Consider the following 72,089-nt stretch of genomic DNA (forward strand, 5'->3'; position numbering starts at 1 on the left):
TCTCACAGTGGTTGGGGAGAAATTGGTACCGCTGGGCTGAGTGAGGCCTCACTCTTAAAGTCCAAGCTCTCCCTTATGCTTGAGGCAGCTGGTACGCCCAATGGTGTCACCAAGAAACCAGTGATTTCTGCCTGTCACAACAGAGGGTCTGATGGCTGCCAGGCAGCTGCAGTGATCTTCCCCTTCCTTTTAGGCATCACAATAAATAAGTCAATAAGACAACTTGCCAGGAAACAAACTTGGGAGAAAAAATGCTGGCATTTCACTGCAATGTCATCTTGGATCCCTCTTATATTTTTTCTTGTGATGACTTATACTGTGCCAGAACTGAAAAATCTTCTCTCTTCTTTCTGGTTGATAATAAAAGGAGCTCATTATGAACACTATCCACCCTAAAAGGTTGTTTTGTGACTGTACATGAGGAATTGTGATATTGCATAAATAAGTGTGTGTTTGTGTTCATAGTCATGCATCCAAAGGTTATATAATCTATTCAAGAAAGCCAGTTAATCATTTAACCTATTAGTGGAACATAACCACAAAGGCATGGTATGGTCGCATTTTCAATATGGTAATACTGTAGCCCAGCTAAGGAACAGGTTATTTTGAGTTAGTCCTCATTGGATCAAACTTACTTTCCTTGTACCATCACCATCTAGTTGGATAGGCAGTGCCTTAAAAGGTAGAGGATACAGGATTTTTAAAAACATTTATATCCCACATTATTCCAAGAAAACTTGGATTCAGTGTGGCTTTACATTTGAAAATACAGTGAGACAGAATAACAGAATTCAGTTAACAACATGGGAGCAAGTCAAAGTGAATGGGCTGTGTCAGCATTAAAGCACGCCAGCCACAAGTGTGACTTAGTAAACAGGGGGGTTGACAAAGTTGAGATTAGCATATATATCCAATTGGGCATTTAAAAGTCTGTCCTTTAATGATGCCACATGATCAGAAATCATAGCCATAAGTATAGACAGTTATTCAAACATTATCACATGCACACACCAAAACAGGCATCCATACACACATTGCAAAAGTAAACAACAACCTCTACAGAGTACATCCAAAACTTAGGGAGCCTTTTACTAAAGATTAGTTTGAATTATTTGCAGCAGGGCCCATAGGAATAAAATGAGACCTGCTGCAGATATCTCGAGCTAACCTTTAGTAAAAGACCCCCTTAATTTTTATTTCCTCATTTCCATCTTCCAAAATTCTAGACAGCAGATGTACAGTTCAGTAGGACCCAAAGCAGACCTGGTAGCAATAATGAAATAATGATGGAATATTCACATAGCAGGCAGCCAACAGATTTATTTTCCACTGAAAAAAATTAACTTTGTATGAACTCGGTGGTTAATAGTAAGCTGCTTGCATTTACATCCAAACAGACTAAGTTGAAATAAATATACACAACAGAACTGGCACATTTACACTGACTCTGGACTTCTGCATGAAGGTAGTGCTTCCCTCATTATTCAATTACTCTCTTTTAAAAAGTAGAAATAAAAAATATCAATGCATTTTTATAATATATGACTGCATTCCACAGAACAAAAGGAGCATGTTCCCACATACCATCTTTCTCTTTTGATCTAGGTACAGGAAAAAAAGATTTTAAATGCTCCCAGGTTTCAACCTAATTAAGGTTTTAAAAAAAGAAGCTTTGTATTTAAAAATACAAACTCTGAATGTTAATCACCTGATTCTCATAACATAATCTTTGTTTTGGTAGTCCTTTACTAGGTGAAAACATCTCTTTACCAATATAACGCATGCTAAGTTGTCCCTATAGCCCTTCAAAATGACACACCAATTATGACTTAGAATTAATTACTACTCTAACCGATGAAAGTTTATTCCGTTCTGGCGGTTTCTCTGTGTATATCCATATGCTGCATAAGCCGGCATATGTCTATTACCGAAATTAAATAAAAATGCTACCAACAAGGATGCAGCAGCGGATAGTTTTTTTGGGGTTATCAATATTGCGGCTTCATGGGGGAGACGGCTTCAACTTTTTGATGTCATGCCACCTACTGTCTTTATTAAACCTCCTTGGCCTTCACTATGACTTAGTCTCAGGCTTTGACTCTATTGGTCCCCTCCCCTTGCCCTCTGGCCTTGTGGGTGCTTCTTCTTGCCCTTCTCTAGCTCTGCAAGGCAGAGACTCCATCTTGTCTGAAAAACTTGCTGCTCTCTTTCCTTCTCCTCCTAAAGATGAACCGTCTTTTTTTAGCCTATTTGCTGACTTTCAGCATCCTGCTTCTCAATCACTTTCATTTTTTTACCAACTCTACAGCAATCCCTTCCTTCCTTCTTTAAAGTTGAATTCAAAGGCTGAAAGAGATAAGTGTACAGTTGGACACGGGAGAAGAGGGTGCTCATATTCAGATTGGGTTATACTGCATAGAATTAACATGTATTGTAAACTATAGATTTCACTAAATTCAATTTGGATTATTTCTTTCACAGTAGGGGTGTATTTGCATATTTGCGGGGTTTTTGAGAAACCAATGTTTTTTCTCTAGAGTTTTTTTTACATTGGTTTGTTTTTTACCGGTTTAATAAAGGAAAAGGACTAATGATAAGAATACAGCTCCAGTTATAGCATTGGCGCTCTCTTGAAAAAAGAGCAATTATTTTATATAGAATTGCCAAGCTTGGAAGTGTTGAGTTCCATGGTTGGTAAAAACAGTTACTGTGTTCACACACTGAGAGAGGGATATCCAAATAACATTTGGTAGAAACCTGTAAAGAAATAGATGAAATATATAAAAAAAAATACAGATACATAAGAATAGCCATACTCAGATCAATGGTCCATGTAGCCCAGTATCCTGCTTCCAACAGTGGCCAATTTGAAAATTGTGGGGTAGGGGCAGAGGAAGTTAGATTGATGTTTTATAAAATGTTGGGGAGTAGACACATTGTGTGGAGATAGTGGCTCTCTCCTCCAGTCTTACCCCCTTAACTAATCCAAGCTGAACATAAACACATACATTATCAAGGCAAATAATCAGCTTCCAGCCCATATCAAGGATAAGAGAAAAGCCAACTAAAAAGAGAAAAATAAAACAAAAAAACAAAGCTAAAGAAAATGGATCATTTAGAGGTCATCCTAATAAACACTGAAAGAACTCTATATAAACCTCCAATTGCTGAGAATAAAAATATATGCAATCTATTATCCCTATTACACAAACAAAGAAACTCACAACAGACTCAGTACCATAAGCTGTCTTGCCTGCCAAAAACGTTTCTAACTGCAAAGGTTCCAAGAAAATATTTCTGACTCCTCGAAAGGAGATCAGACATTTACACAGATAGTTTAGGAAAAATGTTGCACCTGTTCCCAGAACTCGAGGTCTTAGTTTCAGGAATGATTTCCAATGTAATCGTGTGATCCGGCAGACTATGAGGGAAAACAGATGAGCACTGACCACAAAAAGGTAAAGCCTTTTTCTGAAACCAACAACAGCAACAACAACAACAACATGCTATTAAAACAAAGTAGCTCTGTTGGAGATCATATTGGAAGAGGAGTCCAGGAAAGCAGAAACATCAAGAGGGTCAGGAATTTCCAAAATATTCTGGCCTTCCTCCTCTGCTTCTATAAGAATCCTCTTAACAGGAAGATAATACATTTTCTTAGATAATAACCGGCCTGGATTTCTGACAACTCCGATGCATTATGGGATCAGCAGAACTGATTCTAATGCGTAGAATTAGGGACTGCAAATACCACTCTGTATTGCACTGCATTGCATACTGGAACTAAAATGGCCCTACTGGAACTGGCTGAGTTGGCAGCTGTAAGTTGCCTGAATGATTCTGAAATGTCCCAAACTAGAGATTGTATATCATGTGACATTGCACAGCAGAAATGTAATAAAATTGGATTCAAAGCACAACTGATTGGTGAATCTCTATTAATCTTGTTTGTTGGTATATGGGATGATTTTTCTGGAGATACTGTTAAAATCTGGTTCATGTTTCCCAGGAACGGATCAGATACTCTTTACTTTTCCGCCTTGTATCGTTATTTTTTTTGCAACACACTGTTCGTGTGGAACCAGCATGACTTTCTAACTTCCCCTGAACCAGAGAATGAAGTTGTCAACAAGGAGCAGATGGATCAGAAACAACTTCTAAACAGGCTCTGGCAGCCACATGTGGCTCCAGAGTAATGAGAAGCTACATCAGGGGGGGTCACATAATCAGCTACAGCTCTTTCTCAACCAAAATGTGCAATATAAAGCTTTGGAGATAATGAAAATTAATTTAATGACATATTTTCTAATCCTGTCAGGTTTCCCTGATTATATGACCAGCTCTTTGACTATGTTCTGTACACCTGGTCATTTGACAGTGAATATTACAATTGGTTGAAGATTGCTCCAGGACTGTCGTTGAATACAAACCAGGGCCAGAATAAGGGTGGGGCAACTGAGGCATTGCCCTAGGCACTGTCCAGGTGATATTCAGAAATGTGGTGAGTGTCCTGAAAACTGCATAAAAATATCCAGATATATCTTCACCTGGATCTTCAAAGGTTGAACATGTGCCAGCCAATATTCAGCACTATTTAACCAGCCAGGAGCCACTCTAGTGGTATGGAGGAGTGGCCTAGAGGTTAGAACACAAGTCTTGACATCCAGTGATGGCTGGTTCAAATCCCGCTGCTGCTCCTTGTGATCTTGGGCAACTCTCCATTGCCTCTGGCACAAACTTAGAATGTGAGGCCTCCAGGGACAGAGAAATACCTAGTGTACCTGAATGTAACTCACCTTGAGCTACTACTGAAAAAAGTGTGAACAAAACCCAAATTAAAAAAAAAAGATAGAACATAATTCTGCACTGTTCCATACAGTGCACTAAAAATAGTACTGGAACAGGACAGGGCTTTACTGCCTCTATGATCAGAGAATAGCATGCAAATTTATGTGCGGTATTATCTCTGATCATACAGTAAAGTGCAGGAGGATTGTGCCTGAGCGCATCCTTCCACACTGTTTGACAGGTCTGGGTTGTCAAAAGCACTTGTTTGAGAGGTCTGGGCTGTCAAAAGCTCAGACCTGTCAAATACAGGGGCTGGAGGTCTGTGGGACCACCAGACCCCAAACAGCATGGCCATTGTGGTCTAGTACCCCCACCCCGAGCCAGCGACACGGGGGCTGGAGATCCGGTGGACTTCCAGTCCCCCCTGACCCCCCCTTAACACAAGTTCAGAGGGGGTTGGAGATCTAGTGGGTCTCCAGCAACCCCTAGCATTCCCCCAAGTAAAGCTCTGGTGGCCCAGTGGGCCACTAAACAACCCCCCCCCTCCCCGAACTGGTGGTCTAGCGGCCCTCATCCCCGCCCCCCGTACCTTTGTTGGAGGAGGGAGATAGATTTCCTCCTCTTCCAGCAGCGCCACCACGAAAATGGCGGCGCCCAGCCCTGTCCAGTGCACCCTTATATGTTGTGAAGCCACTGGGCCACCAGGGCTTTAATTGGTTGGATGCTAGGAGGGGTTAGGGGGGCTACAGACCCACTGGATCTACAGCCACCCCTGAACTTGTGTCGGGGGGGTTTCGCTGGGGTGGGTCGGGGTTCCTGCTCCTGCAGGGGAGGGGCTGCATTGGGGCCAATGTTTTGCATGCTGCTCGATGATCATTGGGGAGGAATAGGTTTAGCATGTATTTGCATGCTACTTGTGCTAAGAGCCCTGTTTAGCATGCATTTGCATGCTAGTTGCGTTAAGAGCCTGCAGGCATGTTGTTTCATGCACTCAGGGACTCTGATCATGCAGCGATAGCAAACGCAGGCACTAGTATTGCGCTAATAGCCTCTAGCCCCTTCGTTTGCTTCTGATCATCTGCTCATCAGTGTATCAATGGCTAAATTTAGCAGCCAAATAGGACTGGCTAAAATATCTTTGGCTGCTTTAAACTTAACCGGCCAGAGCTGAATATTGACTTGGGCTGTTAAGTTTAAACTGCTGACCCCCCCCCCCCCCCCCCCCGTATATTCATTGCCAGTCACCAGAAATGGCTCGGTGTTGAAATAACCAGGCTTAGCACCTGCCTGCCTCCCATGGGCTGAATATCAGTTGGGTGGACATTACTTTGCTGCCACACAGATATCCGTACACTTTGTTTTGTCTCATTCTTCTTTGGGAGATTTTAGTTTGGCTAACACTTGGACGTCCATGTCTCATGTATTTTAGAACAAGTTCTATGTTGGCAGATTACGTTGTACAATAGATGAGAATTACATACCCCCATGTGCTGGGGTTCTCCAAGATGAGCATCCATTTTACTAAGTGAAACATCCAGATGAGGAAATAGGAACAAGAAGAGACATGGATGATGGTGTGGCCACTTAAGAACATCCATTTCATAATATAGACACATAGCTGTCTGTGTGGAAGAGTAGCCTAATGGTTAGAGCAGCTGGCTGTGAGGTAGAGTAGAGATCCAAAAGTTGTAGACTTGATTCCCACTGTAGCTGTTGGTAAGAAACCAAGCGCCCCCTTTTTGTTTTAATATAGTGAGCGCTTCAAGGACTGAAAAATATCTACTGTACCTGAATGTTTAAGAAACCTTCAAGCCTGAAGGCTACTGAAGTGGTGTACATTGTTGACATGCACTACCCTAACCATTAGACTACTCCACCACTTCTGACCAAAGGAGAAGTGCCACATGGTGCAGTTAGCATGAGCTAGACAGATTAAACAGTCATACAGGACTAGATTCTATATAAGGGGCCTAAAAAATCCACATGGAAAACATTTCCGGCTAAGTTTGTTCTATAAGCGGCATCTAGATTTAGGCGCGGAATGTAGAATACACTTCGTTGATATCCCAGCACCTAAAATTACATGTCTCCATTTACACCAATGAAAATGTGGTGTAAATCCCTGGATCAATTCTATAACTACGTGTGTAAATTTTAGAATGCCCATTTCCCTGCCCATAACCACGCTCATGTTTAACTGTGTACATTGGAATTTAAGTGCAGTTCATTACAGAATATGCTTAGCGAGTTGTACATGTAAATTCTAATTATTGCCAATTAGTGCACATTATTGCTTGTTAGGTGCTGTTATCAATGCTGATTACGCTTGTTAAACCAATTAAGTTGCAAGCGTTGTTATGGAATACGCTTAGATTTCAGCACAGAACGCTAGCTGCGCTATATAGAATCCGGCAGATAGTGCATGAACTGCCATTTTGACTTAACACTAGTCACAATGGAGAGATTCAAGAAAAAGCACCAAAATTTATGTGCCAGGATGATGCATGCTGAGAACAAATTCTGTAACAACAGTTCTGCTTGGAATTGTCATTATCAAGTACTTGCATAAGTCTGCAGTTTCACAGCAGATGCAAGCACATATACCATGTCAAAGGCTGCTGTATGTGCTCACATCTGTTGGCAGTTAGGTACATACCCCCAGATTCTATATGGTGTGCCTACAGATCCACGCCAAAATCCAAGCGTATTCTATAGCAACGTGTATAATTTAATTGGCTTAACAAGGTAACCAGCGTTGATAAAAGCTCTTAACAAACAATAATGAGCACTAATTGGCAATTATTAGAATTTACGCACATAACTCGCTAAGCACATTCTGCAATGCAGTGCACCTAAGTTCTAACATGAGCAGGCAGAAAGGGGCATGGTTATGGGTGGGGAAATTGTGGGCGTTCTGAAATTCATGCGCATAGTTACAGAATATGGCCCAGTGTGCCTAAATCTATGCACCGGAATTTATACCATGTTTTCATTGGTATAAATGGAGGCGCATAGTTTTAAGTGCTGAGATATCAACTAATTGCATTCTATATACCACGTCTAAATCTAGGTGTTGCTTATAGAATATGTTTAGTCGACACTGATTTCCATGCTGATCTTTTAGGCACCATACATAGAATCTTCCCCATAAGCCCTACTATTCTATAACTTGTGCACCTAACTCCTGGATATGCCCTTGACCTGCCCATGCCCCTCCCACATCCACATCCCTAGAAGCTACAAGATCAGGTATACTGTGATACAGAGCACAGACTGGAGAGTAATGGCCAGAGCTCTCACCAAGACACCTCTGCCTTCATCAGCAACTTCAAGGTTTATTATCTACAATATGCAGCTCTTTCCAAGGAGCACCTAAAGCAGGGGAAGAGAATTCTTGCCCTCCCACCCTTCTTTAGTACTTACCTGTCTTCATCTTCACCAAAATCACATGGTGGAGCAATGGCAAAGGCTACATGAGCTGCACTCAATCAATAAATGCAGTATCTAAATAGGTGTGGCGCTAAAGGAAAACAATACCAAAGTAAATGTTAAACACCTATCAATCACTTATGTTTCAAAGTTAAAGCATGTAATTCTCTTAAGGAGAAAAGGAGATATCCTTAGGGAACAACCCATGGACATAACCAACCATATGTGTATCGTGCTGTCATCGATCTCCACAGAAACTCCTTCTTTTTGAAAATGTGCAAAAACTTTTAAATGTGCTTCAATCTAATAGTTCAACTTAAGTATTATTTTTTTGGACACTTAAGTTGAACTATTAGATTGGAGCTACATGAGCTACCCCATGCTCTGATTCTTCTTGGCATTCTCTAAAGCAGAGGTTTTCAATGCAGTCTTGGGGGTACACCTAGGGTTACCATATGGCTCCAGAAAAAAGGAGGACACATTGATCCAGTCCGGGTTTTGCTTCCATTGAAAGCAATGTAAGTAAAACCCAGACTGGCCCAATCTGTCCTCCATTTTCTGGAGCCATATGGTAACCCTACCCCAGCCATTCGGGGTTTGCAGGATATCCCCACTGAATGTAATATAAACTAGAACAACAACAGGAGGAACTGGACAGGGGTGTACCAACCTGTAAATGTAACACGTGCAAAGATTTGTGAATGCCTGTTTAAGAAAACCCAGTAAAGATGATCAGAGACAGCCTAACCATTACATAAAACTAGGCCGCAGCCTAGCGCAACAACTTCTGGGGAGCAGGAAAGAGCAGCAGCAGTCAAAGTGAATCAATGGGTCCTGACAGCTATAAAATGGGGCTATCCTGAAAACTCCAACTGACTGGGTTTGCCCCAAGGACTAGGTTGAAAACCTCTGCTCTAATGTCACTACCCATTTTCCACACACCAAAGTCTGGAGAATTGCCACTTCCTGATCAAATACATAGCTCAGAATAATCTACAGCAGGGAACAGAGGCCTATAATTTGGCCTCACTTCCCAGTATATCTGACCGAGCTGAGCCCTTTGGTTCAGTACAATTAAGGGCTCCTGCTTAATTTAATGAAAGCAATGAAGGTGTTTCAATCAATAGCCAAAACACAGAACTTGTTCTAATTACTATTTACATGATGTACAATGCTGTCATTAACTACTAAAGCTGGTTTAATGATTGAATGCTTGAAAGTCCTACCACTTACTGAAGCTGTACTCTTTCTGGAATAGCTCAGGAGTGGGCAGTCAATTGCATGATGCCTTCGGGCTAGCTTTGGGAGCAGAACTAAATTATGGCGACGATTATGTGTTGCCAAATGCAGAATGCACTTATTTCAAAACAGTACCTCAGAGATCTGGCATGGTGTCGTGGTGGTGGTGGTGGGAAAACTAACGTTTCTCCATTTTCCTCTCAGATGTCTGGTAAAAAAGATACAGAGCCAGAATGAGCCATGAATGACTGTAATGAAATCAGGAGTAAGGGAAAAAAGCAAAGGTGGAGGTGAGGAGGCTCTTGCAGAAGTGTTGAGGGGCTATAGGTGTCCTTCCACTGCCACTAAATTCCAACTAAGGACTTGTGCAGGCTGTTCAGGTTCTGATGACAGGAGGATGTAGGCAACAGTGTCTCACTGTGTCAGGGTCTGAACAGCCTGTTGAAGACCATAATGTTCTCATCAGAGATCCTTTATCTATCTTAATAATATGAACGTGCTTTAGCCAAGTAAATCAAAATCCTCATACATCCCGGTACTTTAGGATAGAGGAATCTACAGTCTCTCCCTTCTGCCGAGGACACAATGAAACTCCAGACACCACCACTGCTCTTCATGATAAAATGGCAGCTCTAGGATTCACACATGTGATCAAATCTGCAATTCATGAAAAAGGCAATGTGTTAGATTTGGTGTTCTGCAAAGGGATTGACATCTCTGAGCACAAAGCTGGTAATGTCAAGCTAACACCCCTATCATGGACAGATCATTTTCTAATAACATTTTCTATAAAGGGCAACAAAACAGAAAGTCATGACCAGAGTTTAGAAGGCAATTTGAGACATCTGACTGCTTGAGAATTTCCTGGAGGCCTTGCCCTACCCCTATGTAGATGAAAAGATGAAAAGTGTGAGAACAGGTTGACATTTGGAATGCACACTTAGCAATGGCCTTAGAAAAATTGGCCTCACAAAAGAAGGTCCCATGCTCTACATACAAATGCTTCCTTTGGTTCTCTCTCCAGAACAATGATCCTTAAGCGTCAAGAATATAAATTTTGAAAGAAAATGGTGGAAATCTCACCTAGATAAAGACAGACTCAACTGTAGGAAACATATATATTTTATATATTGTAAACCACTTAAACTATTGCCATGCCTTAACAGTAGCCAAAAAAATTAACCAAGCATCTATTCAAAATAATAAACCATTTACTGCAACTTCTTTTCAGTCACAACTATCCAGCATTGATTTTGCCACATACTTTGCCAGCAAAATTAAAGGTCTTCATCAGGCCTTAGAGCATCCTACCAGCTAATGAAGAGAACACTCCCTCTTCCTCCCTATGCACAGCCATTTGGGACTCATTCAACCAGGCTGGTATCCTGCCCTCTTGACCCTTACCCAGCAAAGATAGTACAGTTAACATGTAAAGACCTCATTGATGAGGCCAGTAAAATTGCAATCTCCACACTTGTGGAGGGGTATCTTCCAGTGAGGGCTGTGGTATGCCACCTAGTGAAAAAAGAGTTCCCTTGACCAGGACAAGTTTGAAAACTACTGACCAGTATCTAACATCCCCTTCCTGACAAAACTTATAAAACAGTCTGAATTCAACTCAGTGACTGGCTAGACTCATGTTAATCTGGCTTCAGACCTGGGTATGGAACAGTAGCAGTTCTTATATCACAGGTGGCATGCTTTGACAACGTGGGACCATCAAACAGACCCATGACCCCTCAGGAGCGACTGAACTGGCGGACAGCTGGGCACTGCTCCCAGGCAGCACACATTGCAGGTGTGAGACCATCAGAGAGAACAGACCCGTGACCTCTCAGGAGCACTCAAGCCAGCGGAAAGCTGAGTACCACCTCCTGAAAGACACATCACTAGAACTCTGGAGGCACGGAAAAGCCCCTCTCCAACCCACGACCTCCTGGAGCCCTGAACAAAACCGAAGAAACCTGGGAAAGGATCCAATGGTAAATTAAGGGCCGGTATCAGCAGGAGACAACCAGACACCCAGGAACTACTAAAACAGAAGAACAACAGATTTTGCCTGCCAATGATTAGCGCTACACTCAAGCTTCTCTCTGATAATTATTCCCTCAAGAAAATTAGAAGAGTATTCCACCAAAAAGGGGCAACAAAAAAGATAGCGGGGTAGGTCAAATATGTTTTATACTGTTCTACCATTCCCCAGGAAGCTGGTCAAATGCGCAAGAGGACTTCCTAGACTTTGTATCAAACATCTGTACAAACCAAAATGAGGTCCTCCTACTAGGTGATATCAATCTACACCTAGAAAAACAGCAAAACACCAACACCAAAACCTCACTGGATTTCCAAAAATAATGGAACTTCGAAACAGCACAAGCCACCTCATCCCACACAAAAGGTCACCTATTAGATATACTAGCACACAGGTTCTCAGCCACAAATAACCAATTACTAGAAAATCATAACTGGGAAAAGGTACCATGATCAGATCATAAAAATCTCATTTACAACTCAATGGAAAGAGAACGGCAAGAACAGAGAACCAAGAACACCACACACAATCACAACCAGAGGAAAGGTGGACGATCATACCTTCTGGACATCAGCACTGAATGACCAAAGAAACATACCACCCAACAACACCCATTTCATGAAAGATTGGGATAAAATAAGCAAAAACATGCTGAACAAAATAGCACCACTTAAAAAAAAAACCAAAAAGCAAGAAGCAACCACAACCCATGTTCAATGATGAACTACTACACATGAAAAAACTGTGTAGGAAACTAGAATGAAAATGGGCCAGAAATAAAACAGACACAAACAGAACCATATGGAGGAAAGCCATAAGAGAATACAACCACAACATAAAGAAACCTAAAGCAGCACACTATAGCACATAGGCAAACCTGGAACTCACCAACACACAAGCAAATATTCAAACTCATGAACAATCTACTAAAAACCCAAGATGTTCTAACAACAAATGAAACACCAGCAACTGCAAATGAACTTGCAAAATACTTTGAACAAAAAATATAAAAAACGAGATCAACTCTTGCAACTACACAAGCAACCATCACAGACTTCTTACAAGAATGTGAAACCAACAACGTTCACATTAAGGCAGACAGAATCTGGTCCTCCTTTACAACACCCACAACCAGTACAGTCAAGACACTACTGACAAAATATGCACATGCAAACTGCATACTTGTCAGGTTTTCAAGGCAGAAACTAGGTTCGTGAGCCCTTGGGCCACTGCCGAGGAGCAGCAGTGGCAGGCAAAACCACCCCCAAATCAGAGACAAGGCAAAACACTGACAGAAACAGCTAGCCTTCACCTGCACTTGACTGCTGTTTTCCAGGAGTTGAGCCCCTGGATGCAGGCGGCCGGCAGGACTTACCGGACAGGGCAGGCACTGAATACCAACTAGGCTGAACAGGGACTGAGGGTCAGAGGGGAAAGGAATATACATGGACAGCAAGGCAGGAAACTGGGCTAAGACTCACAGACAGACAATACTACACAAGGCAGGAAAATGGACAAGCTAAAGGACAGGAACTGAAAGCTGTCAAGCAGCCACTGAAACAGGATACAAATACTGACAGACAAGAGACAGGACTGAAAGCTGCAGAGCAGCCACTAAGCAAGAGACACAGACAACCAAGAACTAGACACAGAAATACAAACAAGAAACAAAACTAGGAAACAAGCAATAAACCTAAGCTAATCTACACACAGACTAACTAGAAACAGACAAGGAACTATACAAGAAACCAGACTAGGCAGAAGTGCAACAAAGCACCAACAAACCAGGGACCTTAGACGATGCAAAGGCAAACACAGAAGTTTCCAGGTGACTAATAAAGCCCATCAGCTGCTGAAGTTCACTGCAGGAATCACAAGGCAGCTACGGGTGCTGTTCAGGCACAAACAAGAGAAGCAAGTCTGGCAGCCCGGAAGATCCGGGTCAGACTGGACTGAAGTCTGGAATGGGTGACAGTTCATAGCAGCCACCGGTTCTGGCCACCAGAGGGTGAGGTGAGCACAGACAAGGAAACGGTCACAAACATGACAATACTAGATAAATGCCCCAACTATATGATGAAAAATTCATGAGACTGATTCACTGAATGCTTCACCGAATACATCATATACATGCTTTCGAACATTCAGTTCCCATCTAACAAGGGAGATAATGTACTCACTCCAATTTCTAAAAACACCACTAGCAAGATCAGCGACCTCGCAAACTACAAACCAATGGCTTCAATACCACTAGTAACCAAAACAATGGAGGATCTGGTAGCACAACTAATGGAATATCTGACACAATACTCAATCCTTCACAACTCTCAATCAGACTTCAGACCACTACATAGTACCGAGACGGTCATAATGACTCTGATAACAAAATTCAGAAGTCTAATATGCCAAGGTCAGAAAATCCTGCTATTACAATTCGATATGTCAAGTGCGTTCGACCTAGTAGAACACACAACACTAATGACTCTGCTCGACAACATGAGAATTAGTGGTGCAGTAGCAGCATAGTTTAATGATTTTCTACAGACCAGATCCTATATTGTAACGATGTCGAACCAGCTCTCAGACTTCTGGACCTCTGAATGTGGAGTACCACAAGGGTTTCCAATATCACCCATGATGTTCAATGTCATGATGGCTCCACTTGGCAAAAAACTGGAATTGATGGGATTGAACCCATTCTACGCCGATGATGCCAACTTCCGAAGTCTATTGAAGACCCATCTCTTCAACAAAGCATACAACAAGGATCAACAATTATGAACTCCTGTACACGTACCCAGAACTGCCCTTACAATATCTGACTGCCAAACCGCTATCATGTTTTTTTCACTATTACTAAATGCACATTTTCTATATAATTCTTATACAATTCTTAAATATTTCTTACTATGATTGCTTGCTAATGTACTATCATGTTCTACCATTCATGTTACCCAAAATCCTTCTGTTATACTAAATGTATACTTTCTTATGTATTCTCACTATTCATGATGTATTGTAAGCCACATTGAGCCTGCAAAAAGGTGGGATAATGTGGGATAGAAATGCAACAAATAAATAAATAAATTTACATACCTTTTAAAAACAGCATCACAGAAATACTGGACAAGGTTAAAAAAAGGCCTTGACCTTATGGAAACCTGAGCCACAACTTTCAAACTTAAGTTGAACAAAGAAAAAAACAAATTCCTAGAGCTATCCAGCCTGCACAATCTCAATACCCAACAACAATTCACAATCGGCCAACAAACATACCAAATCAAACTGCAACCAAGAATACTGAGAATTATTCTAGATACTCATCTATCTCTGGAAAACCAAGTATCAGCAGTCACAGCAAAGTGCTTCAGAACACTATGGAAACTGAGAAGGATTAGAAACTATTTCCCCAGACAATCATTCCAACTAATAGTACAATCGTTGATAATGGCACAACTAGCTTATGGTAATGCAGCATATGTAGAGTGTAAAGAAGACACATTAAAATCATTGCAAATAGTTCAAAATATGGCAGTAAGGCTGATATTTAAAAAACTGAAATATGAAAAAGCAATTCCATTGCTTGAAATGCTACACTGGCTTCCAATCAAGGCAAGACTGTTCCTCAAAACTGGCACCCTCATTTTTAAAATACTATTTGGAATGGCTCCTGAATACATTATGGTAATATAATGTTTCATGTATAAAAGAGTATCATCAAAGGTGATTTGTTCTGGACAAAGAATAAAAATATCATCACGTATGTTAATGAAAAAATATTTAATTGGGTCAAATATTTACCGAGTAAACTCAAGAATACTTTGAATAGTTGAGGAGACAGTGGAGACTCCTATGGGAATCTGCAGATTGACGCCAAAAGGTAGATTTTTCCCCATTCTTTCTAATACTATATATTCTATTCTTCAGAAATCCTGCAAACTAGTTAAAGACCTTGCCTGCACTTTTCATCTTGCTTAGCCTAGTCAGCAATGATCTACTGCATCGAAGGCCACAGAGATGTCAGAATGTAAAAGGATCATATTCTTTCCCATGGCCGAAACCCTCCTTATAAGTAAAAGAGTCTCCGCACTGTGCATTGGCCGGAAACTATGCTGTAATTAATATAAATTTATAGATGAGGCAAGGTGATCTGAAAATTGTATATTAACAATAAATTCCAAAAGCTTAGCAATCCATGGAGTGCTTGCTATAGGCCTGAATTATCCACAATAGTCAGTTCCAATGTTTTTTTGGTATTGGAGTAAGCAGAATTCTAGCAATATCCCTGGGATAAGATCCTTCTGATAAGGTTATATTATCAACACTAGTAAGCCAGTGTAAAATATCTGAAAGTACTTTCTTTTAAATAAAATGATGGACATATAGTCAAAAAATAACCTTTACTTGCTTACATGCTAGATCTAATTGACCTACCTCCCAGATATGCTAAAAGATCTGCCCGCACATCTCTTAATCTACACTTCCCCAGCTGCAAAGGATTAAGCTACAAACTAACACATGCTACCAGCTTTTCCTACATGAGCACGCAGCTATGGAACGCACTACCAATAAATTTGAAAACAATCAACAAAATCACGGACTTTCGTAAATCTCTAAAAACCTAGCTCTTCAACAAGGCCTACCACGAGAATCCATAGCTTAAGTATAACACTTCATCACTCCACCCCTACTCTGAATGCCGCCTTCTATAACTGTCTGCTTAGTTCTTCTCTGCTATCCTTGATCTCTTTGTAATACCAACTGTATCTTTTACCCTGGAATGGCAACGCCATAACAGGTCTTTGTAAGCCACATTGAGCCTGCAAATACAGTAGGTGGAAAAATGTGGGATACAAGTGCAATAAATAAATAAATAAATAAATAAATAAATAAATAAATAAATAAATAAACTTTCTAGGAGTTCTCATGACTAAATCTGATGAAACTGGAACAAATTTATCCCAAAGTAGATATTTTTTTTCTAAATTACGATTTTCTCCTACAACTAATATTCTAGTTGAAGCTGTGGCTACTAAACTATGAATTTCTAATATTATTAACTTAAGACTGAAAATATTGAACTAAATTTTCTGCGGAAAGTTGAGATGACTCAGGAATCAGACAACAATCTGTTCTGTTCAGCAACTGCACAGGGATCCATACTGTCGCCTTTTTTATGTAATACCTATTTTACCTGAGTTGTTTGGGTTGATGGACACATACAAAATTTTATATCTATGCTAATAACATGCAGCTACTCTTACCCACTGAACCATATCTACCCACAGCTTTGAGTAAAATGACTGCCTATCTAACACCAGCAACTCAATAAAGGACAAAACCAAAACAAAAAAACAAAACCCAATAAACTCATCCTTCCCATTTAACTACTTTTTTTTAGCTACTAGGTGCCCTGTTTACTAAGGCATGTTAGCATTTTTAATGCACCTACAATTAGCGCGTGTGCTAACCGTATAGGCACATATAGGGATATTGTAGGCATGTACATGGTTAATGCGCATACATGGTTAACATGCGTTAAAAATGCTAACACGCCTATAACACAGCTTAGTAAACTGAGTCCTAGGAGTGCTATGGTGGTGTCTCCTACTGGTGCAGCTTAAACGGAGTTTAAAAAATAAGCCTCTCCTTGTATGCTATGCAATAAATTTACTTGACTGCCTTTAGATGTTTCCGTTTTAAATTTTTTTTTTTTAATTCCCCTTTTCTATTCTTGGTCTCTTTTATAATGGACTTGCACTATGCAATGGTTTCATATTAGGGAAAGATTATCTTTCTTTCTCTTTTATTTTCCTGATAATGATAATGTAATAGCAATTATTTTATTTTCTTTTACATAGCATTGCTGTACAAGTATATTTTGCTTGTTTATATATTTGTTAAATTGGATAAATAAAATATTATAATATATTTTTGTTACATTTGAACCCCACGCTTTCCCACTCATGGGAGGCTCAATGCAGACACACACACACACACACACACACACACACACACACACACACACACACACACACACACTCTCTCTCTCTCTACCACTGGAAGCAGTCCATGCTATGATAATATCATAACTGGACTATTGTAATAAGGACTTAAATGCAAATCAACCTATGCATCCAGTTTCTCCTATATAAGCACACAACTATGGAACGCATTACCAAAAGCCATGAAAACAACATATAACCACCTGAAATTCTGGAAATTACTAAAAACTAACTTGTTCCAAAAGGAATACCCTAATGATACAACTTAAATGCCTTAACCCAGCAACACAACAAAACCAAAGCTCATACTGGACATACTGGACATCAATTAAATCTTCTTCTTACGATTCCCCAATGTGTCTGTCACACATGAACTTTACTTTACCACAACCTCACTTTGTGTTAGTGAGTGTTTATTTTGTGCTGACAGTATCATATCTATATTATGTGTATGTTTTTCCATGGTGCCTATTATGATGTTTCGTTTGTACTCTGCTGACAGTTATATTTCTATTATATGATTGTTCTACTGTTCTGTTTACTGTATATATTTCTGATACTGTATCATGTTAGTCCTATTACTAGGATTCCATTTGTCATCTCCGACTGCCTCAGCTTATGTTTGATCATTTTACTATCGTTATATTGTTGACAAAATTGTAAGTTTTATGCCAGGCTGTACCTGCTGTGTACCACTTTGGGTGAATCTTTTCATAAAAGTGCTTAATAAATCCCAATAAATACATAAGTAAAATTGTATTGGGCTGTCATGCCAAGTTGCAAGGTGTTTTAAGGAAATATGTGAAAGTTGTCAATTAGGGCTTTGTTTTCCAGTCCACCCTCTTCTGGAAGGTTCTTCACTCCCCGTCTTTCTCTTTCTCTCTCTCTCTGTTTCCCTTTCTTCCTTGTATTTTTCTCCTACATCCTTACATGTGCCAAGCATATACACTACATATAAAGTTATAAAGGGGGCGATGCCTCCGTCACTTATGGACATGTATCATGGTCAGGGATTTTTTCTAAGAAAGCTATAGCCCTTTTTTTTTTTTGTTTGTTACATTTGTACCCCGTGCTTTCCCACTCATGGCAGGCTCTATGCGGCAGGCAATGGAGGGTTAAGTGACTTGCCCAGAGTCACAAGGAGCTGCCTGTGCAAGGAATCGAACTCAGTTCCTCAGGACCAAAGTCCACCACCCTAACCACTAGGCCACTCCTCCACTTGCTGGGTGCTCTATTTCAAAAAGATGCAAGCAAATTAATGAGCTAACAAGCATTAAAACTTTCTGATTGACTATGAACAGGGTATTAATTCCTCCAGAGCTTCTTCTCGTTCACTGAATTAACTGTCTGGAATGTGCCCTTCAGCTGCTGTAGTTTTAAAAATGAAAATATTATGAATATACCTTCATATACCCAAGAGAGATAATACTCCTTTTGGCAGGGAATTTGTTGCTAATTAATGCCCTTTTGTTAGAGATTATTACTTAAGTATTATCCCCTTCCCAGTGCAAAGCTCTGTAATTGAGATGAGGTGCTCATTTTGACTTGCTGAGGGCACTTTTGAATTTTTGCCCTGTAGCTAGAGGACACTGCTTTCATGGAAGAGCTCATAACATAACCTTTGTTGACTTTTGAGGGAAGGAAGCTGAATAGAGTGATTGGGTAACTTTACTGGTAAGAATTCAAGCTTGCATGGCACAGATATGGGGTATGGTTGTAGAATCTGTAGTGATATGCTGGGAAAGGGCAGCTGGGCAGTTTGGGTGGAGCAAGAGGTCCTAACATAGTGACAATGCCTGGCAATATTCTGTGTGGGACCTGATGGCTTGGGCAGAGAATTGTCACAGCATTACGGAGCCTTCTACCTGTAGGTCAGTAGGGACCTAAAAAGGTGGCTGTGTGAAAACAGATGGCAGTTTCAGTCCAGTTCTAGGGGTCAGGGCAAAAGTGTTCATACTGCGATCTTTACAAGATTCCTTAGAATTGGTGGATTCTATTCCATGCTTGAATTTGACACGAAGCAAGAGATTACTTTTTTAGTGGTCACATGAAAATAAGTGAGAAAGGCTATAGTCTTTTTACCTGAATACATTTAAGGCCCCTTTTACGAGTAGGTAAAAGGTTGCTTTCGTTCAAAAAAAAAGAAATGGTCCTGTACTAATCACAGGGATTGGTGCGCGGCCATTTCCAGGGGGAGCCCTTACTGCCACCTAGGGGCCCTTATACTGAGCCATGTAGGCATCTACATGCACCCAACATGTGCCAATTCAGAACTACTGCCTGGTTACCACATGGCACAGGCGGTAATTTAATTTTTTATGCGCCGGAAAATATATTTTGTTTTCCGGTGAACGGCGCTAACCGGACAGTAATCGACATTGTACGTGCGCTGACGATTACCGCCTGGGTAATGCATAAGACCTTACCGCTAAGTGAATGGGTGGCAGTAAGGTCTCAGGCCCAAAACGGGCACGTGCTAATTTTCATTTTGCTGCACGCCCATTTTCGGCCATAAAAAAAGGCCTTTTTTGCAGGATATCTTAAAAATGGGCCTGCGTGTGTCCAATACAAGCATCTACAACAGCACAGGCCATTTTTCAGCACACTTTAGTAAAAGAACCCCCTATTTAGATGATGGTAAGAGCTCCTGCGCTACCCGATTACTGCCAGGCAAGCCCCGGTGCTACGAAAATAAAAAATATCTTTGTCATGCTGGAAATGGCGTACGCTGGGAGTGGGAAGTAGCCTGGTGATAGTCCTGATTTGACATATGAGAAAGTGGGAGTAGATCTACCGTTGCTTTGTAAAATGGCCCCTTAGTAAAAGTAAGTAATGATATTGCAAAAAAAAAAAAAAAAAGCTGGAGCATTGATATTTGCTCTCATCCAATCTGTAGAGATAGGATGCTGAACAGATTTACTCTCCACAGGACCTAGAGCTGCACTATAAAAATTTGTTCAGTCCCAGAAGAGATCGTGAGTCACAACTCAATAAAATTCTATGCAGACCCCCTGTGTGAACCCCATCTTTTTCAGAATTCCTGCATAGTTCACTCCTCTTTTCCTGTCTGTTGTCATGGTATGGTTGCTTCCTCTTCTTTGCCTGTTACCCATGATTCTTCCACACCCATCCCCAAGGCCCACAGGTGGGATGCAAAGGGCTCAAATAAGAGTAGGCAAGTCACTAGGCATATCACTCATCTGCTTTGAGAGACTCCAGGACTGGATCAGTGACAGGCAATACTGTTTGTTTGGCTGTGAGCAGCAGAATTGTACTATGAAACAAGCAAACATATGAAGTCTAGGTTGGCCAGTTCTCAACATCTGAATAGGTGCAATGAGAAAAAAGAGACAAGCTGTAGTGCACTGGATTAAGGAAAAAAAATTTTACATCAAGGAGCAAAACAAATAGTTTTGGACCAAATTAAATAATGATGCAGTAGAAAGATTTTCAGTATAGTCTACTGAGAAATCACTGTATTGATTGATTGACTGATTTGCATTTGGCTCACGCCTTTTTCAGCTGTAGCTCAAGGCAAATTATATTCAGGTCCAGTAGGTATTGTGCTACACTATAGAGACCATTTTCACCAGAGCCCACACTGTAATGCAGTATGGGGGAAGTCACTCTAGTTAGTCACTGTAAAGTAATGCTAGGTAGTATGGAGGGGGGGGGGGGGGGAGTGCATTTTCTCTGTAGTCAGTTGCTTTAATACTGTAGATGCCTCACTCAGTTCTGAACTCCTTAAGATTCCTGTTGCCTGAATTTTTCAGTGGTTCAAAGATCCATCAAGCTGATCTGTCTTCTGCTGGCCTAGCAGGTGCAACCAGAGATATTCTTATGATCCAGATATATGTCTAAGCTGCACCTGAATGCAGGTAAAGACATGGTTTGAAGTGCAGACTTCGGCAGGCTCTTGCTGCTCTTTGTGATGTGTGCTTCTTGCAGGCAAGAAAACATGGTGGTAGCCACTGTCATATGGTTAGCAGGAGAACTAGAGGACATGAATTGAGGTCAAACTCAGGACTAATGTCAGGAAGTATTTTTTCACGGAGAGGGTGGTGGATATGTGGAATGTCCTCCCGCAGGAGGTGGTGGAGATGAAAACGGTAATGGAATTCAAACATGTGTGGGACAAACACAAAGGAATCCGGTTTAGAAGGAATGGTTCCATGGAATCTTAGCGGAGATTGGGTGGCGACGCCGGTAATTGGGGAAACAAAACGGGAGCTGGGCAGACTTCTATGGTCTACGCCCTGATCGTGACTGAATAGATAGAGAAGGGGCTTTGACATTAGCTTCAGAACTTAGCACAAGAACAGTACTGGGCAGACTTCTATGGTCTGTGCCCTGAGAAAGGCAAGGACAAATCAAACTCGGGTATACATATAAAGTATCACAAACCATGTAAAATGAGTTTATCATGTTGGGCAGACTGAATGGACAGTACAGGTCTTTATCTGTCGTCATTTACTATGTTACTACCTTGACTACTGCAACCTATTCCTCACTGGCCTCCCACTTTGCCATCTATCCCCCCTTCAGTTTGTTCAGAACTCTGCCGCACGCCTTATCTTCCGCTTGGACTGATATACTCATATCACTCCTCTCCTCAAGTCACTTCACTGGCTTCCGATCAGGTATCGCATACAGTTCAAGCTTCTCCTATTAACCTACAAATGCACTCTACCCTCATCTCCCCTTACGTTCCTTCCCGTAACCTCCGCTCTCAAGACAAATCCCTACTTTCAGTACCCTTCTTCACCACCCCCAACTCCAGGCTCCGCCCTTTCTGCCTTGCCTCACCCCATGCCTGGAATAAACTCCCTGAGCCCATAAGCCAGGCCCCCTCCCTGCCCATCTTCAAAGCCTTGCTCAAAGCCCACCTCTTCAATGTCGCCTTCGGCACCTAACCACCATACTTCTATTCAAGAAATCTAGACTGCTCCAACTTGACATTTCGCCCATTAGATTGTAAGCTCTTTTGAGCAGGGACTGTCCTTTTTTTGTTAAACTGTACAGCGCTGCGTAACCCTAGTAGCGCTCTAGAAATGTTAAGTAGTAGTAGTAAGTAGTAGTAGTAACTCCCCTGACTCCTTTGCTTAGTCCCACACCCCAGCCTTATTGGGGGGGGGGGCATCTTTTACATCAGGGTTGGGTAACCACAGTCCTTGAGACCCACACCCAGTTAGGTTTTCAAGATTTCCACAATGAATATGCATGAGATCTATTTGCATACAATGTAAGTAGTACATGCAAATCAATTTCATGCATATTCATTGTGGAAATCTTGAAAATACGACTGGGTTATGGCCCTCGAGGACCGTGGTTGCCCAACCCTGCCTTGGATGAACCCTTTGTACTCTGTCTTCCACTCAGTCCCACATGGCTGCCTTAGAAAAGTCTCCCCCCAGGCTCTCTGATTTACAATTCAGCCCTCTCCTGCAGCCTCAGAAGAATTTCTTATATTCTAATCTCTTGCTTTTTGTTTCCCAGGTCTGCCCCACATTACTGCCTTCTCAAGCACTATGACACCTGGAGCTACACTCCCCAGCTCTCTCATGTGCAGCAGCATGAGAATGGTCCTGACCTATGGCCACCTAACTCAGTCCCCCCTTCTGCCCCTTGATCTTTATCCCTCTTCAGTTTCACACTGCAGCACTAGGGTTCCCCTGAACCCCTGCAGCACCATGTGCTCTGCTCCACACCCTCATGTTTTGAGCTGCTCTTCAGTCCCCCAGCCTTTTGCTGTGATGAATCCCCAACAGGGCTAGTTTAACCTTTAGACAGAGAGGCAGATTCTGTAGGGGGTGACAGTAGCAGCTGCAGTAAAACAACAGGTCTGGACAGGATACATAAGAACATAAGAACTTAAGAATAGCCATACTAGGTCAGACCAAAGGTCCATCTAGCCCACTATCCAGTTTCCAACAGTGGCCAAGCCAGGTCACAAGTACCTGAAAGAACCATTGACAAATTTACCTGCAAAGGTGGGGGAGAGAGGGGGGCACTTTTCTAATGCTCAGCTTATTTGGGTAGACCTCATTATGTGTGTAGACATATGTATAACTAAATGAAATTAAGTTTAATATCTAAAAATACAATGTCCAATTATACAGACCTACAGGATCGTTTTGTATGTGATGTTGAGTTATTTATGATTGTTAAAGTTTTAACTATCAAAATCTCAGGGTGAAGAGGGATCTAGGAGCTAAAATGTTAATGGGGGGAGGATGGGGTGGGCACAAAAAGCTGAGACTCACCTAGGGCAGTGCTTCTGAAACCTGTCCTGGAGGCCCACCTAACCAGTTGGATTTTCAGGATTACCATAGTGAACATGCATGAGATAGATTTCCATGTACTGGAAACCCATTATATGCAAATCTATATGATGCATATTCACCGTGGTAATCCAAACCTGACTGGCTAGGTGTGCCTCCAGGAGAGGGCTGAAAAGCCACCAATCTAGAGTACCTAATACTTTTGCATCAGTCCTGATCACCAAATAAAAGCATAGTATTCTCAGGCCTGCCATTTAGCTCCTTTAGTGGAATGCAAGAAATCAGGCCTGCTTTCTTGCCCAGTGTTTAGGGTGGTATAGGGATTTTGAACCATTCTTTTCTATCATCTTTCTGATTTTGTATGGCCTCAGATCAAGGAGAGCTTCGGCACCTAGCAGCTACCTGTCAATACCTGCCCCTTCCCAATACCCAGGAAGAGTGCAGAGTTCTCACTTTTGCTTGTTGTTGGTGAAATTTGAATGAGTTGTTTGAATGTACTTTGAAGAATAACATGGCCACACACAAACAGGAGCTGGTGAAAGAGGAGGGATGGAGAACATGCACACTGTGTTCACAGCACAGGAAAAGTCTGGTGTGTGTATACAGGGCCAGAGATACCTACAGGCAGCAGAGCCCAAACAGTTGGGAACCTGCCCTGCTGTGCTACTTGTGAATCCCTTGTTTACATCATCAGCTGTGGAGCTGCACCATCATGTAGGGAGGGGGCAGCTGGCAGTCAACATGCCTGAAGGCAACGGGTGTTACAAATTCATTGTTGTGTGCACTGCAAACCAAATTTCCCTCACTCTGGCACAGGCCAACAACACACCTAGCATCTGATGTCAGTAAGAATTAAATGCTTGCAGATATCTAAGGGAAGGGAGCATGTTCCTGTCTGTCTCTCTCTGGTGGTTTCTGCTTAGCAAATTATTTTTTTTCCTTCTTTAATTTGTCCCAAGGCATGTACCTCCCCGAAAAGAAGCAAAGAGGCAGGGGGAAAGGTGACTTTTGCCCACCAAGTAAGAGGCATGGTTTAGTGTTTAAAGCAGTCAGCTATGAACAGTACAGAAGTACATAAGTAATGCCATACTGGGAAAAGACCAAGGGTCCATCGAGCCCAGCATCCTGTCCACGACAGCGGCCAATCCAGGCCAAGGGCACCTGGCAAGCTTCCCAAATGTACAAACATTCTATACATGTTATTCCTGGCATTGTGGATTTTTCCCAAGTCCATTTAGTAGCGGTTTATGGACTTGTCCTTTAGGAAACTGTCCAACCCCTTTTAAACTCTGCTAAGCTAACCGCCTTCACCACTTTCTCCGGCAACAAATTCCAGAGTTTAATTATACGTTGGGTGAAGAAAAAGTTTCTCCGATTTGTTTTAAATTTACTGCACTGTAGTTTCATCGCATGCCCCCTAGTCCTAGTATTTTTGGAAAGCGTGAACAGACTCTTCACATCCACCTGTTCCACTCCACTCATTATTTTATATACCTCTATCATGTCTCTCCTCAGCCGTCTCTTCTCCAAGCTGAATAGCCCTAGTCTCCTTAATCTTTTCTTTCTTCATAGGGAAGTCGTCCCATCCCCGGTATCATTTTAGTCGCCCTTCTCTGCACCTTTTCCAATTCTACTATATCTTTCTTGAGATGCAGCGACCAGAATTGAACACAATACTCAAGGTGCGGTCGCACCAAGGAGCGATACAACGGCATTATAACATCCTCACACCTGTTTTCCAAGCCTTTCCTAATAATACCCAACATTCTATTCGCTTTCCTAGCCGCAGCAGCACACTGAGCAGAAGGTTTCAGATCTGAGATTTCCACTGACATGCCTAGTGACATATGGTAAGTCAAGGTATCTCCTGCTATTGCAGGTACCTTCTTAGATTGCAAGCTCATTCAGTAAGGAACTTATTGTATAGTACATTGAGCCTGCAAATAGGTGGGAAAATGTGGGATACAAATGCAACAAATAAATAAATACTTAATTTGTCTGGTAGTCCTATAAAAATGCTAAATGTAATTGGGTCAATATTGAGCCAGTGGCAGTGAAGTTTTTGTTTTTTTAAACGCTGACTACCACCAGCTAGTTTAGACTCAGATGTTCAATGTGGGTCACATCTGGCTACATCCAGGTCAGCGGAAGTTATGTGGATACAGCTTATACTTATTGCCATACCTGCATTTCTAATCAGGCAAAGATTGAACTGCCATTTAATCAGTCCTGCATGCCCGGTTAGCTATGTGGGCACAGGCACCGAACATTGCCAATGCCTGCAGAACTTCTGGGACCATTGCCGGATGGCCACTGCCAGGGCTGTCAGAGGGGATATTCAGCGGCTCTGCCTCGTTAAGTGCTCAGTGCGATTTATGGTGAATTCATTTTGAATATCAGGCCCAATAATTATTATAGTAAAATAGTAGATGACTGCAGATGAAGACATATTGGACCATCCAGTCTAACCAGTTATCCAGGCTCCAAGCATCTGAGCTCAGAGAGAAGTCTTCTGATGTTGTTAAAAACAAACAAGAATCAAGAAATCAAGAAACAGAACGTAATTGATCTGGTAAAAAGAATATGTACTAAACATTCAAATATTTCACCAAACAGGTGCATGGATAAAGCAGGGAAAAAAAAAGCACCCAAGGAAATTGTTTCTTGTCGCATAGCTAGAAACAATTTATGTCTCTCCTGAGTGGCTCTTGCCACATCAGGATATATCCATACACTTTGTCCCAGATACTCCATATTCAGATTAAAATCTCAGTATAGCATTCAAATCCTTCTTATAAACAAAGCTCCAGAATACACAGCAAAACAGGGAAACACCTCTACCTGAAGTCCAAGAAGAAAGAAGAAGTAGAGCCCATGACACAAACTTCAACACAGGGCGTGTCTTTCATAATTCCTTTATTGTACCAAAAAAAGACCTGACACAGGGCCGTGTTTCAGCTGTAAGAACAGCCTGCCTCAGGGCTCAAAAATACAATATCTGTGAAAAAATATATATACATACAATAAACGATTGAATTTAATAGCATCTTAAAAAGAAACATTGTTTAAGTATTTGATGCTTGATGCAGGCAAAGATCTGCTATTTACAAGGTATGCGGCGGGAGAGGGGGGATGTTTGAAAGACCATATGGCATGCAGGCGAGAGAAGGAGAGACCAAATCACCTGTGGGATGGAGCGGGGTTCTTCTTCCCACCCATCTTGGGCCCAGGCCCACCCAAAATTGGGTGTCTGGCTAAGCCCCTGGTACTATGTATACATAAAAAAAACAAAGGGTGTCTTATGGATAGATAAAAAGGCGTTAACATACATTATGAAGTCAAACATTTGTCTACAAAGTGGTATTATATGGAGGAGTGGTTTAGTGGTTAGGGTGGTGGACTTTGGTCCTGAGGAACTGAGTTCGATTCCCAGCACAGGCAGCTCCTTGTGACTCTGGGCAAGTCACTTAACCCTCCATTGCCTGCCGCACTGAGCCTGCCATGAGTGGGAAAGCGCGGGGTACAAATGTAACAAAAAATAAAAATGTAGCATGAATATGCATGTGTCAAGGGTATGGAAGAAGATGGTGCTTAAAGAAGAACAGTTGAAAACGAATGGGACCAACTGACCTGCTGCTGAATGAATTAGAAATCAATGGTGCCCAAAAGGAAATATGCTGAAAACTTGGAATCTGTGGTAAGTTACTGCTATATTCATCTGTTCCTTTAATTCAAGTACAGTCAAGACTCTTTTAAGTTCTTTCTAGTTGTGGCGCTTTTTAATATGAATACTTAACCTGTCTCTTCAGGTTTTATTTAAAAAACCCAGCTTTTTAAGATGGCTTTTTCAATTGGCATTCTGCTTGTTTATTCAACCGGCAGTGGCATAGCGAGGGCTAATGGCACCCGGGGCAGGTCGCCACTGCGCACCCCCCCACGGGTGCAGCAAGGCGTGACCCCCCCTGCGGTGCACCACCCCGGACTGCATTCTTACCTGCGGGAGGGCTGATCCGCCCCGAATGCACATCACTCGGAGCTGCGTCGGCCCCGCTGGTTCCCTGCTCTCTCTGCCCCGGAACAAGAAGTAACCTGTTCCGGGGCAGAGAGAGCAGGGAACCAGTGGGGCCGGCACCCCCCGAGCGCATGCACCTGGGGCGGACCGCCCCTCCCGCCCCCCCCTTCCTACGCCACTGTCAACCGGCACATTTTTATTACCCACATAGACTGCATTTTCTAAGTTATGATTCAATAATGTAGTTTTTATACACAGCAGTATATACATCAGTGGACTACTCCTTTTTTAAGGTTAGCGCATCTTGCAGAATCGCTTTTTACTGGTTTTTATTATCTGGTTTTTGTTATAAGTTTTTTCAGTTTTATAATCTGGTTTTACAATTCGTTTTATATGAGTAATCTTGTTCATTAAGTTTCTTTATCACATCAGTGGTGTTTTATATGGTACACTAATGTCTATGTTTACTAAGGTGCACTATGGGTGCGTTAGAGTTTTTTAACGTGCATAAATGGTTTACACATGTTAAACTCTAATGCACCCAGTATAGGTGCATTAGCGTTTAACGTGTGTAAACCATTTATGCGCGTTAAAAAACTCTAACGCACCCATAGTGCACCTTAGTAAACATAGACATTAGTGTACCATATAAAACACCACTGATGTGATAAAGAAACTTAATGAACAAGATTACTCATATAAAACGAATTGTAAAACCAGATTATAAAACTGAAAAAACTTATAACAAAAACCAGATAATAAAAACCAGTAAAAAGCGATTCTGCAAGATGCGCTAACCTTAAAAAAGGAGTAGTCCACTGATGTATATACTGCTGTGTATAAAAACTATATTATTGAATCATAACTTAGAAAATGCAGTCTATGTGGGTAATAAAAATGTGCCGGTTGACAGTGGCGTAGGAAGGGGGGGCGGGAGGGGCGTATCGGGTCTTTGTTTGGTGCAATAAAAGAATTGTGACAGACACTCTCTGTGTTGAAGCTTGTGTCACGCTCTCTACTTCTTTCTTTACAAACAACACTCACCAATAAAGTGACTCTTTCCTGTATTTCCTCAGTAGTATATTCTAATATTGAAGAAATATCAGCTTCAAGTCTAGCTCTTCTCTGGGGCAAATAATAAACCTTATTAACTGGGGGGAAAAGTTGTATCTCCCATCCCAAAAGCTTGTACCAAACAAATCTTCCATGTAACCACTGGAGTTTGTCCATATGCTTTAAGAAAGTTCAAAATCCTTAAATTACGATGTTTAAGATAGTTTTCAACTTGCTCTAATTTCTAATGAATCAAACGTTTATCTTTAACCAGCCCCATTGATTACCTGCTGTTTTTTAAAAATTTTTTATCTCCATTTCTGATATTTCATGTTGCAGCTCTTGGGCAGTAATCTCCTGCTGCTGAGACAGTTGCCCCACAGTATTAACCAAAGAACATAAATCCAAGGAACATTTGGAAATTACAGAGTCCATTTTTATCAGCATCTGCCAAATTGTATGTAAAGAGACCTCTGTAACCGGCATAGATGATAAAATACCCGAGGTAATGGCAGCAAAAACCGCCAACATTGAGTCGCCATCACTTTGTTCCAGCTGCTGTACAACAGTCTCACCTCCTCCAGGGGCACCCTGCTCTCCTCCCAGCGCTGATTATTGTTCCTACACCACTGGAGTTGTTCCCATGGGTGCCATTTGCATCACCACTACTGCTTCTGGGGTCACCTTGGAGGAACTGGGAGTGGGGTGAGAACCCAGGCTAGAACTATTTCTCTCTCCAAGCAGCGCTGGTGCTCCACAACGGCAATTGCAGCAGAGGATTGGCCTGGGGAATCAGTGGGAAGAGGTTGGGCATAACTCTGGATATTCTGCTGAGCCACAGAATTCTGCAGAGCCAGGTAGGCCGGAGCCTTGCAAAGGCACTTTGGAGCCATTAGGTAAGCTAAAGAAAAGAAATCACAGGAAAACTTTGGGAGCTTCTTGCATGCCTCAACATGCCACCATCTCCCTCATATATGATTTTAATATGTTAATCATCTTGATAATAGTTATGTTAGTGCAGTATAACAAAATTCAAATAAATAAATCTCTCACTGTCAGTCAGTCAGTCGAGCCACAGTGTCTGCCTCAATGGAGAAAACTGACATGAAGAGCAGGGGGTAGGATTAATCCCCAAGACTTCCAAAGTGTGTCAGTGCCAGAATAAAGACTTTGAACCCCATTATAAAGAACCCTGAGCAGTGAAGTCTTCCTTGCTATTGTACAGGAATCAGTGTATGTTTGTCTGCCTCTGTGGGATGTCTATGACTCACCAATGAAAAGTTTCATATTACCAGGTATTCATCAGCTCTGATCCTAGGGGCTAAAAGGGGATTGATTGCAGGATAAAACCAGAGCAAGTACATCTCCTGGGAACCTCTCACTGGCCTTCCCTGAATCATCCAACATAAAGTGAGGAGCTTTGCAGTGACTTGAGTTCATTCTTAAAAGAAAGTCCCCTCTGCAAAGAAACACCAAGCCATTTATTCTCCCAGTCCTTCCAATTCTATGATATATTTTCTGTGTTTTATTTTTGAAAAAGTCTTATGATTGAGCACAAAACAGTAGCGTAGCCAGACCTCAATTTTTGGGTGGGCCTGGGGGTGGACTGGGTGGGCATGACCCACATATTTCCTCTCTGTCCATCCCCCTCCCATAGAGATAAATACCTGGGCTGGCGGGGATCTCCGGGCCCTGCCAGCTGAAGAATCTTCTGGAGGCCTCCAAAGCTTGAGAAGTCTCATCCCTGCGCCAATCACCTGCGTGGCGGGAAGCAGCGTTCAGCAGCGTTGCCTGTGTGCCTGCCTGCCTTTTAAAATAATTTGTCTCCCCAGGCTCCGCTGCATTTACTCTTCGCCCGTCGCAAAGCGCTGCCGTTCGCACAGGCAGCTCCGCTCCCCTTTGCCACATCCATCCGGCCCTCTTTGATCCACTTCCTGTAGTGGATACGTAGGGCCAGATGGACGCGGCAAAGGGAAGCGGAGCTGCCTGTGTGAACGGCAGCACTTTGCAATGGGCGAAGAAGTAAATGCAGCGGGGCCTGGGGAGATGAATTATTTTAAAAGGCAGGCAGGCAGGCAACACTGCTGAACATTGCTTCCCGGACCCGGCGGAGCCGTGGGAGAAAAGGCAGTGACAGCAGCAGGATGTTGGATGGGCAGGCCTGGAGGGAAAGTGGCTGGGCCTGGACCCATCCAGGCCCGCCCGTGGCTACGCCCCTGGCACAAAATAAAGATAAAAACAGAGAAAATAACAGCAGATAATGACCACACAGCCTTTTCAGTCTGATCATTCACAGGCAGATGATCAAAAGCCCCGCGCTGTTCCAAGCAGCGCTCTTAAATAGCGCTGGAACAGCACAAGGCGCTATTAGACCTATGATCAGAGATAATGCATGCAAATTTAAGCAGCTCAATTATCTCTGATCATGGGGTAGAAGTGCAGGAGAATTATGCCTGAGCATGCAAGCAGCACTATCCTCCCACACTTGTTTGATAGGTCTGGGCTGGAGACGCCCATCTTTAAATCGGAAGATGGATGTCCTCAACTGCCCTGTTGCAGGGACGGCCAAATTTCAAGGGGGTGTTGGAGGTATAGCGATGGGGCAGTTGAGGACGTCCAAAATTTGGACGTTTCTGTGACAGGGCAGTAGAGGACATTCAAATTTTGGATGTTTCTGCAATGGGCAGTTAAGGACGTCCAAAATTAGATGTTTCTATGATAAAGACATCTTTCTCAGAGAAACATTTAATTTTGGGCGTCCTTAACTGCCCATTGCAGAAACATCTAAAATTTGGACATCCTCTACTGCCCCGTCACAGAAACGTCCAAATTTTGGACGTCCTCAACTGCCCTCGCTGGCAGGTTTGCTGTAGGGGGGAATGGGGGCCTGCCAACATGCAAATGCATGCTGGACAGGGCTCACCATTCCTCCCCAATGATCTGCAAACCTTATGCCAGCTCGGAGCATAAGGTTTGTCGCAGCCAGCGACCCAATCTTTGGCGCACTGGTCGCTGATCATTGGGGATGAATGCGTTAACTGCTGATTAGCATGCATTTGCAAGCTACTTCTGCTAAGAGCCCTCGAGCACGTTGTTTCACGCGCTCAAGGGTTCTGATCATGGGGATGTAGCAAACACCAGTGCTAGTATGGCACTAACAGCCTCTAGCACCGGCGTTTGCTTTTGATAATCTGCCTGTCACTGCAGCTACTGAGCTAGTGCTTACCAAACTTTGGGGGTCTTTTACAAAGGCACATTAGCAGTTTTAGTGTACACTAATGATTAGCACATGCTAAATGCTACAGACACCCATAGGAATGTATGGGCATCTCTAGCGTTTAGCACGTGCTTATTTTTAGCATGCACTAAAAAAGCTAACGTGCCTTTGTAAAAGGACCCCTTTCTGTAGTCATGACCCCCAGCCCTACTTTGTTGCCTGTGCTACTGCTCCTAGCTGACCTTTAATGCTGGCTGTGATACTACCATTCATTCATTTCATTTGATTGTGTGTTGTCTTCCAACTGACTGTGGGGCTGATGATCAGACTCTGTTGCTTTACGGAACAGTGCTGGAAAATACAGCCAGAATAGTATCCCAAATAACTTCAGCATACTTAACTTTAAAAGCATGCAAATTTTATGCATGCTGTGCAAGGGGGGAGGAATGTGCCTGGTGCATGTGCACAAGATCTGTGCGGTAAGCACAGCTCTTGTGCGCACACCCAGTCAAACTGGGGAGTGTGGAGCCCATGCTGCAGGAAACTGGCCAGGGGCAGACTGAGGGAGGTCTGCATCCCTGGGCACTGAGGGTGGTCTGGGCCCACCGCCGGCCGCTGCTCGACACCCTCCTGCCATCCCTGCCACCACAGCTGCTGCCCTTGCTGCCCCAGTCCTACCTGAGGGGTCCTGGTGGTCTGGTGGCCTCTGTGAGGGACATGTTTTTTCCTGCCCACTGCACTACTGCTATTCCCCCACCTGCCGGCACTGCTGTGTTTTCAAAATGGCGGCCAAGACGTCCCGCGATAGTCTTGCGGGTCTCAACAGTCTTGGCTGCCATTTTTAAAATATGGTGGTGCCGTGTGGGGAGGGATAGCAGGAGTCCAACGGGCTGGGCAGGAAATAACATGTTCCCCTCCCCCCCCCCCGCTGAGGCCACTAGATCACCAGAGGCGTGCTGGGCATCCAGGGAGAGCCTCTGGGCTCTTGGGCACTGCCTGGTTGCCCGAATTGTCAGTCCGCCCCTGAATCTGGCTATACAAGGGATCTGAGCTGTATAACTGCTGGAGACGAGAAAGAGGAGTCAATAGGATTTGCTACAAGAGAAACCTCGCAATGAGCAAATCAGAAAGCACTGAAGGTCAAACGAAAATCCCAGATATTTTGACTCTCTTGTCATTTAACAAATTTGCAAAAAAGAGAAGAGTCTTGTAGGCATTTAACTATCATCAGCATCCCTGCTTACTTGTTTTCATAAAGTCACAGGGTGAAAACCCTGAGAAATCCTTCCTTTAATCACCCTACCGCCAGCTTGAGCTGGCGGTAGGTTTCCAGCATTAGGGGCAGTGTTCTTTTCTGCGCTGTTCTCTGAGCATGAGATGGAATACCATTTGCATACATTTAAATATCATTTGCGCTAATTTTTGGCAGGTGGGTTGTTTCTTGTGCTAGAGTCCTTTGAGCATTGTGAGCAAATTAATATGAGCGCTGTTATAGCACTAATGGGAAATAACACTAGTGTTGTGTTTTGAGAATCAGCCCCTGTGTATATTATTTTGTATGCTGCTTAGAATTGCTTAGATGGAGCAGGTTATAAATGGTTAAAATAAATAAATAAATACCATACATCAATGCACTCGTGTGGAACCTGTGCAAACCTCGTTATAGTGTGGGCTCAATGATTGCAGGCTAATGACGTTTATTTTTCTCCTGGCCTGGTTGCAACTTCATTTGAGAGTTCTGCAATCCCATTTAGGGTTGTGACCCACAATTTGGCAAAATCCCTTTTTCTCTCTTAGAGATCCTCTGTGTTTGTCCCCACCACCTCCACCGGGAGGCCATTCCATGCATCTATCAACCTTTTTGTAAAGAAACATTTCTGTGGATTACTCCTGAGTCTATCCCCTTTCACCTTCACCCTGTTCGCCCTCATTCAGAGCTTGCTTTCAGTTGAAAGTGGCCCACCTTGTGGGGAGGGATAGTCTGACAGCCTCCTGTAGCCTCCTGTAGTAGATGTTCTTCAAAATCAGAGGGCAGTAAAAAAGTGAGTGTAGAGAGGGGCCATCTGATTTCCATCCCTAAAGGAAGTCCAAAGATGTAGGGGGTGAAGGAGTGGGCTGTCCTGAGGCCCATGGAGAAGCTTCAGCCTCTACCCCAGAGGCTAAGGAAGAGAAAGTAGGAAGGGCAAGGAGTAAGGCCTGTCCTGTAAGAGAGAAGACTAGGAGTAAGCCAAAACCTCAATTTAATACCCCAGGGGGTCAGGATGCCAGAGTTAGCAAGATCGTAATGGAGGACCCCTCAGCAAAGGCAAGAGAAGCCACAAAGTGCTCCACACCTCAAGTAGTGGAAGAGGAGTAGAGACAGGAGTTTGATAGTTCAAGTGGAAGACCCAGTGTGAGAGGAGGGAGGCCCCAAGTCTTGGGTCTATCTTGCTAGCCTTAATCCAGGGGGGTCCTGAATTCTTTGGACTGCATGGAGAAAAACATCTGTATTAGGGAAGAAGGGACTTGCTTGTTGTGTAGAATGACTGTACAAAAGTGGCTTTCCTTCTATTTTAACTTTGAACTAGGGTCTATCCTAGGCCTAGATAGCTAAGTGCTCTAAAAGACTGACAAAGAGTGGAGAGAGTCTAGGAAAGGCCCATCAAACTGATGACATTTGACAGGACACAGCGTCCCAGTGAAGAGCTACGCTTATGAGAAATGTAGGAGAGCAGGAGAGATTATCCACTACCAAAGAGAACAAGTGAAACCAGAAATGTGTGCAAGTGTGAAACCGTCTGTCACAGTTTTACACTTTTCTTGTGGTGCTGTATGTCTAAATTTATTTATTTATTTATTTATTTTGCCGTACTTTTATCCCACATTTTCCCACTCATTTGCAGGCTCAATGTGGCTTACAATTATGTCATAGTTTTATTGCCCTATTTTTGTACATTCTTATTTGCCTGAGGAGTGCCCATAAAGGACCAAATTCTATAAACAGTGCTCAAAGTTAGATGCTGTTTATAGAATAGCATTTAGCGCCAGGATCCACGACTACCTTTAGGCACAAGAATTTACAGCAACTGAACCCTGGTGTAAATCTTTGTGCCTAAATTAGACACAGATACCCCTAAATTAGACACAGATACGCATAAATTGTGGGAACACCCCAATCCATCCATCCATGACCTCCCATGGCTGCGCCCACTTTTTGGAGCTGCGCAGATCCAGACGCATAAATATGTAATCATAAATTTAAATTAATGCCAATAGCACTGATGATTGTTAGGGCCCAAGTATCAGTGCTAATTGGCTCATTGTTCAATTAAATTGTGTGAGCAAATTGGGCATGTGCCCATATTTGTGTATGCTATTTTTAGCACCATTTATAGAATTTGGGGTAAATGGGTGTTTTTATATAAATTCACCGTTTATTCAGATTTCCTTGACTGCCTTTTGTGATGCACAGGACTAAGCAGTTTACAATCTTAAAAATATAAAATATATATATTGGCTAGGAAAGACAAATACATTCACATGAAACAACATACCAGCCTCCCTTGTTTTTTCAGGATTGGGCATCTTGCTGTTGCCCAGGGACTGTCAAGAGAATGTTTAACCTCCCCATCAGTGACCCTTTATCCATTTTCAGTGTGGATGCTAAGAGCCTGATGGAGGAGAATGTGAGTTTTGAGCCACAGACACCCAAAATACTGTTTTGTACCCACTTCAGGGGTCACCCTCAGCCCCAATTATTAGAGGACTGGCTACTTAAATATATATCCAAGAGTTAATCTCAGGGGTCCCATCCTCAGGAAATGCATATTCTGTACTCCCTGAGTTATATCTGTATACATTCCAGAGACAGAAGCAGTTTAAATACAAGATATACTTTAGCAGTTTTTGTTTATCATATGGATATCTGTTGGGAAATACCAGTGAGCGTCACATCTTTGAGGGTCCCTGTAACAAATTTTTCATGAAGCAACAGTGATGCTGAGGGGATGAGAATTATATAAAACACATCAATACGCAAGCTAAAGCAAGAAAGATCTCTTGTCAACCCCCCCCCCCCCCCCCACACACACACACCTTGTACCCTGTCAAACATCAGTCCCTAATAACAGAACTCACACTCCCTCCCTCCTGCTCCCCCTCACACACACATACAGACATACATTCATACATACACACATACACAAGCCTGCAGATTAAGAAGCGCCTTGCTCAGACCTGGGTGGGAACCTGTGTCCTCCAACGCAGACAGGCAGTTCTGCAGCCTGCATGCTGCAGCTTGAACAGAAACTCTGGGACAAAGCTTGGTACATACTACTTAGTGAAATGCCTCCCAGTATCCTTTGCTACCAGAAGTACCAACCAAATATAGAATGTGATCTGAGAAGAGAGTAAGGATTCTAATACTGATATTGCAATCCACCTGGGGACACATGACCTGGTCAACAATAGCATGTTTGGAGCACAGAGAATGTTCTAGAAGTTTGGGGAAGGACTCAAGCCTTTGGTTTGGACTGCAACTTTTCCTGGAGTTATTCCTACGTAAGGAAAGTCTTTGTAAAATGGAGGAGTTCAATAAGTGACTTAAACCTTGGTGTAAAGAAGGTTTTACATATATAGGAGGATGGGGCAGTACATGGAAAACTAACAGTCTGTACTGTAATGATTGACTACATCTTCCTGTGACAGGAAAATCGATCTTTTGGAAGAAATTCAGACAGTATATTTCTAGACCTTTAAACTAGAGGGTGGGGGTGATGAAAGGAAGCAAGAGAATTCAGAAAGTCACCCCTCAGAACAACATGATGGCAGCGAAAACCATCTAAAGCACACATAGAAAGCAATGAACACAAATGCTCGTAATCTAACTAAAAAGGTTCAAGATTTGCAAGCCCTGGTGATTAAGGAAGACTTGAATATTGTTGCTGTTACAGAGGTTCAATGATTCCCATGAATGGGATGCGACCATACCGGGCTATAATCTTTTTAGGAAGGATAGGAAGGGCCAAAGAGGTGTAGGAGTAGCGCTGTATGTGAAAATATAATAGAGCGGCTGAAATGCAGGGAACCTGGGGAAAGGAAGAAGCTATATGGATCATCCTGGAAAGAGAAGATGGAACCTGTATCCACATAGGTGTTATCTACAGAACTCCAGCATAAATGGAGAAGCTGGACAAGGATCTGATTGAAGAGATCCATAAGCTTTGAATGAAAGGGGAAGCACTATTGATGAGAGATTTCAACTTTCCTGATGTGGAATGGAACGTTGTGTCGGCAGAAGCAGAAAAAAGCAGAAAGATTTTGGATGCCTGACAAAGTTCTTTACTCAGACAAATGGTGACAGAACCTACAAAGGAAGGGTCAATGCTGGATCTAGTGTTCACAAATGGAGGCAGTGTTTCCAATGTCCGAGTGCATGCCTACTTAGGCAATAGTGATCATCACACAATATGGTTTGATATAAGAGCAAAAGCAGAGTACTCAAAGTACTGGATTTCAGAAATATTGATTTTTTTTTTTTTAATGGGGGAATACCTGAAGAAGAAGAAGCTGATGGCATGGGTAGGCATTGAAGTGGAAGCGCAGTGGTCCAAGCTGAAAGCTGCTATAAAAATGGTAACAGATCTTTATACAAGGAATGTAAACAAAAACAAGAGAAACAGAAAGCCTATATGGTTCTCCAAAACAAGTGGCTGAAAAATTAAGGGCAAAAGAGGCTTCATTCAAGAATTATTAAGGAATGCAATGAGACTATCATGGAAAAGATTACTAGATTAAACTCAAAGAAGCGAAGAGGGAAATATGGCTAGTGGAAGCGCAGGCCGAAGAAAAAAAATGGCTAAAGATGCAAAAAGAGAAGTGACAAGGCCTTTTCAGATATATAGGGGAAAAGAGAAAAGATAGGAATGGAGTTGAAAGACTGAAAGATGCTGAGAGTAGCTATGTGGAGGATGATGAGAATAAAGCGATTGTGCTAAACAAATACTTCTTTCAGTGTCCATGGAAGAAATCCTGGAGAAGGACCATGGTTGGCTGCCGAGGGAATATCTGGGAATGGAGTAGATACTGCACCGTTCATGGAAGAAAGCATTTATAAACAGCTTGAAAATCTGAAAGTGGACAAAGCTATGGGTCCAGATAGGATACATCCCAGAGTACTGAGGGAGCTCAGAGAAGTCCTGGCGGAACCTCTTAAGGACTTATTCAATAGATCTGTAGAGACAGGAGAGGTTCCACAGAATTGGAGACGAGCTGATGTGGTCCCTCTTCACAAAAGCAGAGACAGGGAAGAAGTGGGGAAACTACAGGCCAGTAAGCCTCATATTGGTGGTAGGAAAAATAATGGAGACGCTGCTGAAAAAGTGCTACTAAAAACCTATAAAAATATGTGAATAGGTGAATGGTGCTCAGAAATAAGTGGAAAAAAAAAAAGCAACACTGGGTCTTCAAGAAAGAGATAATTGCCGTCCTTTACTGTGAACAAAACCCGACATGGGCTGTGTTTCGGCACCCAAACGCCTGCCTCAGGGGTCAAAGTGTATCTTCACAATTTAGATAAAGATATTCAGACAGTCTAGATAAATAACCAATGACTGCTAATCATCCGTTTCGCCAAGCCAGACGCTGTCAGTTTGAAAACCAACCATAGGTACTGGCGAGTCATTTCCTCCTGAAGAAGCCTTGATGAAACACAATTTCATGTTGAGGATTTGAGTTGAAGTGACATTATATTATTGGACTTTCCATATTGTGGATTGATATTTGAATTTTTGTTGGACCTTTTTTGAGTTTTCTGGACTTTATTCTCTGGCACCACTTTGGACACCTGCCTTCTTGAGTGGGCGTTTCAGAAGAGAATTGCTCGTGACAAAATAAGTCTCTGTTATACTTACTTGGACATTTATTGACTGTCATTGCTATTGGTTCACACAATTAAGGGTAGGGTGCAATGATTGAAATGAATGGATGTCAGTGATTATGGTATTCTATGACACTTATTTCTGAGCACCATTCACTTATTCACATATGTTGATAGTTTTTTGCAGTTTTGTTGTTTTTTGTTTATTTTTCATGATTTGCTTATTACATGTTTTTTTATATACACTATTGGTCTCCTGTTATTTTTGTTATAGAAGCATTAAGGTGTCCTATATTTAAATGTTCTTCCTTGAATATATTTTTTGTGATATATATATATATATATATATATTGACATAATGAAGATAATTTCTAAAAATAAATATGCAAGTAAGCGGGTTACTTGAAAATTATCCACATTTCCTACAGATATGTGTTGATGATGGGCTTTTTAGTATATGTGGCTGTCATGACCTGCTCTTCACCACCCTCAGAAGCTGCTGCCCTAAGTGACTGCCTAGCCTGCCTTAAGCCTGCCTTAATGGTTAATCCAGCCCTGCTGACATCACAAAGGCACTTTGACAGTCTGTGGCAGTCACCCAAAAATATTTGGCAGCAGTCAAGTTCTGAGTTAACACTTGTCTGAACAAAATTCCATTCCTATATGGTATATAAACAGAATATCCTGTGAGTGCACATTCGGCATATGGTTTATTCTCACTGTTCTCGCATGGGATGGAGGAGTTTCACTTACAGCAAATTCTCCCCTTACTCATGAGCACATAAAGCCTTCAGGTTATGGAAAACTATTTTATATTCTCTCTTTCTACCTACCTATATAGAATATTCGGTTACAGGACATCCAGGTAAAAATGTTAGAATGCAGTTTGCTGTAAACTGTTGGCATAAAAATGCATATATCTCAAAGTAATGTACGCATTCTAACCTCAGTCCTTCCGTGCTGTAGAACATGGGATGTTTTCTTTCTTTCTTTTTTTTGTACATATAGGTTTTCAATTACAATAATCATGCAATTCGCATATATTGCCATGTGAAATGGATAAAGCAACCATAGATTAAAAGGAAAAATTACAGAGAAAATAGAATGCAAACCACAAACCAAAACCTCATACCTATAATCTGCAGTTCTGAGACCCAAGAAGGTAGCCGCATTACATTCACCAATAAAGGGAAAAAGCTGCACCCACTTAACCCCAGAATATTATAATTCATCTATTGTCCAATGTCATCTCCAGGACATTAATTTGGGAAGTGTCCAACATTTGCTTCCTACTAAAGTAGGTAAGGTTTAAAGATTATTAAAATTTGATTAACCACGCTTCATCTTAGACAACAGAGTGATGAACAAATAATTTTAAAATATTAAAACTAATTAAAAAAAACCATGTAGAGGCCCTTTTAACAAAGGGCAGTAGGATTACCACTGGCTTGGCACGTGGCAAATTGGCCTTACCTCCGGGCTTGTCCAGGAGCCCAGTGGTAGTTCTAGCTTTCCTGTGCACCACTTCCGACGCTAGAAAATATCTTTGTATTTTCTAGTGCTATGGGCTGTGCCCATCAGTAATCGGGCAGTGCTGTGCGCTACCCAATTACCGCTGGTTTTCCACTGGAGCCCCCACCACCTCCTAAATAGGAGGCGGTAAGGATTCCAGCAGTAAATGGACATACAGCAATTTTTTAATTACCACATGGCCATTTACTGGCCCTTTTTTAAAAAAGGCCCTTTTACCGGTGGCAGTGAAAGGTGGGCTCGGTGCATGGCACTTCCACATGCCGATGCCACTGTGGGCCATCTTTTACTGCCATTTGGTAAAAGGGCCCCTTAGTATAAACAAATGTTACCCAGTTAGACTCAATGCAAAACAGACGGGGCATAATAAAAAAGGAGAACTAATACACTGTATTAAACTAACAAATGAAACAAAAGGTAACAGGCAAAAGCTAAGACCCATCAAAAGTATGTTTTTAACAGACTGAGGAGTCCTTTTATCAAGCTGTGGTAAAAAGGGCCCTGTGGTAATGGCGGGGGACATTTTTGTTGTGCACCAGGGCCCTTTTTACCACAGCAGGTAAAAAACACTAAAAAAGACATGGCCATGCGGTAAGATTATTCTTACCGCATGGGCATGCGGGGGGGGGGGGGGGGGGGGGGGAGCACTTACCACCACCCATTGAGGTGGTGGTAAGGGCTCCTGTGGTAACCCAACAGTAACCTTGCAGCGCACAGTGCTGCCCAATTACTGCTGGGTTAACACTGAGCTAGAAATTATGGAATTATATTCCGTAGCACCGGAAATGGTGAGTGCTTGAGGCGGAGCTACGGCTGGTGGCTACGTTGGGCTGGCGGTAGTTCTGGGTTGCCGTGTGGAAACCCTTTAGTAACCCTGATACTTGACAATCCATTGGGAGGGGAATTTAAGGGAGAAAAAAAGAGTACCCAATTGAAATACTCCCAGTCAAAGCAACAAAAATGGTTTCCTCCTTAGCAATCTTAGGAAAAATCTTAACCACATAGTTCAAAATTTTGTGCTGTGGTGATGGGGCTATGCCATCTTGAATCTACCATGTGCCAGGAGAAGAGAGGAATTTGTTCCCCTGATGCAGCCATTATGAAACAGAGACCTCTGCTGGGGTTGTCAAGGGTTCTGCTTCTGTCATGGAGTGAAAGCCTGAGCTAAGAATTGGCATTTTTGTTTAAATAATGGACAAGTATATTTCACTTTGACAGCATTGGCAGGGGGATCTATTATATTATCTTCTTTGTGTAGGAATATGCAAAAGTCTTTTTTCCTAAATGGAATGTTTTATGATTTTTTTTAAATATGTTTGTGTTATAAGCTTTTTGCTTTTTTTTCTTTTTAAATAGAAAATGGGTTTCCAACAAATTTTGCAGTTTGCTAGGGAGCATAAGTTGTTGAAGTCTTTTTTTCTCTACTTTTTTTGTCATCTTCCCACAATATACAAGGTTTTTTTTTATTATTAGATTTTTTGGTTCTAAGCAAAGGGCTCACATTTCAAGAGAAAGGATAGTGGAGGGGTAGAGGGGAGTGTGGTCATTGGGGCGAGAGAACATGGGTCTTAAGTTGGTTGGAGTGATTTTATATTGGTTCTATTTGATGTTGTTTCTTCATATTTTAGAACGCAAAATTGAAGTTTCTATGTTTATATGTTGAAAAACTAAGAACTCAAATTGAACAAAACAAAAAAAAAGACATTTCCTGATACCTAGAAAACATTCAGAGGAGCCTGACATGATCTGCAGGTAATGTCAAGGACACCAGCAGTGTTCCAGGAACCACATCTACTACATCAGATCTTCACAAAATCTCAGACACATCCAGAACACCCATCCTTTGGGCTTCTTTGGAATGCTCCCCCCCCCCCCTATATTTCTATTCAGCCAAGGGCAAATAACAGACTTTGGAAATAGTTGGTACAGATTCCACTGGAACTTTCAAAATTTCAGCCAAATATTTTTAAAGAATTTCTTCAGGTGATACAAGTTGTGATTTTGGAAAATCAGTAATCCAAAGATTACAACCCTTGTCCTATTTTGCTAATTTTCAACCTGATTCTGCAAAACAGTCATATCTTTAATCAGATAAATATTTGTGGTGGTCCTTTTGTGCATTGGGGCTGAGGGTTATCCCAAAGGTGAGGTGAGTACATAAATCAATGTAAAATGGTTGCAACAAGTGTCAAAGTTTGTAGGTCTCCATTGAGTAGTTTCTTGCACTTCAAACTCCAACATTTTATTCCCTCACTCTCAGAATATAACAACAAAATCTCTTTATTTCTTTTGATGATCTCTCTCTCTCTCTCTCTCTCTCTCTCTCTCTCTCTTTCTTACTCTGTAGCCCTTTTCTCCTTAGTAAGTTGGTGTGCATGTTGGGGCAAAACTAAGCCTTGAGGTTCTTCCTATCTCCTATAGGTAGCAACAGTGTTTCTGTGTTCTTATTCCTTTGTGGTGGTAGATAATTAATTCTTGCCCTTGTTGAACAGATTAAAGATAAATCCCTGGGTGGGTGTATTATCCTCTGCTACTTAAGATGAAAGGTACTCACCAGCTCTACTGCTTCTAGCTTGAAATTCCTTCCCCATGGGGACTGTCAGATGTCAACAGCTTCACTCTGTTTTCTCTCTGATTGGGGTTCAGGATTCAGTCTCCCCATGACTAGATGTTCCTCCTTAGGGCATGTTATTCCTCAGAGGGTCAGCTGTAAGTTAGACTGACCTCCCCTGACCAGTTCTCTCCTTGGTTGCTTCAGGGGACAGCTGAAACCCTTTGCTTAATTCCTCCACTTCCTTTCTTGTAGTCACTAGAGTAGTGACTAAGGCTCTGGTGGGCTCCTGTGTGGTGTTCTCTACCTGCTGCTCCTCTACATTCTCCTTGTTGGACATCCTCTGAGGGAGGAAGACCTGATTCCTCCCTTGTTCTTAGGGTTTTATGGTTCCTTCCAAAAGCTCAAGTTCAGATGTAATTGGGCCATGGTTTCAGAACAGACTTCCTACTATTCAGTTTGATTGGCAGCTTCTCTGGAACAGTGACATGGAATGTTCCTCATGCAGTGCATTGGAAGGAACGTTTGGTGTCCTGGTGGCTCACCTTTATTTTGGGAAACTCCTTCTTCAAACTTTTGCATTTTAATATCATGCTATTGCATCTTAATATTCAGAATGTTAATTTGAGGATTCAGAGTAGTTCCTAGGGTCTGTATCATATTCCACATTGTTTCAAAGTAAAAACCATAAATCATTCTAAATGAAATTGGGGAGTTATACTGGTAGTTGGTTCAACAACCTCAGCAGTGTCTCTTTGGTCTTAGTCCATTCAAAAGCCATACAGGAAACTCAGTCTACCACAGGTCTGATGGCTCCTCTGCAAAACACCTCCAACAGCAATCTTGTCCTTACGTTGTTTCTGCTGGGGCATTGACAACCTTGTTCTAGCATCCACCCCTTCCCCTCACACTGCTAACACACCACACCCATGCTCACTTCCTGCAGTGCCGCAGTAAGGGACTCTGCTTGATCTTCCATCCAGTGTAATGCTGGGGGGCTCTTGCTGATCAGGACTTACAGATGTTTTGAGCCCAAAGAGTGCTGCCGAGGCAGCTGGCAGTGCTGTTACACCTCTCCATTGTTGTACAAAATGTTATTACCTTCTTGGCTTTCACAACTGGGGACTAGAAGTTTAAGGTGTTGGTTTGTGGTTCAAGTTCTATTTTCTCTGTCACAGCCAACCTTTACCTTTAATCATAGTTAAGAGGTAACAAAGCTGTCACAGAGTGTAGAGTGTAGCAGCTGCCATCTTGGCCCTCCACCAGAACTTGGAGTGTTTTCTTACAATAATGATTTGATGTGATGACATGTTTTATCAGATTCAACCAAATGTTCAAGCAGGAGGTAACTTCTTATTTAGTTCATGCCTAGAAAGATGACAGCCCATATCCATTGTCTGTTGTTCTGCCAAATAGTTCAGGAATTTTGCATGATAAGATCTAGAGCTGGTGAGGAAGATGTGAGGAGAGAGGGGGCAGAGGCTCAAGGACAGCATACACATCTTGCTCCAAGTTTGTCCATTTCACTCAGGAGTACATCTGTTAAGAGAACTCTAAATCTCAGAATGCTATGGGGTGGGTGACAAACTCTACTCAGTATCCATAAAGTTTTTTTTGTTGTTGTTGTTGTATTTGTACCCCGCGCTTTCCCACTCATGGCAGGCTCAATGCGGCTTACATATTATATACAGGTACTTATTTGTACCTGGGGCAATGGAGGGTTAAGTGACTTGCCCAGAGTCACAAGGAGCTGCCTGTGCCTGAAGTGGGAATCAAACTCAGTTTCCCAGTTCCACAGGACCAGAGTCCACCATCCTAACCACTAGGCCACTCCTATCCATTCACTGATATTACTAACCTAACCCCATGTCACATGACATGTGACATATTTACAACCATGTTTTATAATCCTCTGCCTCTCCCTTTCTTCGGGACAAGCTTCAGACTGCACTTGGGTAGAAGGTTGAAGAAGAGGACTGAGTTAACATCACATGGTGACATAGATATATGTTGGCAAAGTATCTTTCACACACACAGTAGGATCTCCTTTGAGAATCTTACTTCATTTATCACATAGTTATAGTATAGGACATAGGAATATACAGTATTCCCCAGATTCTATATATGATGCTCAAAATTGCATGTGTAAATTTGGACATGCACCCAATTTCTGCTTGCAATTTAATTGAGTAATGAGCCAATTAGTGCCAATAATTGGGTACTAACAATGAATTATTGTTGCTAATTGATAACAATTTAGACTTGCTTGTGCATCTTGCTAAGCGCTATTAGATGAAGATGCATGTGTATATTTTTTAGTGCACAAAGGAAAAGGGGGCATGGCCATGAGCGGGCATAGTTGGGTCAAGGGCATTCACTAAAGATGCACACAGCATTATAAAATTTGGGGGATCCATTCCTAATTTACAGGTGAGGTTTTACACCAAGTGTAAATCCTCACACCCAAAGTAGGACACAGATCTTGGTGCTATGTGCTGTTTTGTAAAGAGCGCCTAACTCAGTGTGCCATTTATAGAATAGTGTTCAGTGTGCATTTTTTGGGTGCTATTTACTGAATCTAGTCCCATATGTCATAGAACCCCTTCCCTGCCCCAGGCCATTTCAGCTGGCAGTATGATAATGCTTTATCCTTGTTACTTCAGTGCTGAGACCTCTCTATGCTCATCTTTGGTGTCATTGAGTGTCAATAGGTACTATTTTATTCTCCACTACTTCTGTTGAGTGGATAAACATAGACTAGCAAAGTGAGGTTGCCACCCTTATGTAACATAGAAATTGAAGCCATAATCCCAAAGATAACAGATTTGTCTGCGGCACTCTTTTCACTTCTCTATGCTCCAGAGTTCTTAAGATCCTGAAATATTAGAACGAACCAGCTTATTCTGTCAATCTTCCTCTCTGCTGGGGCTGTTGAATCTGGGAAGATGGTACTGTCATCCCACTTTGTTCAGGGATGGTTTCAAAGATGTCATTCCCCTCCCACTTCCCTACCAAGGTCTCCCTGGAGACCCTGCTGTGGTCAATTATGTTGTCAAACAGCATTGAAGATGCTATGTGCATTTTTGATGGCATGTAATTAACTATTATTCAGCTAATAGGTTTTGTAATGAGGTGCAAACTTGAGTAATTGTCTCCTTTATTTACATCTCTTTTACTGGGTTCACTTGCTTTATCAGCCACCTAATTAAATTAGTGGTGTTGCCTTCCAACCTGCCAAAAACCAGTAAGGAGGATTATTCCTTTTTTAAAGAGAAATATTCATATTTCTGAACTTTTATACAATTATCAGGTAAGGTGCTGGGGGAAGTCTACAGACCCCCCTGGGTTAAATTATCATATAGAAAGAAAGCAGAAGCCCAGGGGAAGAACCTGATGAAAGTCCCTTGGTAAGAAATTGATGGTGTGTCACTAGAATGACCTTGATGCCCCAAGGGATGAGGGACATGATCAAAGTTTATATAGGTAACTCAAAACTTCTTTTCCTCCCCCTTCCTTGAGGTCTGTGATACTTTTAAAAAGACCAATAAACAAATTTTCTACAATGGTTGTCCTTGAGGGGGTCTTTTTCTAAAGATTAGCTTAAGTTATTTGCAGCAGTGCCCATTTTATTCCTATGGGCCCTGCTGCAGAAACCTCAAGCTAATAATTAGTAGAAGACCCCCTGAATATTCTAGACCACCTGGAGGGGCATAATCTAAAGGGACACCCAAGTTTTTCTGAGGATGTCCTCACAGGACGTCCCCGTGAAGGGGCGGGGAAACCCGCATTATCGAAACAAGATGGATGTCCATCTTTTGTTTCAATAATACAGTCGGGGGACGCCCAAAAATGGAAATTTAGGTCGACCTTAGAGATGGTCGTCTTTAGATTTGGTCGTTTCTGATTTTCGGCGATAATGGAAACTGAGGATGCCTATCTCATAAACGACCAAATCCAAGCCTTTTGGTCGTGGGAGAACCCATCATTCATAGTGCACTGGTCCCCCTGACATGCCAGGACACCAACTGGGAACCCTAGGGGGCACTGTAGTGGACTTCAGAAATTGCTCCCAGGTGCATAGCTCCCTTACCGTGTGTGCTGAGCCCCCCAAAACCCACTACCCACAACTGTACACCAGTGGCGTTCCTAGGTGGGCTGACACCCGGGGTGGATCGTCGATGCGCCCCGCCCCCCGGGTGCAGCGCCCCCCCCCCGGAACAGCGCGACGCCCCCCCCGGCGAAAGAACTCCCGATCCCCAGGCGAAAGAACCCCCCCCGGGTGCACGCCACTGGGGGGGGTGCCGCGCGCCTGCCGGCTCTTCGTTTTTATGCTCCCTCTGCCCCGGAACAGGAAGTAACCTGTTCCGGGACACAGGGAGCATGAAAACGAAGAGCCGACAGGTGCGCGGCACCCCCCCCAGCAGCGTGCACCCGGGGTGGACCACCCCCACTGCCCCCCCCCTTGGTACGCCACTGCTTTACACCACTACCATAGCCTGTACGGGTGAAGGGGAGCACCTAGATGTGGGTACTGTGGGTTTCTGATGGGTTTTGGAGGGCTCACATTTACCACCATAAGTGTAACAGGTAGGGAGAGATGGGCCTGGGTCCACCTGTCTGAAGTGCACTGTACCCACTAAAACTGCTCCAGGGACCTGCATACTGCTGCGATGGACTTGAGTATGACATTTGAGGCTGGCATAGAGGCTGGCAAAAAATATTTTTAAAGAATTTTTTGAGGGTGGGAGGGGGTTAGTGACCACTGGGGGAGTAAGGGGAGGTCATCCCCGATTCCCTCCGGTGGTCATCTGGTCAGTTCGGGCACCTTTTCGTGGTTTGGTCATAACAAAAAATGGACCAAGTAAAGCTGTCCAAGTGCTCATCAGGGATGCCCTTCTTTTTTCGATTATGGGTCGAGGATGCCATGTGTTAGGCACGCCCAAGTCCCGCCTTCATTATGCCTCCGACACTCCCCCGGGAACTTTGTCATCCCCGTGACGAGAAGCAGTTGGGGACGCCCAAAACTGGCTTTCGATTACGCCGATTTGGGCGACCCTGAGAGAAGGACGCCCATCTTGCGATTTGTGTCGAAAGATGGGCATCCTTCTCTTTTGAAAATAAGCGTGATAGTGGCCAATTCTTCAGCATGGGATAGAATGTTCAGGATAGCAGCAGTATGAAGACATCCATCAAACCTAGCTAATGCTTCTTGTGACTTTGGGCAAGTCACTAGACCCTCTACTGCCTCAGCTACAATCTTAGGCTCCTAATGTGTACTTTTCTAATTTTTTACTGCCATTATCTGGCAGCCTGATCCTCTAGCAGGCAAGTGCAAATGGATACTCAGATCTTAGCCTTGTTTCTAATTAGCACAGAAGTCCAAAGGAGCAGGAGAAAACTGCTCAGCTCCCCACCCTTAAAAAAGCAAACATTTGTAGCAGGTCCCTAGGGGGACTGTGGCTCTGGGAATTATGGAGGGTGGAGGGGGAAAGCTCTTTTTACCTCCTTCTGGGTTCTAAGGAGCAGTGAGGTGGGGGTAGGGGGCTATTTGTTCAAGGCCCTAGTTTGTTGGATGCTCTCTCCAGTCTACATTTCTACATCATACAGACAGGGTAGGAGACTAGTCAACGAACTCAGGAAAACTCCCAGGTCTACTCCGGATGTCTATTGGGTAACAAAAAGTCTTTACTGGGTGCATCAACATTTTTACACCATTCATTTGCTGAGCATTGGTGAATATACACAAAAGAGAGAAACAAAAATTTAAAAACTGATACATTTGACCAAGTTGTTAAAATTTCTTCTCTTGAATTTACTTCCTGCCTACAGTTAGGTGGGAGCATTTACACCAGACACTGAGCTAGCATTAAGTGCTTGTGCCTACAGTTAGTTGGGAGCTTTTGCAGCAGCCATTGAGCTAGTGTTAAGTGCTTCTGGCTAAAGTTAAACCTGCAACTGTGGACTTATGCTATAATGGCAGTTTAGTGCACATCATCCTGGCACCTAACTTTAGGCGAACTATAGAGAATTACCCCCTATAAGTGCACTTCTGTAACTGGGTGCCTGCATTTTCATGACACTTGTATGCATACATGTACAGAGTACCAGCATTTTCACATGTAAGTGTACACTTTCACATGTAAATGGCATCAAAACACCTAAGGGTGTGCATAAATGACATAGCACATAACTGCAAGGGGGCAGTCACATGGGTGAAGCATGGCAGGGGTATAGGAGAGGATATGGCTGTATAATTGCAGGTACCTTAATTTTAGGGTGTACTGATGCCAGGTTATACTAGCATCCTTTAACAACAACCGGTTGCTCAGATTGTTATATAGTAACATAGTAACATAGTAGATGATGGCAGAAAAAGACCTGCACGGTCCATCCAGTCTGCCCAACAAGATAACTCATATTTGCTACTTTTTGTGTATACCCTACTTTGATTTGTACCTGTACTCTTAAGGGCACAGACCGTATAAGTCTGCCCAGCACTATCCTCGCCTCCCAACCACCAGCCCCGCCTCCCAACCACCGGCTCTGGCACAGACCGTATAAGTCTGCCCAGTACTATCCTTGCCTCCCAACCACCAGCCCTGCCTCCCAACCACCGGCTCTGGCACAGACCATACAAGTCTGCCCAGCACTATCCCCGCCTCCCAACCACCAGTCCCGCTTCCCACCACCGGCTCTGGCACAGACCGTATAAGTCTGCCCAGCACCATCCCCGCCTCCCAACCACCAGCCCTGCCTCCCAATCTTGACTAAGCTCCTGAGGATCCATTCCTTCGGCACAAGATTCCTTTATGCTTATCCCACGCATGTTTGAATTCCGTTACCGTTTTCATTTCCACCACCTCCCGCGGGAGGGTATTCCAAGCATCCACTACTCTCTCTGTGAAAAAATACTTCCTGACATTTTTCTTGAGTCTGCCCCCCTTCAATCTCATTTCATGTCCTCTCGTTCTACCATCTTCCCATCTCCGGAAAAGGTTAGTTTGCGGATTAATACCTTTCAAATATTTGGGAGATTCAAAATGGCTGCTGATTAGATCGGACGCTCAGCAGCTCTAGGAGAAGATGCCGAAGAGAAGGGGCCGCGTGTCCTCCTCAGCTGCCCCGCCACGGCAAAATCCTCAATTAATACAATCTACTATGACCGCTCACCTCCTAAGAGCCCAGATGCCGAGGACGTCGAGAGCGGACCCGCTGAGTCTATCGGGTGGAGAGGGAAACACTCCAGAGACTTCTGGGTTGGAGCTTTCGCTCAGCCCCGACGCTAGACCACCTCCTACGCAACCCTCGGGAGTGAGCACGTCAACGCCGGTTTCCTGTGGGACGCCACCGATGAGTGAAGCAGTCCAACGGACCGAGGAGGGGAGTCATCAAGCGGAGATTGCAAGTCTAGGAGAGCAAGGCGCCTCCAGAGGGTCAGAAATAACATCTAGTTACCAGGATTTGACGGAAGCTGGAAGTGAAAATAGAAAGCAACAATCCACAGAAGTTGCAGAGGTACAATTTCCTTTTATTCAAAGACCCACTGAAATTACAATGGAATCTCTTTGGACATTGATTGTGGACCTTGGGAAATCATTAAGCCCACAAATAAAACAAGTTTCACAGGACATTGTTAATCTTGACCAAAGGGTTCAAGTAGCTGAAACTAGGGTAGAGACTATGGTTACCCGACAAACAGAAATGGAGAAAGATTTAAAAATTGTACAGGTACATCAAGAGACCATGATAAAAGATTTGTGTACTTTAAGGAGGCGAACTGAATTTCTGTAGAATGTAACTAGGAATAATAATATCCGCTTTTTGAATTTTCCTAAAAGTATGGGGGTCTTACCAAGAGAAATGCTTAGGAAGTATATTACAGAGATACTAGGTGTTTCTAAAGAAATGGTTCCTCCATTTACACAAACATATTATTTGCCCCAAAAAAACCAAGTACCTCAGACAAATGTCCTAGATATCTCGAGGATTTTAGAATCCTCAGATACTGAATTAGTAAGCCCCTCTACTTTAATTGCCACTGTAGCCTTATCACCAGACAAAAACTGGTTGATGAGGCTTTTCTTCCAAAATAAAGATAAAACATTTCTTGGTTTGAAGGTCCAACTTTTTCCGGATGTTACTAAGGAAACTCAAAAACGCCGTCAGAGATTTTTACTTATGAGACCTGCTGTACTTCAGATAGGGGCAACTTTCTTTTTAAAATACCCCTGCAAATGCCTAATAAAGTATGAGTCTAATAAGTATGTATTCTATGACCCTTCTCAGCTATCATCTTTCCTGGTTGCAAAAGGACAGGGGAATAATTAGATCATAATACTAGGTTTAGAAATTAAAAAAGGGTATCTTTAATGAGTAACCGATCTAATGTGATTTTCCTTAAATTATGTTTCCTTCATTTTCCTATCGTAAATTTTGAATCTCTGTAATGTGGACTTTAATTAACTTGCTGCAGGTAGTTGTGTTAAAATAATTATTTCCTTTTTTTTTCTTTAAGAATGTACAGCATAGTTATTTCTTGACAAGTATGTATTCTTGTTTAATGATATATGTAAATGAATAAATAAATAATTAAAAAAAAAAATCAAATATTTGAACGTCTGTATCATATCACCCGTTTCTCCTTTCCTCCAGAGTATACATGTTTAGTTCAGCAAGTCTCTCCTCATACGTCTTGTAACGCAAATCCCATACCATTCTCGTAGCTTGTCTTTGCACCGCTTCAATTCTTTTTACATCCTTAACAAGATACAGCCTCCAAAACTGAACACAATACTCCAGGTGGGGCCTCACCAACAACTTATACAGGGGCATCAACACCCCCTTTCTTCTGCTGGTCACACCTCTCTCTATACAGCCTAACAACATTCTAGCTACGGCCACCGCCTTGTCACACTGTTTCGTCGCCTTCAAATCCTCAGATACTATCACCCCAAGATCCCTCTCTCCACCTGTACCTATCAGACTCTCCCCGCCTAACACATACGTCTCCTGTGGATTTCTATTCCCTAAGTGCATCACTTTGCATTGAATTTTAATTGCCAAACCTTAGACCATTCTTCTAGCTTCCTCAGAACCTTTTTCATGTTTTCCACTCCCTCCCGGGTGTCCACTCTGTTACAGATCTTAGTATCATCCGCAAATAGGCAAACTTTACCTTCTAACCCTTCGGCAATGTCACTCACAAATATATTGAACAGAATCGGCCCCAGCACCGATCCCTGAGGCACTCTACTACTCACCTTTCCCTCCTCCGAGCGAATTCCATTCACCACCACCCTCTGGCGTCTGTCCGTCAACCAGTTCCTAATCCAGTTCACCACTTCAGGTCCTATCTTCAGCCCATCCAGTTTATTTAAGAGCCTCCTGTGGGGAACCATGTCAAAAGTTTTGCTGAAATCTAAGTAGATTATGTCCATAGCTCGTCCCTGATTCAATTCTCCTGTCACCCAATCAAAGAACTCAATGAGATTCGTTTGGCACGATTTCCCTTTCATAAAACCATGTTGTCTCGGATCTTGCAACTTATTGGCTTCCAGGAAATTCACTATCCTTTCCTTCAGCATCGCTTCCATTACTTTTCCAATAACCGAAGTGAGGCTTACCGGCCTGTAGTTTCCAGCTTCTTCCCTATCACCACTTTTGTGAAGAGGGACCACCTCCGCCGTTCTCCAATCCCTCGGAACCTTTCCTGTCTGCAAGGATATATTAAACAAATCTTTAAGAGGACCCGCCAAAACCTCTCTGAGCTCCCTCAATATCCTGGGGTGGATCCCGTCCGGTCCCATGGCTTTGTCCACCTTTAGCTTTTCAAGTTGTTGATACACACTTTCTTCCATGAACGGTGCTCTATCCACTTCATTCTCATTTGTACTATTTCCAGTCCATCGCGGTCCTTCTCCAGGATTTTCTTCTGTGAAAACAGAACAAAAGTATCCATTTAGCAAATTTGCTTTTTCTTCATCATTTTCCACATAGCGGTTCGCAGTATCTTTTAGTCTCACAATTCCCTTTTTAGTCATTCTCCTTTCACTAATATACCTGAAGAAATTTTTGTCACCCCTCCTTACATTTCTAGCCATTTGTTCTTCTGCTTGCGCTTTTGCCAGTCGTATCTCTCTCTTGGCTTCTTTCAGTTTCATCCGGTATTCCTCCATGTGTTCCTTTTCTTGAGTGTTTCTGTATTTCTGGAACGCCAACTCTTTAGCCTTTATTTTCTCAACCACTTGCTTGGAGAACCATATCGGTTTCCTTTTTCTCTTGCTTTTATTTACTTTCCTTACATAAAGGTTCGTGCCCCTATTTATAGCTTCTTTCAGCCTGGACCACTGTCCTTCCACTTCTTGTACTTCCTCCCAGCCCATCATCTCCTTCCTCAGGTATTCCCCCATATTACTAAAGTCAGCACGCTTGAAATCCAGGACTTTGAGTTTTGAGTGTCCGCTCTCCACTTTAGCTGTTATATCAAACCAAACCGTTTGATGGTCACTGCTGCCCAGGTGGGCACCCACTCGGATATTTGACACACTATCCCCATTTGTGAGCACCAGATCCAGTGTCGCTCCCTCCCTCGTGGGTTCCATCACCATTTGTCTTAAGAGGGGGTCATCTGCTTTTAAAATTGCTCCTCATCCTCTTATCCAGTACCCCAAACTGGCTACTCTGAAGTTCCACAAGTGACAGAGGTGTTATTTAATGGCCAGGCCATACATTTGTTATTAAAAATCTGGTTTCCTGCTTTTGGGAACAGGTGCATCATGTTAGCACTGGCTATTGACTGTCTAAATCAGCTAAGTTGTAATGCATTTTTATGCTATCTTCAAAAAGTCTCCGAACCAGTTTAGAGCAGTGTATTGTACATACAGATGTCTCTTTAGAGCCCCAATGTCTGTGGAGTGGAACAGATTCCCCAATATTCCAGGCCAGTGTTAGATATAATGGGGCCTAGGCCAGGGACTAAGGTGCAGACCCAGTCAGTACCAGGTTCCATGAAGCTCTGGCATCACTGAGCTTTGCCAGGGAGTCACCATGTGGTAATGTAGCCCCTGTTTTCTCTCTAAGGCTACTGACCTTGCCAGTTAGTCTGCCACAGAAACTCTGATGACCATCTTACATGAGACCTGGGCTGCCATCAAGAACAGTATTGTAAGGTCAGTTTGAGATCTATTTGTGGATATAGGTTGGGGGAGAAGGGGTCATTTTACCATAGTAATTTCTCTTGCAGCCTGTATGAAGGCCTTGTAGGTATCTATTTTTCCATGTCTTCTAGCTCGCTATCCTTCTCCCGCTCCCTCACTACCACCCTTCTCTATCATCTTCTACTCAGTTCTTTTCCTCCTTTCCCAGCCAGGACTCCTTCTTTTGGTTACTTCTCCAGACCCTTATAGCAGTATCTGCTAGCCAGTACCCCATTTACAGCTACCCTCCCCTCTCCCAGCCCCTCTGCTAGCAGCTCTCTCACACCCCTCACATGTCCTCTGGCTTTTTTTCAGCCCTTCCTTTCCTTCCCCCTTTTGTGCATCAGCTCCCCACTACCTTTCCCTATTGCTCTATTGATTCAGAACTTCTCCCCCTCTCTATGGCCGACCAAAGGCAAAAAGCCTATCTGTCCTAAACTTCCTCAGGAACTCCAGATAAATTTCCAGTATAAAGCAAGAAAAAGTAGCCTCTACCCTCTGCTTTATACTGGAAATTTATCTGGCGTTCCTGAGGAAGTTGTTTACGAAACCCTGCAGGTTTGGACTCTTGATGATCAAAGGAGAGAATATAAAGATTCGGTTGCAAGGTGGATGGATAAAAGAGCAATTAAGAAAGAACATAGGAGAGCAGTTGCTTCAAACACCTAAAGGAGAACTAACCAACGCCAACATGAATATGATAAGTGCCTCTTTTTGTGATTAGACCTCTATTAGGTCCTTTTTTGATATTAGAGTGACTGAGCATAAGTGGATCAAGAGGTGGAAGTGAGTGGTTTTCACATTTAATATTTTAAGATTATCATTTGAACGTTTTGAACTGTTAATAGAGCACTATAGAGTGGTTTTGAGAAGTATTGGTGTAAAAACAAAAAATAATAAAAACCATAGAGAGGTTCAATGATTGAGATGCTCAACCACCCCTAGAGTCTAAAGCAAACTATCAAGGTTGTGTAGTCTCGTTTGGGTGAGGTAATACTCTGAGAACCCTCCTAAATATAATATCACAATTTAAATGAAATTATATAAGTAGCTTCTTAAATATATGTGAAAACACCCTTCCTCCTTGTTTGGAATCCACTTTAAGAAATCTCTGGTTTATGTTTTGGTGACTAGGAACACAAACATACATTTATTTATTCAGTATCTCAACTTCTCATGAACAGCCACAAAACAACCTTTAGGGTGGATAGTGTTCACAATGAGCTCCTTTTATTATCAACCAGAAGAGATAATAGTTTTCAGTTTTGGCACAGTATAAGTCATCACAAGAAAAAAATATATGAAAACCAAAGAACTGCATTAGGAACTTATAGCCCATTTAGTTATGTTTAAACAAATGAGAGATCACCATGAATCTAAATATTTATTTTTTATTATTTTGACTTATAAAACCACTTGTCCCTGAAACATGCTCAAAACAGAATAACCATTTGTGTATCTAAAATATAAACATCTACAAAACAGATGATGTGAAGATATGATTCTATATACCCCAATGAAAGGAGAGTTTAATTTTAATTCCATTTAATTACAATATATTCCTTCTTTATAACACCAGGCTTCTCAAGGCAGATTACAACAATAGTTAAGATGAACCTATCAAGAAACAGGATATCCTCAATTAAATTTGGCGTGTATTACTGTATTTTATAGAACAGTGTAGAAAAATGCTCACAAAATACAGAGTTTATTATTGCTATTTCTACCAGCTACAGTAAATTTTAAGTTGTTTTAGTGATATTGAATTTTATTTCATGATATATTTCATATCTAGATATGGAGACTTTCAAATAAATTTTAAAAAGCTGTCAAATAAGTTAAAAAAAAAATCTTTTATCCTCCACTTTTGAAGGCACTGCCTATCCAACTGGAACATCTTTAGACTTTTTACAGATGGACCACACATAGGCAGTTCATTATTTCTAATAATCTTTTACTATTGTTTTCACTAATGTTTATTATTGTTTTGGGTAAGCTAAAATGGTGGCAAGCTCTGCCTACTGGTTTCAGCTCACATAATGGGATAGATAGGCTCATAAGAAAATACTCTAAATCACTATTGGGAAACACCCAAACCTATGTAATGTAAATTCTATAAATCAATATAGTTTGGGGAACTCACAAATATGAAGATGTGTCACCCCCTTGACTCTAAAATCACAAATAATTATCAAAAGAACCTCAAATCACCTCCTGGAAATCAATTGCTCATAGAGCTTGATTCACCATTCAAATGAGGAGTAGAATACTATCACTGGTTCTGGTAGGGAGATACGGAGAAAAACACCAGCCGAAAAAACTCAAACTAAATTGAGAAAACCGGCTGGTCCAAAAACTCCTCACTCCCTCCACTAACAAAAGAGTCAAAAGCGGTGCACCTCCCCTTCTAAATCAACACCCCACTATTATTCCCCCGTAAACACCTGAACATAAACACCTATCTTGTTACTATATTATAATGCTCTTTCATAAGGAACAATGCCTTCTATCAAGTCTCCTATTAATTTAAACAGTCCAACAATCACTTATCTGATTATATGCGAATTCAGGACTCATAGGTGGCATGCAGTTCAAGCTGGTGGCAGTCAAGTGGAGTCGCTGCTTAAATATTCAGTTCAGTTCAGTTAAATAGTTAGAACATCTTTCATGTCCTATTTTCAATTCCGTAACATATTTACAATACTGTGTCTTGCTTTCAATACTCGTATCTTGTTATGAATTCCGACAAGTGCGCCTTGTTTCGCCACAGTCTGGCTGCTTCAGGAAAATATATATCTCAGATCCTGCCTAGGACCTTAAAAAACCGAACAGACTCACATAGTAAACTGATCAATTGGCGCCACCTATGCATGCCACCTATGAGTCCTGAATTCGCATATAATCAGATAAGTGATTGTTGGACTGTTTAAATTAATAGGAGACTTGATAGAAGGCATTGTTCCTTATGAAAGAGCATTATAATATAGTAACAAGATAGGTGTTTATGTTCAGGTGTTTACGGGGGAATAATAGTGGGGTGTTGATTTAGAAGGGGAGGTGCACCGCTTTTGACTCTTTTGTTAGTGGAGGGAGTGAGGAGTTTTTGGACCAGCCGGTTTTCTCAATTTAGTTTGAGTTTTTTCGGCTGGTGTTTTTCTCCGTATCTCCCTACCAGAACCAGTGATAGTATTCTACTCCTCATTTGAATGGTGAATCAAGCTCTATGAGCAATTGATTTCCAGGAGGTGATTTGAGGTTCTTTTGATAATTATTTGTGATTTTAGAGTCAAGGGGGTGACACATCTTCATATTTGTGAGTTCCCCAAACTATATTGATTTATAGATAGGCTCATGCCATCTCCTGTTCTCAATCTAACCTCCTTGAGAGACACCTTCCTTCCTTCCTGTTTTCTCCTGTAGCCCATTGGTCAGACATTTCTTATTAAAGCAAAAACTAATTCGAGAGCAGACACTGATGTGAATCACAAAAAATATAGGATTGTTTGCTCTTAAGGCTGAAGTAGAGTTCCTACTACAAAAATGCTATAAATAGAGCATTTAACTTATTAACCAGAGGAAGCCTCAACCACCCCGAAGGAAGCTACAACTGGCTAATCAGAAGAACATAATTTATTTATTTATTATTTAATTTATAGCCCACATTATTCCAATAGATCAGGTTCAATATGACTAACAACTTATTGTGATTAACAGTACAAAACATGATGCTGGACAGTATACATTAAGCAGTAATAACAAAATACATGAGGATTGAGTAATTACAATATGTAATATGGAAATGAATGCTAGGTAACAATTCATAGTCATCCATGTATAATAACAATTATAATGGAATTGAGAAATTAAATAATTGTACCATTAGGGGTTTAAATTAATTATGATCATTTGTGAGAAATTGCGTAGACAGAGCTTTAAGGTATTTCTGGGTATTAGGGTTGCTATCACTGGCTTCAGCGCTCCAGCAAAAACAGCAGTAGAAAAACAACTCCAAAACGTCAAGGAGAAAAAAGCCACTGCTGAAAAAAAAAACCTGGTAGCATCACTAAATATAATAATGGAAGAAACTCTCTGAACATAGTCTAATAAATATAAATGTTCAATTGAATGTGTCACAAATGCCTAGCCACAAGCCTGTGCTTACCCCCCGGCCACTTAGAGGGTCTATCCCCAGCACAGCTCAGGTCAGCCTGCACCTGCCACTTGTGCTCTACACTAGCACCCTTCTTCCACCAACTGGGTCACATCCGCCTCTGGGTGAGTCTCCCGCTCTTCAAATTATCCCCAGTGATTTCTAGGTTACTGGGGCCACACTCCCAGTGCTGCCACAGTTCCCAGAAAGCACTCACAGACCTAACACACAAACCACCAGGATTCTTTATCAGTCCAGACAGATAAATTATTGTTTATTGTCTTTTAAAAATCGAACAGTGGAACAAAATAGTGCAATCAGTAAACAATAACAGGTAACTGAAATATGGATCAATTATAACACTAACTACACATTTGGTTACTTCCTAAAAAGTACCTGGGGAGATCAGGACACATATATCTATTCACCAGTTATCATAAATAGCTGTTTTTTACAGGGCTTCAGCATAGAGCTCTCTCTCTCTCTCTCTCTCTCTCTCTCTCTCTTCTCCCGGGCCGAAACTGGAGGCAAAATCAGTACAATCTAAAGGAAATGAGCTCCTGGGCCAATCAGAGCCCAGTCAACAAGATTTAAAAGTATACTGCTACTTGCTTCCTCCTTGTGTTAAAGAAAAAGAAAATTCAGTTCTCTGTAACAGCTTTACAGCAAAAAAATCACCACCTGCTGGCTAAATAGGAGAAATACACTTCAGGACACAGTCAAGGCAGGAAAATATCCAAATACATTTTACAAATTCAAATCACTGTTTCTTCACATTAACCAGCTTATTTTCGAAAGAGAAAGACGCCCATATTTCGACCCAAATCAGGAGATGGGCGTCCGTTTCCCGTTGGCGCCCAAATTGGTATAATCGAAACCCGATTTTTGGCGTCCTCAACTGCAGTCCATCACGGAGACGAACAAAGATCATGGGGGCATGTCGGAGGCTGGCGAAGGCGGAACTGGGGCGTGGTTATCGGCCGAGGAGAGATGGGCATCTTTAGCTGATAATCGAAACAAGATGGGTGTTTTTGACGAGAATTTGGTCCGCTTTATTTGGACCCTTTGTTTTCAGGTCCAAGTCCCAAAAAAGTGCCCCAACTGACCAGATGACCACCAGAGGGAATCGGGGATGACCTCCCCTGACTCCCCCAATGGTCACTAACCCCCTCCCACCAAAAAAACCCTACTTTACAAACTTTTTTTCCCAGCCTGTATGCCAGCCTCAAATGCCGTACCCACCTCCATGACAGCAGAATGTGTTCTATCCTCTGACAACCTTTTCCACACCTTTTCTGTTAAGGGCACTGCAGAGTCACATCAGCAATGCATTGTGGTGGGTGTAGGGTATTGGGCTCCGTGATTCCACTAGCTTGTGTTAAATGCTCACGATGTTGGTAGTTGGTAGGCTCTACTCCCATGGTGCTTTTCCCTCTGCTTACTGGGTCAGAGTGTGCCCTGTTTTGCTTCCGGTAGTCCATGAGGTAGTGGCCATTTGTGTAAGACACTTTTAGATCCCTTTTATGTGTTAGCCATGTTACAGCACTTAGTTCTTACCTTGAATGTTGCTGAAAGAGGGCATTGTACACCATTCTGCCAGCTCGGACCTACTGCTAATCTCAGTACCAGTGAGACTCGTTGCCAGTGGGGCACAACCTCTGATCTGCAGTTAACTGTGAGTAAAGGTGCGTGAGTAAAAGGACGTTTTCAGCGAGATTAGTCTTCAGGTGTGAACTGCTGTGCCAAGGTTATACACCAGCAACAAGTCCTGTCCCTGGAGCACTTTTAGTGGGTACTGCAGTGCACTTCAGGCAGGCAGACCCAGGCCCATCCCCCCCCACCCGTAACATTTGTGGTGGTAAATGGCCTCTAAAACCCACTGTACCCACATGTAGTTGCCCCCTTCACCCCTAACAGCTATGTTAGTGTTGTACATTTGTCCCTCCCACGACCAAATGGCTTGGATTGGGACGTTTCTGAGTTGGGCGTTTTTAGTTTCCATTATCGCAAAAAAAAAAAAAAAAAACGCCCATCTCAGAAGGGACCAAATCTATGGCATTTGGTACTTCCAAACCGTATTTTCGAAACAAAAGATGGACGCCCATCTTTTTTGATAATTCAGTCTGTCCCGCCTCTTCACATACCCGTTTTCATACATAGACTCCCATGGAGATGGGCGTTCGTGTTCGATTATGCCCCTCCATGTATACTTCCCCGGACAATATATTGGAAAAGGAGAAAGCACAAACTGGAGTGCACTGCCAGCACCATTTAACTTGCAGAGTCCTAATACCAATCCGCTCGCTGGAACATAGCCATGTTGCTTCACTCTCCAAATCCAAACATCCACTCTGTCTCCAAATCCTCTTTTGATAAAGGTTCTCCTTATGTCGCAAAAGCTGCTTCAGGAGGAGAGAACAGCTTACCAACAAATGTTTTTAGAGAGTTTCTTTCATTATTATATTTAGAGGGGCATAATTGAACGAAAACGTCTATCTCCATGGGCGTTTATCTCCGAGAACGGGTCCGTGAAGGGGTGGACCGAACCGTATTTTCGAAAAAAAAATAGACGTCCATGTTTTATTCGACAATTTGTGAGCTGGGCATTTTTGTTTTTCAGTGATAATGGAAAATGAAAGCGCCCGGCTCAAAAATGAATAAATCCAAGGCATTTGTTCGTGGGAGGGGCCAGGAGTCGTAGTGCACTGGTCCCCCTCACATGCCAGGACACCAACCGGGCACCCTAGGGGGCACTTTTACAAAAACAAAAAAAAAGGTAAAAAGAGCTCCCAGGTGCATAGCACCCTTCCCTTGTGTGTTGAGCCCCCCAAATCCCCCTCAAAACCCACTGCCTACAAGTCTACACCATTACTATAGCCCTAAGGGGTGAAGGGGGGCACCTACATGTGGGTACAGTGGGTTTGGGGGGGGGGGTTGGACGACTAAGCATTAAGCAGCACAATTGTAACAGGTAGGGGGGGGATGGGCCTCGGTCCACCTGCCTGAAGTCCACTGCACCCCCTAACAACTGCTCCAGGGACCTGCATACTGCTGCCAGGGAGGTGGGTATGACATTTGAGGGTGAAAATAAAAAGTTGTGAAACATCATTTTTTTGTGGTGGGAGGGGGTTAGTGACCACTGGGGGAGTCAGGGGAGGTCATCCCCGATTCCCTCTGGTGGTAATCTGGTCATTTAGGGCACTTTTTGGGGCCTTATTCATGAAAAAACAGGGTCCAGGAAAAGTGCCCTAAATTCTAGCTACAAACGCATACTTTTTGTCCATTATCGGCGAAAGGCGCCCATCTCTCCTCGGCCGATAACCACTCCCCAGTTCCACCTTCGCCATGCCTCCGACACGCCCCCGACATCTTTGTACGCTTCCGCGATGGAGTGCAGTTGAAAACGTCCAAATCGGCTTTCCATTATACCGATTTATTCGTTTTTGTGAGATAAACGTCTATCTCCCGATTTGGGTCGAAATCTAGGCGTTTTTCTCTTTCAATTATAAGGTGGTTAGTGATGCTACCAGTTTTTTTCAGCAGTGGCTGGAGTGCTGAAGCCGTGATAACAGACATTCCTTAACCAGCCAATAGGCTGCAGAGGGAGGTGGGAACAGTAGCTGAGGAGACACAACATAGCCTTCCTTCCTGCTTTCCCCTGCAGCACTGTATCAGAAGTTTTCAGTTCTAGTGCCAGCCTAGTGCTGGAAAGGATATTGGGGATGCACTGGCACCCAGAGAGCTGGCGCCTATGACCTCCATAGAAATAAGGGTCAACAGACAAGCCATAGAACATACCTTTCTAGTGGATTAACCTGGATACATGTGAGACTAGCTTTTTTGGAATTCATCTGGTGAAAGGAGCAGAGCTCTAAAAGCTAATCACAAATGCACTTATAAAAAGTCTCACCTACAACTTGTTTGGTTACTGTTATTTCTAGGTAGACTAGTAACCAATCAATCAAAGACACTAATTGCTTCCTGTATCGTACAAATAAGACTGGATATGTTAGTAATTAAATTATAAAGACATATCAGTAGGAGGTGTTTATTCAGAGCAACAAGTGTGATGCACAGCATACAGAGTTAACAGATAACCTTAGGGGAGGGGTGGAAGGGAAAGGAGGTGAGCAAACTGGTAAGCACTAGTGCAAATTTTGATTGAGTATCAATTGCAAAACCCAGGGCTCAAGTCATAAGGATGAGAAATGTAGAAAAGGCAAATTGGCAGAGCTCTCTTTCTACCTCCACTCTTTCCTCCCCCCCCCCCCCCCATCTCTTAGTGATAGGATGTTGATTCATTCATGAGCAAGTTTTTTATTAATTACACAATTTACCCAGAATAATAGAATTACACTAAATCTGTGAGGCTCTTTACCTTTCTAACATAAGGAACTGCTTCTTCACAGATATGACTTTAAAAGCACGGAAAGGCCTCCTAGGAGAGGTGATGGAAACAAGAATAATAATAGGATTTTTAAAAATCCAGGGATAATTACTAAGGAAGCTTGTTGATCAATAAATGAAGGAAAAGTCAAAGATCAATTGAAGTCTATCATATGGCGTTGTAGACGGAGGCAACTTAGGTACAGTGGATCGTCCTTTCAATAGCTATGTTCCATCCTAGTGTATGTTTCCATAGAAAATGCTTTTAGAAAGGACAGATTGTGGGAATCAGTGGTTTAGAGCAGGGGCGTAGCTACGGGTGGGCCTGGGTGGGCCCAGGCCCACCCAATTTCAGTCCAGGCCCGCCCAGCGCCAGCTCCCATTGCCGGCCACTGCTGCTTTTCCTGATGAGCAGCAGTGGCCGGCGCTACAAAAAGAAGAAGCGCTCAGCTGACTGAGCTGAGCGCCAACGCGTAGCGAAGGAAGAGAAAAAAATGTTTAAAAAAAAATGCGGCACCGCAGGCAGCCTCGAAGCATTGGCTGCTGGCTCTGCAGGCTCCTTCCGTCTCTTACGTCACTGCCCCTGCTTCGCTACAGGGGCAGTGATGTAAGAGACGGGAGGAGCCTGCACAGAGCCAGCAGCCAATGCTTCGAGGCTGCGTGCAGTGCCGCATTTTTTTTAAAACATTTTTTTTCTCTTCCTTCGCGACGCGTTGGCGCTCAGCTCAGTCAGCTGAGCGCTTCTTCTTTTTGTAGCGCCGGCCACTGCTGCTCATTAGGAAAAGCAGCAATGGCCGGCAATGGGAGCTGGGGCTGGTGGGCCTGAATGGGAGAGGGAAAATGGATGGCAGGATGGGGAGAAAGAGGGAAAATGGAAGGATGGGGAGAGAAAGAGGGAAAACAGATGGGAGGATGGCAGAGAAAGAGGGGAAACGGATGGATGGGGAGAGAAAGAGGGAAAACAGATGGCAGGATGGGGAGAAAGAGGGAAAATGGAAGGATGGCGAGAGAAAGAGGGAAAACAGATGGGAGGATGGCAGAGAAAGAGGGAAAACGGAAGGATGGGGAGAGAAAGAGGGAAAACAGATGGGAGGATGGCAGAGAAAGAGGGGAAACGGAAGGATGGGGAGAGAAAGAAGGAAAACAGATGGGAGGATGGCAGAGAAAGAGGGAAAATGGAAGGATGTGGAGAGAAAGAGGGAAAACAGATGGGAGGATGGCAAAGAAAGAGGGAAAATGGAAGGATGGGGAGAGAAAGAGGGAAGACGCTGGATGGAAGGGTAGGGAGAAAGAGGTGACACTGGATGGAAGGATGCAGAAAGAAAGAGGGGAGACTATTGGAAGGATGGGGAGAGAGAGGGGAGACACTGGAAGGATGGGGAGAGAAAGAGGAGAGGCTGCATGGAAAGGGGGAGTAGTGAAAGATTGGAGAATAAGAGGAAGGGGCATGGGGAGAAAAAGGGTGAGAAAAAGATGAAAAGCCATAAGTAGATGAAGGAAATTAAAGAATGGATAGTAAGAATGAATTAAATCTGGACACAGAGAGAGGCAGAAAAATATTGAAGAAAGCAAAGAAAAAGGAGAGAAAAATGACAAATGGCCAGGAAACCCTGGCAAAAGAGTTAAGCGAAAACGAAGGAAAGCAGAATCTAGAGACTGGGAGCAACACAATGAGAAAAAGTAAATGGCCATACAACAAAGGTAAAGAAAATAATTTTATTTTTAATTTAGGATAAAGTAATATGGTGTTAATAAAGTTTCAGAGACCAATACTTCCTTCCTTAGGTCAGGAGAGGATACCGTAACAGCATTATACTGACCTGAGGCAGGAGGTTTTGGCCTCTGAAAGCTCACTGAAAAGGATTAGGCTATTAAATATATTGTCTGAAATCTGATGCACTGAACAGCACTTTACCCTGTGTGACAAATGCATCTGAGTGTGACTACATTTTGCTGGGGGGGGGGGGGGGGGGTAGAGAGAAAATTTTGTGCCCACCCACTTTGGGTTCAGGCCCACCCAAAATTGGCAGTCTGGCTACGCCACTGGTTTAGAGTCTTATCGGGGACACCTGCAGCAGTGAGTTGGAAGGGACAGTTTGGTTTTGTAATGAAATGATTCTCTGACTCAAGCATAAGTCTGTGCAACAATAACGGAGATCTCAGTTCATTCAGCTCCATCCTGCTTGCTTCCTTTCCTTCAATGCAGTGTAGGGGCTTCTTGGAAGGAGCAGGCCCATTTATAGCTGCTCCTGTGTCTTCTGAGGTGGCCTGTCCCCTTCTCTGGAAGCTTATCTGAAATTTTGCTTGGGGGCCTGTCCGTGCTCTGAAATGTACTATAGGCATGTGCCTAGATGCCATATATTGAAAGTGCTCAAAAATTAGGATCCCCACTCTTCAGTCTCATTGGGAGATCTCCATCCTAACCCTGATTTTACCTATTATGTTTATGTTTATTCATTTATAACCCACCTTTATCCAAGGTGAGGAACAATACAACATACATAAGTGAATCATACAATACAAAGCAATAATGACAACAAAAAAAGCTACAGCATCAGTCCAAACGGCATAATCTTAAATCTATTATTGACCCTTCAGCCAGTCTATCCCATAACATTCTCCTGATTATGGCACTGCTTAATTTTCTTGTAGACATATTGACTAAAGTATCAAAGCAGGTACAGGTAGAGGTAAAATCAATGCACTTTGTTAGCAATATACATGATCCTGTGCTGGCCTGATACAGAAACACCTGGGTTCACTTGTTACACCTGGTTTCTGTTCTACCTAGGAAGGGCCTGTGGGCATATCATTCACAGATCCTAGCAGGGAGGGCATTCCAGTTATGGCACAAGAGCAACATCTACAGATGGGATTCTGTATGTTGCTGCTAAGGCTAGGTTATAGGGGGAAGAAGGCAGGATCTAATTAAGGTAAACCATGGCAATCACAAATGAAGGCCTAGTGAGCATCGGTTTCAGATACCAGCTTTCTCACCTTCACCTTTTCCCATAACATAACTGGTAGTTGTTAGTATTGGATTACCCACAATACAGTTCAGCCAACCCAACTTGGCATAATAAAACCTACATACTAACCACTGCACATTCAAGGAGCTGTGATCCTAAAATGATATGAGTATGTAAACTCAGTGTCTGAACCCATCTTCTGGGCCTTCTAAAACCTCAAAGGAATATAATTTGATCATATCTATCACACTATTATAGCAGTGAGCAGTGCTGATTTAGTTCTATATCTGGTTGTGGTGGCAGCCTTGTTGGGTTATCTATGAGAGTAATATTCTCTTCTGAGACATAGAAGCAGAGTTATACCTCAATTGCTTGTCTCTATAGGGCATTTGACCTCAGGGACTGGAGCCCCAGTCACTGTGCTGACTCACACAGTCCTAAGAACAATTACCTAAGCTCTGTAATACTAGGATGAGAGTCCACACCCTGCAGTGCCTCATTTCTTTTATGTAAAGAATGTCTGTTCTTGAGCATGTTTTCAAATACCATATTTCTATTTGTACTCTCAGAGTTACTGTTAAGCTTTTAAAAGCCTCTGTTCTACAGAGGAATGAATTAATGTTCTGTTTGGGTTGTTGTTTTTTTTTTTTTTTAATACAGCCAAAACTGGTAAAAACAAAAGACCTCCAAGTGATAACAGGGACACAACTGTGCATGAGTAAGATTAAGCTGTTGATATGAATTACTTTGGAGTGAGGAAGCCACAGAGGGTTTAGCAAAAACAAAGTTGTAAGAGTCCTGGTAAATGGAGGAGGCAAAATGTCCCCAGGCTGGATGACCCAAAAGCATTGGGTACTTTTGAATAAAAATCATTTTTATTAGGCATATCCCCCCAACCACTCTGCCAAAAAACACAGTTTAAACAGATCAGAAACAGGAAAAACACAAAGATAATTTGGCACAATCTAAACAGTTACTTATTCAGGTTCACAGCACTGAGAGAGTTCTTGTCTATGAGACCTCTGGATTCTTGTTCTGGGGCCTTGGATAGACTCCCCCTCTTCCTATATTCTATACTGTATTCTATCTATACTTCTTCTACACTGGGTTCCCCATGTGAGGTCCACTACCAGCCTGTAGGGGCTCAATTCTTCAGAATGTTTGACTGGGGTGAACTTCTGATCTCCTACAAGCTGTGTCAGTGTGCCTTACCAGGCAGGTTGGCCATGTCTGTTCATATCATGGCTGCTGCTCCCTGCCAGATGACATCTTGTTCTTGTCTGTACTCCTATGTAAACCTGGTGTAAGGATGTTTTCAGGACTCTCATTATCCCAGTATGCTCCTGCATTTAGGACCTTACCAACACAGTGTAGAGAGGAGGAATATACCATTTGGTTAAAGCATCCTTTTTCTTGAATGGCGGCAATGTTTTTTGTATGCTTTTATTGTGTAATCTGCTTTGGTTTAAAACAGAATATAGAAGACCCCTAGAGAGTATGTGGTGGATTTGTGTGGATAAGCTAAGAGCTTCAGTGTGTGTTTAAGGCTCATCTTTTGGGTCTAGTTGAGTTTGTGTCTTAAGTGAAGCCTCTCTTGAGTTTTGAGTTTGTGGTCAGTGTAAAGTAAAGGACATAAACTACACCTAACCTCTATGCCTGCAATTTAATTGAGGAATGGTGTAGCTGCTTGACCCTCAAGTCAAAGGGACAAGAAGAGAAAAGCCCCAGAGGAAGTACTGTGTGCTAGATAATTCCTATTTGGAGAAATCTGCGTGAAAGTGGATCCTAGATACAAGATACGTTGTGTGTTATTTAGAAGGGAATATGTTTGCCCTGTTAACAGAAAACTCTTTACCCTGAAAAGACTGGTTATTATTGAACAGGTTAGAAACACGGATTAAGGAAGCTTGTGGAGTATTACAGTGTTTATTCAATGCTATGCAACCACAGGACAGAAAGATTACCTGAAAGCTGTAATTATTGTGCACTTTTCTTCAGTATAGCGAGTTGGAGCACTTTATCTTTGCCTCTGAGTGATTATTTGGAGGGACCTCTACGACAGGCAGTGGTGTCTCTAGACAGAAATAGAGTGGCAATGGGAGGGGGGGGGGCAAGTCAAGCATAGAAGGGGGAAAGCCAAAGTGGCATCATGCTTACCACCACATCACAGCTCCTCTCCCAACATTTAAATTAGCCATTAGAGAAACAACATGAAAAAAATCCAAAGGGCCTTCTTTGCATGAAGAAAGGGAAATTGGACTTGATATACTGCCTTTCTGTGATTTGTGCAACTACATTCAAAGCGGTTTACATAGTATATACAGGTACTTATTTGTACCTGGGGCAATGGAGGGTTAAGTGACTTGCCCACAGTCACAAGGAGCTGCAGCACACTAACCACTAGGCTACTTCTCCACTCCAAGCCCCAAACTAGTCTCAATCACCCAGTAAAACTAACATTATAGTTCATAGAATCATTCAATGAATTCTTCTATATAGAAGTGAGGTATGGTTAAATAACTGGTTATTTAAAGAAACATTTGTAAATGTACATATATCCTTATGGATGCACTTTTAAATGTATATAAGTCCTTATGAATGTTATATAATTGTAGGTGTGATACATGTCTTAGCATCGGGGTCTATCTGTGCCCCTGATGCAGGCATTCTACTGCCAAAATATGTTGGGCATTGATTGTAATATCTAAATAGCAGAACAACAATGATACACACTGATATCAGAGGTTGTTCTTTTGATAAAGTTTAGATAGATAGATAGATAGATAGATACATATGGATATAGATAGATGTATAGATATATATCCATGGCCATTGGTTGGTTTGTGTTGCTGTTTCCATGTTTGTACTTGTGTTTGCTGCAGGTTCTGGTGTATGCTCTTACCACCCCGTGCCACCCTACAGCAATACCTAGGTTGACAGGGCCTTGAAGGGAAATCCCTTTCCCCTGGAGATAATCTGCTTCCTTGGATAAGAGTATGAGTGCTTTGAACAAAGAAAAGAACGGACTGGGAGAAATAAGTGTTTTGTGGGCGCACTGGAGTGTGACTCTTTTGATGGACCTCCCCACAACTGGGATATCCTCCTTATCAAAACACCCAGTGTGGAACTTCGTGAATTTGGGATGAAAAAAGACTTTGTGGACATTTTGTAGTTTCAGCTGAAAGTCAGGGAAAACCAGCAAAAAAGAGAGCACAGTCATGAAAAATGGAAAGTAAAGGGAGTGAAACCACCAGAAAGGAGGAAGTACTGCACATGTGCCAAAAGTAAAAAATGATCTCACAGACCAGGAGTGAATCATATGATGTCGAAGAGCCTTGGAAAAGGTAAAGCCAGTGATGTGTATGGGGCATGTCAGTAGAAGAGCATATGAAAGCGCATATAGAAGGCCAAGCTCTGTGCTGGGGGAGAGGAGAATGGCTGCACCCAAGGCCTAGAACTGCAGCATTCCAGTTCTCCAGTTTCCTTGTCAAGGACCCAAAAACTAGTGCAATGAAACAAAGTACGTTACCCAGCAAAGGGAGCCAATACAGAGACCACAACTAATTTGACTACTACTACTACTACTACCAGACAGATGCTAGCATCAAGAAAGATTGTTGGTGTTGATTCAGAAGACTGAGAGAAGAGCCTTTTGAAGCCTAGGCCACGTGGAAGGTGTCTGAACTGTGAGTATATTGCTGAGGTGAGTATTTTCTCAAAGGGAATGGAGGAAGCAGTACCTTAGTGGAAATGTTCTAGGTCCCTCCAAGGTACGAGGTCCAAAAAGGAGATCGGAGATGTATCACTAGAGACTAGAGAATGACACAGGGACGGGGACCTGTGGTAACTGCGGAGATGGGGATGGGAACAGAGCCCACAGGGACAGAATCTGCAGGGAAAGGGAGGGGATGGAGACAGATCCCTCGGGGGTGAGGAGGGGATGGGGACAGAACCCGTGGGGACAGGGACAAACTTTGCCCCAGTGTCATTTTCTATTTTGAAGCCTGTTAATAAACTGGATTGTTATTTATGTTTGAGTGATGTAGACAATGATATTTTGATTTTTTGGAAAATCAAACAAACATGCTGGCTACAACTAGCAAAATTTGCATGGAGGATCATGTACATTCCTGCTACCAGCATGTCTTCTAAGAAGACATCCTGTAATGCAGGAAGGACTGTGGAAGACAGAAGAGCTAGACTGAATCCTGAGATTGTTGATGACTTATTCATCCACAATTTAAAAAATCATAACAGTGCTTCACAGGGCATATTTCTTTCCCACTAAGGCATACAGAACAGATTGTATTTTGTACCCCTGGACATTTTACATGGTGGATTAGGATTCCTTGGGGTAGTAGAAGACAGCTATTGTTGAGGTTGGAAGGGTAGAGGGTAGTGGTGAGGGGGAGGGGTATTATAGTTGCTCATTGTTATTATTGTTTTGTTATTTGTGATTTATAAACAACAGTTGCACAGCATATTGTTGCTTTTTATACTTTAATAAAAAGATTTAAATATAAAATCATAAGTGTTCGAGGCTTCTGCAATTGAGGACAGAGCCCACGTGGATGGGGCAGGGTTGGGGACAGGACCTGCGAGGATGGGATAGTGACAGAGACAGAAACTGTGGGGATAGGGTGGGTACAGAGACAGAACCCACAAGGATGGGGCGGGGACGAGGACAAACTTTGGCCCCATGTCATTCTCAACCAAAGACTTTTGAACGATCTGAAATAGATACTGATAGGGTGGAGGCAATGAGAAGTTGTTGGCTATAGTAGCCTCTGCCCAAGACATAGAAGGCATGCTGGAGTAGCACAGATGATCAACCCCTTGTCACACAGGATTAGCACCTATCCAGCCCCAAATAGTAATGATTCAGCCCTGAGCTCTTAAGCTGACAGAAGCCCAGAGTCCTAGGATGTGGTAAATTCCTCCATTAGCCTCATATCAGATGATACTGTACTTTTTTTCATGATCCGATGATGAAGACTGCTTTAAAGAGAAAGCTAATCGTTGCTGTTCTTTGTCATCAGCATGATCACCAGTTTCCCATTAGAGGAAAGACTTTGGACTTGCAGAGACTCTTTCTCATTTGCATGATGCCTGTTTGTGCTTTTTTGCAGATTTCCATCATGGAGAAAGATTCCAAGTGTCCCAAAGAGAAATCAGAAAGATGTTAACATGTATTCTCCATTCAGTATCTACTTAAGTCATCATCTCCCAAATTCTATATAGGTTGCCCAAATTTGGGTGTGGAAACTAATTAGCCAGTTGGGAGCTAACAACCAATTATTAACGTTAATTGGAGTTGATTGGCACTTAACTGGCACTAATTTGGATTGCACACGCATCTGCCTATTCGCTATTCCAGTGCTCTCCAACATGCAACTCCAGCAATCAATTTTTGCGGCCCCATAAATGATAATGAAAAATTGAATTTGATTACCTGAAGCATGAAGCCATTAGGAGGCAGGTAGAAAAAAGGTCCAGCAAAGCTCTACTGGGTAGTGTTTGCCTGCATGCCATGCATGGTCACATGAGGCACATGCGACCCAACAGAGCTTTGTGGGGCCTTTTCTCTACCTGCCTCCCAATGATGCCACATGCTTCAGGTGAACTAATTTGATTTTTCAGCTCTATCCACTGACAATGCTGCTTTTCCTTTAATAAGTTTTATTTGTGGTGGGCTAACATTCCATTGTCTGCCTTCTGGGCTTTGAGATTGAGTAGAAGCAGTGACTTAATGAGGAATCCACATGAATGATTAGTATCTCTCTGATTCAGTGATCTAGCAAGTGAGGTTACTCCTCTGTTTATAAGTTTAACCTGTGCAGAGAAATGGAGCCTTCTGGTTGACTGAGTGCTGTCTTATTAATTAGAATGTGACAAATGAGGAACTACAGGCACCTAGGTGAAGAATACTTATGCTCAAACAACATTCTTGGGGCAAAGAGAGATACAATGCCTCTTCGATCATTCCCAAATATCCAGACCATGCTTCCCCTGATATCTCTAGGTGTGTTACTCAGGAGTCACATTTAGGGGTTTTCCAACTGTTAATAAGTCTAAATAAAGTGAGTATTTACATTAACTTCAAACTGCCCAAAACATGGCAGCCAGACTTATCTTCGGAAAAGCACGATTTAAAAGCACCAAGCCCCTTTGTGAAAAACTGCACTGGCTACCAATCAAAGAACATATCGCCTTCAAGATTTGTACTTTAGCTCACAAAATAATCCATGGTCTAGCACCGAGCTACATGACTAGACTAATCGACCTACCAATTAGAAACACAATTGAATTAGCAAGAACGTACCTAAACCTTCACTTCCCAAGATGCAAGGGACTGAAGTATAAATCAACATATGCGTCCAGTTTTTCCTACATATG

The sequence above is a fragment of the Microcaecilia unicolor genome, chromosome 4, assembly GCF_901765095.1.
Source record: "Microcaecilia unicolor chromosome 4, aMicUni1.1, whole genome shotgun sequence".
NCBI lineage: Eukaryota > Metazoa > Chordata > Amphibia > Gymnophiona > Siphonopidae > Microcaecilia > Microcaecilia unicolor.